Here is a 67642-nt window from a genome sequence, read left to right on the forward strand (position 1 = left end):
CGTGTCTGTATGTGTTTATGCTTGTGCGCGAGAATGTATGAGCGCACCCCATCGTCTGGACCGGCGTTACGTCACGAAGTCAAGGAAACGGCGATAGGCCGTCGCTGTACGAGAAAGAGAAAGGGGGAAGCGGCGAATGAGGTGGCCAGGGTAGCGAGGGGAGAAAGTGAGTGAAGAGGGTTGCGGAGATAGGGGTGCGTTCGCGCGCATGAGGGAGAGAGAGATAGAAAAGGAGAGAGAGAAAGAGAGAGAGAGAGAGAGAGAAAGAGGCGTGACGCGTGGCATCACGTGGTGTATTGATCGTTGCGCAGCATCCACGAGAGCCATTCCTACCTACTGCTGCCAACCTTCCTACCTACCCCAAGCACTCTACCACTACCACCCTCACACTCCGTCTGTAGTCACTCGTCTCCCATCTCCCTCTCCCCCCGCTTTCCCCTTCATCCTCTTCATTCATTCGTCCCCCTCCCTCCCCCCCGAAACCTCCATTCTCCTCCGACCTCCGCTTCTGCAACAAAACCCCTCTCGCCCCCTAAACTTGTCCTCCTGCCGCGCTTCTCGACCACTCTTGACGAAACCCCGTCAGACATCCATCCTCGCGTATCCAGCGAGTTAATTATTAAATGCATCGTCGTGCCTGCTGGATAGCCCTCTCAACCCCGTCGTATATCTCCTCTTTTCACCCTCACTGGTCCATACGAAATCTTCCTCTCTCCCCGCCGGTATACAACCCCTTGGTTCCTCTTCCATGAAAAGACACGGTTCATCTAGAATTTTCGATCAACTCTCTCATGACCCATCACGGGTTTTAACATCAAAGCGAGTGTAAAATTGCTTTCATCACCTCCCGATTGCGATTGCGGATTTTATATCGAATGCATTAAATATTTCTCCTGTTAATCTCACACAAGAGAAAATATCAGACTAAGATGTATTTCTCGTCTGTCAAGATTAGACTGATGAATTGTATGCGTCTCTTATATTTTTTTTCTTTTTCTTCGGCTAAAAATCCAGCGCTTGCATGGAGATTCAAGATGGCGTTACACAACACGTGTAACATTTTTTTCTTCCAGTGATCCACTCCATTTTCTCCCAGCGCATTATCAACGCAACAGTTTCAAAGAGTATCAGTAACGGAAGCAGAAAATGACAAACGATCTGACATTTATCGCTGTATACATAGACAGTAAATTATACAGTACGTCAACTTGCCTTAGGAAGTTCATAATATTTCGTGTTTTATTCACGGTGATATTGATTGCTCAAAATTCGGTCAATATAAGAATTACATATGTATAAGGAAACTCAAAGTTTTTTGGGAGACGAAGTTTTTTACTCCGAAATCACTTTGAAATAGAAACATATATGTCCGAATCTATTATTAAACACTCTTAGACAGGAAGATTGAGCTATCTCCTTTACGTCGTGTACTCGAAATTACAATTATATTTCTTTTCGGGCAAAAAATTGGGTCGCGGGGAGAGACCCGTAATAAATTTAATCACCATTAAAATCACGACGCGTTTACCTGTTAATATTTTTTCGTTTTATGGTATAATGCCCCGTCGCGCTTGTTTAAATGACAAGTATTGACTTGACCTCGTTTCAAGAAAATCGGAGAGGAGAAGAGGGTGGGTTGTATTTACGCGAAAATGACGTTGCCATCCACGCAAAACGATCTAAACGCAAAGGAGGAGGTGTGATCGCGTATGAATTCGCATTACACTTCGCAAATTAATTTTAATGTGTGGTGAAAAAGCGTGCAGTGTTTGCGCCATTCAATCTCCAAACTGCTGGATCGAAAAATTATTACATTCTGATATGCAATATCGCCTTTTACACTGACGTGTTTATACTCTATCAGTGTACGAACTTTAATACATAAATAATGAAATTATAACCGGTATTTATAGTCGGATCTTTGCGGTACACGATGCTTGTTTCTCTGTTAATTGTTTGCGTTTTAGTAAAGTATTACATCACACAGAGCGCAGAATTTCTAATAATTTACCAAAATACAAGCAATCTAGCAGGAAAACAAGCATCGTATGCCACAGGCTTTATATTTAAGACCTTCTTAGGTACAGTCTTAAAATGTCATAAGCCAATTATTAGCATCTTAAGACATTATTTAAGACAATCTCAATCCCTTCAAAATAAGAATTATGACTGTGAATACCGGACTATGACAGTAGTTATGTACACTTTAAGTATAAAGAAACACAAAGTATATTTGAGATACGATCAGAATTGAAGAGTTTCACAATTCCTGCATCTTACAGCTTCAGTTTGTACAGCGGATATCCCCCGTTTGATTACTGCAAGCTGTGTTTTAGGCCAAACGGATGCCAATAGACGCATTAGGGAACATATGTCAGCTACAGGTCGTCGACGTACATATGCGCACTTACCAACGCACGTTAGAGCTACCAATCAAAGTGCCACAACATTGTATCGCATCGCATTGCCAGGAACATTACACTTCCTGTGCGGCAAATGGCCGAAATGTTGCTCGTCACAGAGATAATAACACGGTGTATCTTCATTGTTATGCTCTAACGTCTGTCGCATCCGTTCGCCTGTCTGCCCACAAAATCCATTTGTCTGACGTTCTGCGACGTCAAGTGGATCTTAGTGTCGCATCAAAAGTACTCAAACCTTTCGCCAATTACGTGACAGCTATCATCAATCATACAGCAAGCACTGTATGGCGTTGCAAGAACATACAAGAACGATTTATTATAGCCAGACGTGATTCTGAATATATTTGTGGAAAAGATACAACGACGTTGTAATGGTGCTTAACGAGAGAAAAAAAATAAAAAGAGAAAAAAGAGTAGAAAACGTTTGGTTCTGTATGAACAAATTGACAAATATATATATGTATTCGTAATATTAATTTTTTATGCATGATTTTCTAATAAATTTCTATAAAAACTTACTACAGAAAAATATTTTAATAAATTTAAATTGCGTACTATTGAATGACCCAAGATTTTTTTAAAGATTGCTGAGAAGAAAGAAAAGAATGGTTGAGTTAGGAATACTATTTAAAAAAGTAAATGCTGTGGTCTTAAAATAAAAACTATTCTTATATCTAAGAATTAAATTTAATCATGATAAAGAGCAAATTTCTGAAAGAGAATACGGAAAATAACTTTATTATTTAACTTTCAATAAAATACAAATTCTCATTGTTAAAATTCTCATAATAACGAACATAATTAGTCAAAAAATTTTCACAAAAGGATATTTCATTCGAGATCCTCACATCAAATTATATCGCATTTTTGAAGAAATCAGACATATAGAGATAAGAAGAAAAAGAATGTTCTTGGTACTACTGTTCCAAGGTTTACGAAGCTAGTTCTTCTTAATGGCTCAGATTGTCCACGTAAGTAAGGAAACTCGATTGAAGTAACTTAGCAACAGTTACTAAACTCTTCGCCTGATTGATTGCGAATACATGTAACAGCGAGAAATGGAACAATTGGGGAAAACTCGAAGGCAGCGAGGTCCACTAGTAAAAGAATAGACGCGACGCGGTATGGTACAAAGAATGATGGCGACGGTACTCACCCCCTCAGGCCGAAAGCTCTCTTTGCAAGCTCCAGCTTGAAGACGCTCGGTCAACAAGCAGCCGGATGCTTGAGTCTCGCCTCCTTATGACGTCTGCAACGAGTAAGGCGGTACTCCAGATTTTGTAGTCGCGTTTTCTTCTCACTTTCGCGACACTACCGTGTTAACCGTGCTTTCTTACGTGACGTGACGACGAATCGGAAAGTTTAAAAAAGAAAAATCGGGAGAAAGAGAAACGATCGGGGCTCTTCTCGAATTTACTCAACGGACCGTGACAAGACTGTAAAAGCGTTCGATCGGAACGAACGTCGGACGATGGGGATAACAACGTCGTAGCGCACCTCGGAGGAGAACAGAAAGAGACAGAGAAAAAGAGAGAAAGAAAGATGTAAAAAAAAGAGAGAGAAAAGAAGAAGAGGCAGCGGAGGGATAAGCTAATTTTAGAGTTAAGGATCCGTGTGAAGTGGAAGAGAGGACAGCGAAGGAGTGAACGCGCGCGAGTACAATACATTGCGCACATCAGAGTTTGTCTCGCGCGAATGAGGGACGAGGGAGAAGATGGAGAACGTATGATTTTGGGACACGCTGCCAAAAAGAATTCAATCACCGACCAATCACCATTCGAAGATATACCTCCCAGTAAATAGAGATCACCGTCTCGGCCAACTGGGGCTGACACTAATAGATCTCTTAGACGGAACATCGAGCCGTTGAGGCGTTTAATGTCGGGGTTGCGTGATACCATGCCATCAGATTAACCGTGTTCTCTAATCACGCGTGTTTATCGATGATCACATTCATCAAGCGACCTTTCTCCCTAGCGATACTTCTATAGTCATCTGAAATGTATGCCTCAATGGCAATTATGCGCTAAACTAGTTATCCGACTATCCAGAACTTTCTCCAATTGGCTCGGGAAATCTATAAATGGATAGTAGTAGAATTTGAAAAACTTTAGAAGATTCTCAGAGCAACTCACTAGGAGGGCGTTTTTCCACTAATTTGTTACGAATATCACAAAGGGAAAGAAATAATGCTCGTTGTTGTTATAGCTATTTACTATTTTACGTTCCTTTTCATTTCTTTTGTGTCGCGATGCGAGTTTCGTAAACGAGAAATTCTAATGGCGGGCCACGTTGTAATCTTTAGTTTTCCTAACAAGCATAAATGACTCCTACGAGGCAACGTATCGTAATGAAAAGCTAGAAATTCAACGTTGATCGCGTGGGCGGCAGGGAAGGACCGGACTGAATTAAAGGGAGATAACTACATCGTAATCTTCAATCCAGAGATTCTTTACAAGACTGCTATTACTCGTATAAGGGTCTCTGAAGAAAGGAATTATATTCTAGAAAAACATTGTGTCAGTCACAATGTGTTTCTCTCTTCGACTATTGAATCATTCCTACAATCAAGCATGAAGTTCTTGTACCATTGGATCAACGGGGGAAATTATGGAGGAGGCCATGGGGGCCTTGAAATCTCTTTTTTTTTTATATTTATATCAAAATATTATATACATTTTTAATATTTTTTAAAACGTTTAATATTTTGATATTACTAAAATATTTTTTTATTTAAGGAACTCCTAGATATAAAAGCATAGGTTCTATTATGTTATTCTTCTTTTGTATAGTAATATAATTTTAAGTAAAACGTTTTATAAATTATACGTTAAAATATTATAATACATACTTATTCAATGTAATAATAATTTATTAAATAATAATGTTCTATCTTTTCATATTTGGCTTTTAAAAAAATATTTCGCTTATAACGCGCCAATGGCTCATACTTGCAAAACTTACATACCTAGCTGAACAAATACAGACTTGCGTGACGGGATTAGTGGTTACTATTATGTTACAGTTTTCCATTCGTCATTCGACTTCCGGTTGCCCGAGCGTGAATTTGCATTCCAAGCGACTCTCTGTCGTGTATCATGCTATTTCGCGCTTGGTTCAAAGTTTATTGGTCCAAAGTTAGCCTGCTTGCACCTCGGATAACGCGGAAACAATGTCGGATTTTCGTCGATGCTTACGTATTCACGCAAGAGTCGCACGTGGACGATAATACAATAATACAATACAGACGCAACCTCCACTTGTTCGATCGCGTGCATTCAGCTTCGCTCGAGTAACGAATTAGAGGATACAACCAATAAATATCTATGTCATTGAATACTCGATCAAAATGGGTTCATTCCGAAAAAATTACTTTCCAGTTGAAAAATTTTAATATGATCGAGCTGATTAGATCAGTTAGATTAAATTTCTATTCTCCTAAATAAATATGATAATATTATTTTACAACAAATAAAGTATCAATCAAAAAAGAGAAATATTAATAGAAGAAATATAATCACTCAAGAAATTTTTAGGTAAAAAAGAATATAACGAATACCTGAAGGTTCGGCACAAAATTATTTTTCCATTCTAACAATACCTAAAATGTAATGGATTATGTAATCTGAGTCGATGAATACAAGTCTATGGATTATGTAATCTGAGTCGAGCAAACAAATTTTCCCGTTCTTTCATATCGTGATGTTTAAAGTTACAACGAAACACTTCAGAATAAAGGGGTTCTTTGAAGTCACGTTTGCTCAGCTAAAGTCGCCACGGAGGAAGCAGGAAAGCTGCGAGAATGATAACGCCGCCGAGGAATTTGCCTGCATCCTCGAACTTATAGCAGACGTACATTGTTTCGCATTCACTACACATTCTTGGATACTGTGTCGAATTTTCCTCCGTAGATAAGATAAACTGTCTCTCTCGTTAAGGCAAGTTCAACACAAGATAAAAATTTAACAGCAATCGAAACTAATAGACGCAAATAGCATAAAAGTTGAATTCGGATATTCAAGAAATTTCGTACCAATGGTAATTAATTTAAGAAAATTTTCTCAATAAAAGAAAAATAAAAAAATCTTCGATTACATAAAGAAATCCCAGCTATATTAAACATTGTCTATCATATTTAGCGAATGTTTTACAGGCTCTCGATTAAAGACGAAACGCAGGGAAAATCGCGGCTCGACGGACGTCTCAACGAGACGTAAAATAGTTGAAGACTTAATATATTAAACGTTAGATCGTAATATTTCGCACTGTACACAGACTTCTCCAGAATTTGCGACTTCCTACAAGAGGAAATAGAACGGTAGATTAAAAATGAGAAGGAAAGGGAGGACGGAAGGAAGGAAATTAAGGTGTTTAATCATTGCGGCCGGAGGTGGTCTAAATCGAGGCCCTATTAGCGTGTCACGATGGTCGTGGAGAGAGAGAGAGAGAGAGAGAGAGAGAGAGAGAGAGAGAGAAACTAATTTTAAATCTAGCACGGCATTGTGTAGGTAAACACATCGATGTGTCGCAAATATCTCGGGAGGGTGCGTTCATCGCACGGCAGAATGGATAATCGATTAAGTCGAGGTATATCCACTTATCCGCTTGCTCTCACACCCCGCAGAGCGCAAATTTCAGAATCTCAAAGAGGCGGTACACGAGGTACCTTAAGACGGGGTGGATATGGCGCTCAATTTGCACGGATCCTTGGCTAAGCCTCCAAAGTGATAACCGATCTACTAGATACAGCCGGGGCGGATCACGAAGTTCCATAACGTGTCCCGTTACCTGTAACCTACCCTCGTATCCCGCTAAGACACGCTCCGACGAATAATTACCGCTCACTTATCTGTAACGACGAAGCCATAACTCTTCCCTGTCAAAGCTTGCGCTTGTATTGCCTCATGGTATGAAAAAAAATTTAGAAATTAATCGCGAAACTGTATCGTCGAAAATAATTATTAAGAATAACTAGCAAATGAATGTCATAAACAGTTAAGCTAAATCTTTAAACAATAGTTAATTAATTCAATGTGAATTTAATATAGATACATATTCAATCTTGTAAACTGCGCGAATTTAATTTTCAGTCTTGAAACGCAATCCTAACAAAACTGGAATAATTATACTATATATCACAACTTAAATTGACAAGCAATTTAATAATATTGATGCTTTTAGGCATCTTAATAATCTGATGTTGAGAAATAAGCGTCTTAAAATCTGCAAATAATATTATTGCGAAAAATATTATCTATATATATAATATTAATCGTTTAAGGCATTCACATTTCCCAGTTGTAACATTACGATCTTAAAAGATAGGTTGTTTAATATTAATTATTAAAAAGTTTACATCAAACGTAATCGGTGAAATGTATTGTTATTATTATAGATGCTTATATGTAGCATTATTGCTGATGCTTTACTTTTTAATATTCTCTACTTCATTTATGTTCTCATTTAAATATTGTAATTAGTATAACACACACGATAATTTTCCTTCACTATACACATGATGGATTGTTCATGTATCTTGAGTTAATTTTCATTACTTTTTACAAAAATTATTAAATTATTCTTACATATATTTTAATATTTTATAAAATATTTATAAGCTTTTGTATTAAAAAAATTACGTATAAATATTATAACTAATTACTTGGTGCTCTCCTAGTATTTAAAAAAAAATGCATAAAATACGAATGATCCAATCATGTGTGTTTAAATTTTTAATAATAAATTATTACATTTTAATAATAATAAAGAGTTATTATTATTAAGTTGAAACGAAAAACCTGGTCGCACATGAAATAATTTACCTAGAAAATTTAAGAAATAACACACTCGAAGTACTATATATCGAAGATCGGTGATCGTATTCAGTGGACTTGACGTTGGATGAGATGCATTCACCGTATTACATCCGCGTACGAAACCGCCATGCCACTTCAAGGAAGAGGGTACGCGTGCATGAAGCAGGGCGTGCCGCCGTAATCTCAATTCAATTTGAGAGCACGTCGTAGTGCAGCAAGGAGTCCCTTTCGTGATAATCTCCGCCGGAAATACTAGACGGCCGAAACTTCGCGACTAACGCGATTTTCAAGTAAATTTCACTCACCGACGCTGCCATTAGGATGACACGCTATGGCTCTTAGTCGGAGCATCAACGGACTCGCTTGCATGTGTACCTACGTTCGCTAAATTCGAACATCCGAGGGGACCTAATAACCACACGACGTTATCAGCGTGGTATCAATATTTTACTCGGAAATTATTTGAATCCCAATTGTGATCAATTATGTGATGATAATCGATATGATTATTGAGCAAATCGGATCGGAGAATAAAGTATAATTCGATAATAGCATTAAAATTGATACACATCGAATTATACTATTATTGTAAGACCATCTCAGCTGGGTATGTATTAATCCGTTAGACTCGAAAAGATTAAAGTAACCATCAGATATGGTCAACGTGCTAAACGAATTAGTGCCACGAACGTGCACAGTGAAAAAAATGTAATCGCTATGTCGCTCGACGATTCCTCTTTGAAACAAAGAGAAAAAGAGTAGAACATATGATGTTACATTGTTCAGAGAGCTTGGTAACAAACCTCGTTGGAAAACAAATAGTAGACCGAAAGGAGACATCGCGGAGGAAGCGGTACATCTTAAAAGTCCCGTAGCTGGGATCCTTTTAGCAAATTACGAAGTTATCGGAAAACTCTCCCGAAGGGGGACACGCCTCGCGGCATTATATTTAATAACGTCCAATAAACGTTACTCTTGCCACTGCTTTTTCTTTCTCCATTTTTCTATTCTCTTCTTTTTTTCTCTCTTCTCCTTCGCTTGCCCCTTCTGTGTATTCGTTTTACCTCACTTCCGTTTTCCGTCGCCGCGTTTTTTCTCTTTCTCCTTTTTCCCTCCTTTTTCTTCCCCCCTCCCCCCTTCTCTCTCTCTCTCAATGTACCGCTAATGTTTTTACTTGCGTCATATTAAAACGATTGATTTCGCTCGCAATGTCCCGTTTCTTCGGAGAGACTGCTCTGCACACTGAAAACCAATATCGACCACTTTCAGTCTGGGCGCGAGTCGAATAAACGGCCGCCATTAGCTTGAAAGTCCTGCGGCGTAACACAGGAATTTGTACATCCACCCCGTTTCAAAAATAATCGCGAAGCTTATAACTTCCGTGACGATTACGTTAACACGTTGCCGCATATAAATTTGTTCACGGCAAACATAAATTCCTTGACCATCGTATGTAAATTGATCGTTACAAACGCATTGTATCTCGTTTTCCTAACGATTACTTTATCATTCAATAATTTTATTGATTAACAATGATTTTTTAATAATTTACTAAATGATATTTAAAACTGATGAGTCCATTCTTCTATAGGAACTCTAAACAAATTTTCATGAAATTGATTCTAAATTTCAATATCTAACTGTGAACAATTATTTTAATCGCTAATTATTTCTATTTTTTTCTACATTATCTCGAATGGAGATTCTATATGTTAAAATTTATTTTTATTAAAATCTGTTATACTTTCGTTAAAATTTCCTTACGTATAAGCGATGAGTCGTAGTCGATTTTTGTTAGGCAAGGTCTTTTCCAGTTGGAGCAAAACGCTTATGAGTCAAGCGTTTATTCAACGTGTTAACGTCATTTTGATCATATTAAGGAAGCATGGAACGAAATCTCGCGTGCGAAAAGTTGCCGAAGGAAAGCAGTCGTACGGAACAGAACGAACTGGTAAGCTACAGTGCGCCAGGATGGGACAGTGATGTGCAGCAGTATTTATAGTATGGATTGTGTCTGCTTGGCAGCTCGCCATCAGATGAACGGGCTGTCCCGAGAGCCCTACGCACGGACCAAGCAACGGTACGTACGAAGTGCTATTGATAACTATTGTCTCCACATTTATCCGCGAATCGCTTATTTCCTCGCAATCGTTAGATCACCATCCACCTTGCGCGAAAGAGCGACGATTGGCAGCGGCGATGGAGGTCTTTTTTTCCAGACCGGAGCTATTACAGCGACGGGGATGAATCACGAATCGAGTCCGATTGGTACTCGTTCGCAAGCACGACCTGGCTTTTATTAGACTAGCTGACATCGAGGATCACTGCCAAACTAGGATCGCACGAACAATAGCTTCCACGTATCGTCTCGACCGGGCGAAAATAACCACAGTTGCCTGCACATTTCCTATTGCACTCTTTTTGTATCAAAGTTGAAACAAAAAAAAAAAGAAACAGAGGGGCAAAAAAAATTCCATCAATTTTAGTTTAGAAAGAAATTTGCTGTGAATAAATTTGAAAATATGTGTCTGTGCATAGTAAGTTTATACATGTAAAAGTATTAAAGCGATAAAATAGAATAAAATATGGAAAGGACAGAAGTGTTATCGAAACAATGAAATATTTTTACTGCAGAAAGCGAACTAGCGATAGTGCAGTTTTAGGATTTCAGGATAATGTTTCTGGAAATATTTATCTCGCGGTCGCGTGCCCAGAATCTATTTCCGTCGTCCGAATACCTCATCCCCCAGCTTCTAAGATTCTCAGACGACTCTGGAACATGGCGGATCAATGATCTATTCGCTTCACCTCATGCGTACTATACAATGCGTGACATGTCGACAGAATCTTTATTATATGTGTTATCTATTCAGAATTTATAGATGCCAAAATGGATATCCAAAGTCTGAGATCCTAATAATATCTCATCGTAAAAGACATTTTTTTAAAAACATAAAAAATGAAATTTTCTCTAAATCGCTCAATTTCATAAATTCATCTTTTTCAAACAGAGAGAAATTTGTTACGCTGTGAAAAATCATAATATTCCGCGACAATACCAGAAATTCCTACTTGACAATACCAGAGAGAAAGAAAGAAAATACGCTTTCTGTAAATTTATATAATAGAATGTATTTTTTATGATTTCTGAAAAATGAAGTTATAGTAATGTTTTTTTTTTTCTAAAATGTAAATGTAATAATTAAACCGTACTCTTCTACCTTCTCTCCTCGTTTATAAAAACTCTTAACGAGCCACCGTTCCGACCTTTACCTATACCAAGTGCCATCACCATTGTTACCGTTTTAGCTTTTTTCATCGATTACCGTTACTCCAAAGAGGATATCCCGTGAAGCTTAACACCGACTCGAGAACCGTCCTTGTCTCGCATATCCCCCTCGTATTCCATAGGATTAGACCTGGCTTTAATGTCCGACGACAAGGGATTTCGATGGTAATTGAATACGGACACGCTGGCACATCGCGGTTAAGAGTTCGAAGTGTTTGCTATCGCTATTCGCGCTGTTTTACTCAACGTATTCATCGAAGGGCGATTGACTTAATTGATGAAATTAGATCCTGAAGTCCAGAGATGGATCCCTTTAATTATGTAAGATAATGATAAAGTGCCTTTAGTGCACGAATTAACGCATGCATGTTAATTCTTTTTGAGTGACCCGGCGAACGGAACCGGAAGCAATGCCCCCTTTTTGTGCTAGCTGGTCCGTGCTTACTGCGCTTAGACTCTCGCCTATCGATTCGGCGGGATTCGGTTTTGATCTATCACGTGGAAAGAACCGATCGCCCTCAACCGAGTATTCACTGTCAAGCCCCCGTAGCCGGGTGGATGAAGATCATTCGCTTGTGGTTCGTACTCGTCCGTAAAAATATCGAACGGTCATCGTTTTGGGATGCACATACAAAAGGCAGTGCAAACAGTAACGCCACGTGTACGATATTTTCGGCGACGTATCGAGCTCACCTGTATAACGATTAGCGGATTTTCGGTATTCCCTCGACGTTTGGTTACGGGATATATACGTACAATTTGCCAGGAATATCTAATATTGCCGCTCTACGAAGATAGTTCGAAAAGTTCTCGGCTTGACACAGAAATGACGCCATAAATATCAAACTGCTATAATTTTAGACAAGTTTGAATGCACAGAGCTACTGTTAAAATTTCAGACAGATGCTATTAGTGTATGTTTCTGTCGTATAAAACAATTAACTTTTCATTCCATCATGACAATGCACTCGCTCACATTTTTTCAAATTACAGTCGCAAAATTGCAAGAATTGTTCTTCGAATTGGTTTCACACGCACATTCATCAGATTTATGATTTATCCCCCAGTAACTTTTTCTTCTTTCTAAACATAAAGAAATGGCTCATAGGAAAAAAATTTGACTCGAATACTGAAGTAATTGAAACTAACGTTTATCTTAAAGTTTTAGAGAAATCGTATTATACATAAAAAAAATTAGAATATCATTGGAATAAGTATACTTATTCCAATGATATTCTAATTTTTTTTTATGTCGTCTGTATAATATGATTTCTCTAAAACTATAGTTATATGTAGTATATATATAATTAATATATATATTAACAATATATATATTGAGTGTTAAAAAGGGAGATTGAAAAATAAAAAAAAATTTTGCCAAATTAAGTGTTGTCTTTTATCATACCCAGAACTTTCCGAACTACACTCGTATACCAAACAACCTACTCGTAGCAGCAGATAAAAGTTGCAAGAAATTGCAACGAGCGCGAATAGTAGCAATCATAAATTACAGATAAGTTAAAGTGACCGCATAATCTACACATGAAAGGAACGGTTTTGTTGAAATATCTAAACATTTAGCTAGATACAATCTGAAAATAATTTGGTTAGATCATCAAAAATAATGAAAAATTTATGTAGAATACTTGAACAATGCAGCATAAAGTTTTAACATTTTAGAAATTAATTTCAGCGTTCTACATAATTATTTTGATAGTCTAAACAAAATTATTTTCAGATCTGTACTAAGAAAAAAGTTACAGTAATAAAAACATCAAACATAATTTCATTCTATGGAGAATGAGAGATATATGGCGCTATTCTTGTATGTAATTGTTTTATTTCGGTAACACACAAAATTTTCGGTAACAACAGTTTAATCATTAAATCATCAGTTTATTTAGTAAATTCGGCAAATTAATATCGGCGTGGTAAACAATGATTTAATTGGTCACATATCTAAATAGTTTTTGCATCAATATAAACAAAACTTTCATACCAAACATTTCTCTTAGCGTGTACATAGTTATTAAATTTTTAGATACTTCAACAAAATCGTTTTTTTCCATGCAACCCTGTAGGCTGATACATCCGCAGAATTTGTTACACTCGCAGCTTTAACATCGTGCTGCAAAATCCGCTGGAGCGATTCCCAGGGATGATCGGTGCATCCTGCAGAAAGCGAGAGATATTTAACGTGGGCGAAAGATAGGTCAGGCCGTAAAAAGCCGCGATGCGCGCGATTTATGCATGCATGTGGGGACATACATACGCGATTCACAAGGCGAGTCACTCCTCTTTCTCTCTCTTTCTCTCTTCCTCTGACATCGGCTGCTTCAAAAGGAGCAGCCAGGTGAAGTGTATCCCGCGTACTCGGCGCTGCGCGGAGAGGCCACCTTCGTGCACGCACGAGTAGTTCAGGTGGCATCGATGGCGCTCGGCCGCTCGCAAAGCAGTTATTTTTAGTTCAATTTAAACGCTCGAATGGTACCATAAAGCGAGTACGCTACATATACGATATAATATAATATAACTAACGGGCGCGATGGAGAAGGGAGAATGGGGAACAGGGTCTATAGGGAGAGAGAGGTTTTCGCGAGAGCTCGTGGACAAGCGTCGCCGGGATCGTTAAAAGCGTCGTTACCGCGCGGTGGAAACTTTCGCGCCTCGACACAGCGAAAGGATATTTTTCTCAATGCCGCGTGCCCATGGATTACTTTATAATTCCATGAAACGCAAATTCCCCCTCATCATATCGGGCATAAAGGTAGCCGTTTATCGCCCCCGCCCCGCTGCGGTCCTCCTACTTCTATCCTTTCCCTTGAGGACCAAACGTCGCGCAGATTAACTCTTAACTGCTGACGTTGATAAACTCCCTCGGTCGTGTAACGTGTTAAAAGTTGGAAAAGCTGTTTCGTGCAAACGTTCTTTCGAGGAAAGAGAAAAATTCTATCGAAATACTTTACGAAGTTCTATATTCGGCGGGATATCGCCGTTACTGCTTCACGTCGCGTTTATCGGTCGAATCGAGAATATTTCACTAGAATAGTTCTAGCCACATTTCGACATGCGTCCTTGATGATTCGTTTAATAATAAAATTAACAATAATTTTAATAAGAGATAGTTAAATAAATTAATTAAATAAAATAAGTTATTTAATAAAATTAATAATAATTATCGAATTTATTTACTAATATTTAGCGAAGCACAAAATGAGTTTTCCTCAACTGAATCTATAAACCACACATGTGTGCTTATCCCTCTTCTGAGAGTAACAGCTACGTGAAAATAAAGATAACTAGAGTACTTCGGTTATAAGACGAGCATTATACCATGAATCCGTTTAGTACTCTCTAAATTTTTCAGATTGAAATCTCACTCAAAACGAATGGAAATTCTCTCCAATTGAATAGTAAAAAATACTGCTTCGAAATGGAGTGACATTTCACTTTTCATAAGGGTGAATTTACCAATCATGTAAATGTTTCTTTCATTTGGAGTGAAACATCAATCAAGATGACTTGAAAATGAGATCAAAAGTTTTAATACAAAAAAATTCTTTTTAAACTCAATATATATGAATATTTAATTCCAATCATAGTGAATGTTTCATTCGTTTAGAGTCATCAAGATGGCTTCAGTATGAGACTAAATTTTAATCTAAAAAAATATTTAAACTCAGTATATGTAGATTCTTTTATCGACATTTTATTTCTGGAAAAAGTGCTGCTGATATTTATATACGTATAATATCGACTCAACAAAGCGCAATGTCGATACGAGACGATCAGTATCATGATGTAAGAATGCACCAGGTGCATGATAGTGCATCATGACCAGGTGAACCAATTTCAAGGAAGCGCAATCGTTCAAAGTAAATAATGACGACATTTGTGACCAATCAAATTGGCTTCAAATTTTATTAGCCAATATAAAGTCATTAAAAATTTGACACTAATCTGCAGAAACTTGCACCAAATTATATTCAGCTATTATTATGTTATACACCTGAGGTCTGGTTTTTATACCTGCATTAGAACTGCATTTGCTTTCCCGTTTTCGCCAAATACCAAACATACATATATCTATTTCATTTTACGTTCCAAAAATGCAATACGAGCTCAGCTATAAAAAACAGACTCCTTGTGTTTTTATATCATAATATATATGACTCACTTACCAAATTTCTTACGTGGCGCATGCACCGTTTCCAACAGTAGAGATTCATTCTTTAATTACGAATGAAAATATTCATAACACAGAATGGACTCACTCCAAATGAAAAGTCGTTCCAACTACAGCGTAATCACTCCATTTTCAAGTGGAATTGCACTGCAAAAAAATTAGAGAGCAGTGTTGTTAGTATAGTGAAATCATTCTGTAGTAATAATGGTAAATAAAAATATACGCGCTATAATAAAACAAGAGATTAAATCTTCCTAATTATTTCGTAGTTACACTGAAAAAAAATACTAAATTTTAGTAAATATTTGTTCGAATAGTTCTAATAAATACTAAATGTAATATATTTATTTAATACAAAAACCATTAATTGGATTTAACTATCATTTTTTTAGTAACTATTTATTTAATATAAGTAAATGTTTACTTAGTATATTATTCAAAGAAATACGTATTGATATTTAGTAAATTTGTTTCAGTGTAGAAAAATTTCATTTGAGTATTACTTTTTTCTCTATTTATTATTTTTACGCGACGGATTAGATTTTATTGAACTGTAACAATTAGAAAATCCGCGTTATTTCCTCGACGGAAAGACTATTTCTTCGTCAGCGTTTTTAGCACGCGTGGTTCGGTCAGGTGCGGGCCTTTCACGTTACGCGCGGCACAAATCAAAATCAATAAGCCGATTATTGGCCGCGCCGAGCGGAGATTACGCCGCTTTGAATTGACACCTTGACGAGGCGGAGTGGGCCTCGGGTGCCGCGATTCAATCCCGCGGGCTCTGCCGACAGGCGGACATCCGTCCCAGTTCCTTTTTCCACGCGCGGTGAGAAGTCGGCCGCGAACAACGGGGCAAAATGGCGCTCGATGCGAAGCGCCGACACCTCGCTATTCGCGCGTTACAACCGCGCGCGGCTCCTCGTTCTCGCGAACAAACGAGCTCCCGCGACGCGCATTCATCCGGCTGTGAAAGACGCGAACGGCTCGTTTTCCGCGTAATTTCATTCCACGCGGCCGCGACAACGCGGTATTTTCCGTATGCGGAAGAGAATTTATCAATAGCGCCTCGCGAGCGTCGCGGTGCCGCCGCCGCGCGGCGCCATCGTACGAGACGTAGCGACAAAACGAACCGTTGCAATAACGAACCGAGATGATTACTCAATAAAGAAGGAAAAAGAGAAACGCTTGAACTTTATTCGAAACGTAATGCGTTCGAAATGGTAACGACGTGATTCTTGTAAATGTATAATTAAGAAGAAATATAAATTCCCTTATTTCACACATCGTGCTGGATAACATTTGGTAGATATTACCTGTAGAAAATATTAATTGAGAAAAATGTATTTTTTTAATATTTATATTTAAGTAAATATCGCTGTAAATGATGTATTTCAGGTTTGTCGACATTTAAATTTCGCTGTATGTATATACAAAAACACACGACGGACAAAAGAGCACGATATTTGGTGCAGCGGAGCGGGGAAAACGTCAAATAGGTTTTTCTAATCAAATTGCAATCGCTAACATTTCTAGCTGTCAAAATTTTCAGTTAACAGTATAAAGATCCTTGTAAATTCCTCGTCATACGAACCAAATATTATTTCGGTTACGAAAATTCTTCACAGAAAATTTAATAATAAAAATTCATTAAAAGATTTATTTAAAATTTTCGAGCATCAAAAATAAAAGGTAATGTGACGGATATGACAAAAATTCCAGTGCTTAAAACGGAAATGGCTCGATTCTTTTAGAGTTTTTTGTGAAAAATCACGAATTAGATAACGAGATATGGCAATCTAATTTTTGTATATATTATACTTAAAATTTATATTTTGAACTATTTTATTTATATTTTAAATTAAAAATATACTGTCTCATGTTAAAATATGCGAGCATATTTCGCCGTTTCTATTTTCTACTATTAGCTTAACAAAATGGGACAAACTATGGGCAGAATGCCTGAAACGTGGGAAGGTCTCCTGGAAGAGAAAGATCGTGTTTTACATTGGAGTTCCGAAGTGTTGGCGAGAGTGCAAGATAACGTTAGGAACGAAGATACGTTCTTGATGGATTATGATGACGACAAAGTTGACGCCAAGATCGACACGTGGATTAAAACTAATCGGACGCGGGTCGACGAGACATTTAATAAGTTTCCAAACGCGTCAGCTCAGTTAAAAAATGTAGTTAACACTGGAATAGAAAGGGTGATTAATGCATTTTATCTCTTTATAAAACGTATACGTCAATTAGCGTTAAAATCTTTCTCGCAAAGTAAAAGAATTTATTGGGCGTATCGTGAAGTTAAATCGTTTCCCGTGTAATTTTTAGCTTATTGAAGAAATACGAGCGAAAATGAGGAAGGATTATCAGAATGCATACAATGACATTAAGAAGTTCAACAAGAAAGTGGATCAATTGGGTTCAGATGAACGAAAAATTCACGCTGAAATACAAAATCTGGAGGCGGAATGTGCGGGCAACACTCCAAAATTTCGAAAGAAATTTGGACCGTTGCGATTAAATGTTTTTGACAATTTAAGAACCGGCGAGAAAATGATATTCCAAGATAAAAGACTAAAAAGCGATTTTACGAAAAAAGTAAAGTTTCTCTTATACGTTCATAAAACTGCAGCTTATATTCTGACAATTTAATTGCGCTTGCTCAGGTTTACGATATTGATCACAAAAACTCTGCCGAGTGCGTGAAACGGATCGATAAATTGCTTAAAGATTTTGAAAAAAATGCAGCAAAAGAAGGAATATAAATAAAATGGCGTGGATGAAAATATTTGTCAACTTAGTATACATGATCGATAATACGTTTATTAAAAATTTATTTAAAAATATAACAAATTTTCTTTTTGAAATATTGTTTTGATTTGTAACATTCAATTTTACTCGAAACCATTACGTGAGAAAAGGGAAGTATAGTCACGTATTATAACATTAATCAAGTAATAATAAATATAGATAAATGTATTCTTGAATGCTTTTGATTGATTTCCTGTTCTGTATACAACCGGTTGCTCATGTCTCGAATGAGAAAGAGAATAAGGAATTCCTGGATAACTTTCCCATCGTAATTGATAGTGTGAATGATGGAAAAAGAGAAGAAAAGGAAAAACTCGAAAGACCATCTTTGCCTGATGAACGTCTAGAACGAAAGAGAAGAATCTGGATTGTACAGAGTGTTCAGATATTACCGGATGCCTTTTTCACTAAGCTCTAATTAATTTGGAGTCAATTTATTCTCAGCAAAAACGTATAGCCTTCGAATAATTATATATAATATAATTTATAAATAATAATAGTTTTTATTTTATAAATAATAATTCAATTTTTATATTAACAAATAATTATTTAAATAAGGATTTCTAAGCTTTAGATAAATGAGAGTCATAAAATTGAGTCAATAAATTTTATGCGAATTTAATAGAAAATTATTAGGGGGAGCTTAGTTATATAAATATATATTATAATATTAAAAATGATACACTAAATAATAGTCACGATGTATTGAAAAAAAAGTCTAGAAAAATTAACAAGAGCTTCTGGTTTCAAGACACTCTGTATAATCTAAAAATTTCTCTCTGCTTTCCGGGTTGCGTCACAGATTCGAATTCTCTCAGGATACAATCGATGGATTCGGATTCGCCGTCATAGAATGACGCTAGTAACTTTAACGATTCCTTCGGGACTCGCTATATAGATCCTTTGCAATGCGTATCCTTGAGTCTCTCCAATCGCGATTCTAGAATGCCACGCTCCAGATGACGTGCGGCAACGGGAGAGAGAGGTATGAATATAAGAGCCCGGATTCTGTATCGACTTGGTTGGGATAGGCTCTCTTGGAGGCTCCCGTGATCAGGAGAGCATGAGTGAGCAAGTAGTTCGTAGCTCTGTGATGCCATACGATCCAGGAACGTATCACTTCGAGCGATTTTTGTAAGCATCGTGGACACAATTTAATTGTAAGGCTTTATACGTACGATTTCCTCTAAATGTCCATAAATTTGTACAATATTTATATAATATACATTATATTATTTTTTTAAGATAAAAATCTAAGCCAATTGATCAAATTTTGCAATAAAAACAGCCCCAAATAGTTAATTTGACGTTGAATTAATGGACAGTATTCATAATAGTTCTTATTTTAAAACCGTCTTAAGTAATGTCTTAAAATGCTAATACGATCCTGTGATTGATTCGTGACATCTTAAGACTGTACTTAAAATAATTTTAAATATAAGAATCGACTATGAATATCGTACAACAGCAACGTTTTTTAATGATTCAAATCAATTATGTCGGTATTGCAGGAATATCAACTTCTTTATCGACTCAACCAGCTATCAACCATATTGAATCGACATTGAATCAACCTTGAATCAACAATACATTTCTGACTAGGCTGGCTTGACAAAATTAATTAATGCTTTCTGGCGTTGACAAAGTTAATTAATGCCAAAATAGTTGAATCACTTTTGGGTCTGTGGAAAATTATTCCCGTTTAAATCAAAAATAGCACTTAATTAGATATTATCGAAAGATTCAAAATCATATCAATTAACGGAATTTATATCTGATCTAATAAGATTTTCTAAGATTTGATGCTCTTAACACAGCATATTATATTAGAGTAATGAAATTTGTACTATTTGTAGTGCGCTCAAATTATGCGTACAGTCAATGAAATTTTCAGACTTTTAGTCGAATATGGATGAAACCAATTTATTTTAACGAGATTTTCAAAATTTTATACTGTCCATATATATAGCTCGTATTAGAGCAACAGAACTCACGGCGTTCAAATTATATATGCCTTGATGCACTATGCAATTCTGACCCTGTTTGAAAGCTGTAATATAATTTATGTAATATAATTTACACTGATAACTAGATTTGTATATCAAATGCTTTATATATATATATGTATATATAAAATAAAAGTGACAATAATTACAAAATAAAATAGAATAAAAAATCACATTAAATTGAATTTCAATAACAGAGTCCAAATGATCCAATGTTTAGAGAATGAGAAAGAGATATTTTAGCTGTTAGTAGGTTAAAGTTATCTATAATTTAAAAATCACGGAGCTATTATGTTTGCCATGGAACATCAATTACGTAAAAATATGTGTAAAAGATTAGTAAGAGACTCTTCTAAAAATATCAACTATCTAATCAGATCGTTACAAGTCTGAGCGAGATTGGAGTATGTATTTAATATTCATTTAATGACATAAATGTAAAGTTGTATTAATTACAAGTACTCGAGATGAGAATAATTTAAATATTCATGAAAGTGTGTATTCATTATTGTTAGTACTCATATAAAAATTTATGCAATAAAGCATATTTCACTGCACCATCAAATTGAAATGCTAAAAAGTTTTAATTGAAAATTTTTCCGTTTTCTTAACTTGTTTATATTTTTTTTAACACTATGTAACTTTTTTAAGAGTTTAAATTTTTATAATTTTCAACTTACTGTTTGTAAAATATCAACGATTATTAGAAAATTTTTTTTATATCGATAATTACATAATAATGGCAATGATTATCAATACTCAATAAAATTACTAGCAAGTTTACCAATCGTCGATAAATGTTGAAAAAATTATTTTAATAGTAAATTTTTTAAAAAATTGACAAAATATTATAAAAATTGATATTAATTAAAAGTTTAAACGTTATAATTGCAAAAGTTTTTTTAATTTTACAATCATAAATTTTTAATTTACTTTTACATAATTTTGAGAATTCAAATCGCATAAGTTCAAAGTCAAAAACTGATAAAGAATAAAAAAAAGTATGTATCAAAGTTGCAAATTTGTCTACTAATGCAGTTAGATTATAAAATCTAAAATAGTTTGTATCTTTCAAAATCAAGAATGCAGGATTCGCGACAATCTCTTATACGAAAGAGAGAGAAAATGCCAATGTTATTTGAAAAAAAATTTATGGGATGTGAAACAAAATTCTCTCGATAAAATACCAATCGAATCAGTATTCCAGGGATATCGTGATAAAATATCGTGTGATGTCCCATTTCGCTACGTAATTATAATATGCATGGGAAAAGCAGTTACACGAACAATGATTTCCGATAAATTTTCTAATAAAATGTCCAATAGAATTTCAAATAAAATTTCCAATAAATTCCATTACATGTGCGGTTTCAACGATCTGACCTTATTACCTGTGTCACCAGACTATCCGTGAAAGAGGTTAATGTAATTTGTTTTACAATTACGTAAAGCGTATTTGCAAATGTCAAGAGACACAGTAATCGTGACATACTTATATATCTCATACTAAATGGATATATAAGTATGTCACGATTCTTTTAATGTTAAAAACGCAATTCGTTTACACGACCTTCAATAGCCGTGATCGTCTAGTGGTTAGGACCCTACGTTGTGGCCGTAGTAACCCAGGTTCGAATCCTGGTCACGGCAATGCGTGAGAGCATTGTCACGGTGGAGGTTTTTTTTTCTTTATTTTATATTAAATATTAATTAAAAAATAATTTAAAAGCACCGTTATAACGAAAATTTTTTTCTTCACCTTTTTAAATAAATTATTAACTACACAAAATTGTACGAATTTAATATCACTAGTGATTTACTGTCGCTAAAAATTATAATTAATTATGTAAACCTTCTAAGTCCTAATTATCAATTTGCGCAAAAATTCTATGGATTATCGATTGTTTATATATTGTATAGTTATCTATTCCTTGTAATTTACATGAAATATTAAAGTAAAAATAATTTAAAAGCATCGTCACAATAAAATTTTTTCTTTCGTCTTTTTAAATAAATTATTAACTACGTAAAATTGTGTGAAATTGTTTGTGAAAAAATTGCTCTAAAAACATTTTGTAATTATTTATATAAATTTTTCTAAGTAACAGAAAATTCATAATTATTATAATTTGTACAAAATTCTACGAATTGTCTCGTATGCATATTGTATAGTTTTGTTCCACGTAATAAGAATAATATTTATAAAATAACAATGAAAACTTTGACGTGCAGCAAAATTGAATACATTATCGCAATCGTTCTCCGAATACCTTTGCCGAAAATACTAAAAGATTGTGACATTTGATACATTCGCTGGTGTGACGTTATGCAACTGGATAACGATAAATTAAACCCGATAAATTAAAATGCGAAATTGCATTATTAAAGATGTCAGAAAAGCAATTTGAGGAATAATCACCACACACTCGTGAATTGTGCAAACGTAAACTATTATAAATCAAAGTACAATTGCTATTATAGCAGTGTAGTGCGAGATCGCGTACGACTTGCATCCGACTTAGAATTTTTAATTGGACGTTATTCATCGGTCAATATGATCATCCGATTTTTGTTACTTATTCATATTTTATGCTGTGCTGGTTCGTATAAAGGCTTTTTCAATTAATATTATTCAATTACATTTTAATAATAATTAATTTTAACATAGATATACTGATAATTCTTTTGATAATGCAAAAAATTGGTAACGTGAGCAAAACATAGATTGTTTTACATAAAATTAATTATTTAGATAGATAAACGTGAAATTTTATTACTTTATATGCAGTCCAAAGAACTTTTTTATATCAAAGATCTCAGAACGAAAGAAAAAACATATTGTTGGAAGTAATTTCAAATTTGCAGTGTGTAATTTAAATTCTCTAGCTTAATGTTACGTATTCTAATAGATTTGCGGACACATCTGTCGTTATTGATAATTTATGTATCACTAGTAATAATAAACATTCATGATAATCAGAAACGCATGCTTGCAGCAATTCATGGCATTTTATTAAACGCAAACGATGCCGAAACTTGCAATTTTATATGCATAAAATGTAACGCTACCGCAGTATTTGCAAACGGTCACTGTGAATGCAATTTTGTTGACGACAGTAACAAAGGTATTATCATACATTTACAAATTTATCTTCGTATGTAATAATAAATTGTTAAAACAGTCGTCTAAAAAGTAATATCGCATATTTCACATTTTAACTCAACAATGCTGTACAGGAACAGAATGCATACAGCATATACAAAGAGAAATTCAAGCTGTCGAACTGAATATGCTTTCTGATGATCTGACAGAAGAGGAGCGAAAAATACGTTCTATTTTAAAATACAAGCGTCGTCTCAGACCAGGTAAAGTAAAATTATATGTTACACATTATATAAAAAAATTATATAAAACACATTTTAACTTTCTATAAACTTAAATGTTTCAAAAATACCTTCAAATAGACATTCCTTCAAAAAAAGTGCCTCATTTCGTATTTCTCTTCAAAAACTCTATAGTCATGAAACATTCAAAAACTTTTCCTGCAAAAATAGTTTCACACAGTTTAACAGTTAATTATTGGCATAAAGGTAACTTTATTCATAAAGGACTAATTAGCATAAAAAAATCTGAGGATTCTGAAACTCCAAAGGACATTTTTAAAACACCTAAACGCCGTGTGAACTAAGGTATCTTTTAGGCGTCTAATGCCGAGGTACCTAAAATAAAAATTATCGAATTGCCTTGTAGGAGATGCCGAGAAAGTGGCACAGTATTTTATCAATGGAGGACCAGAAGCTGGTCACTCTCATTTTATCAGGGTATACAATGCGACTCGCAATAGCACCGATTCTGCGACAAATTCGTTTTCGGGCGTAGTTGACAAAAGTAACCCCGAAGGCGGATTTCATGGTGTATCATTACCCAGTCCCGTTTCTTGGAATACATACGACTCTCCATTGTATATGGTATCAGAATACGCACCGTACGTGAGTCCGACTATGCAGGGAGATCTTTCGACCATAGGGGCGATGAAACCACCCTTTATCTATCCACCAACCGGAGTGTACGATCCAACAACGGTTCCGTTGAGCACAATTTCTCATCCACATGGATTGCCACACGCTTTATTTAGAGCGGTCACATTTCCCGCACACATTTTGCACCATATGCTGCACCCTCGTCTATACCATCATTATCCTCTGCACCATCGTGGTATCATCAGAAGTACTAATGTAAGTAGCGTTTAATTACATAATTTACAGTATAATGAAAAGCTTCATGATTATGTTTTATTTAATCTGAATAAACGTTTTATATAAACGTCCACATGTCTCACCTTTCAGATAAAGTAGAAGTCTAAAAAATTAATTCGATGCTCTTAATAGATAACATATGATAGCAAAAATTAAAACAAAAAAATATCGATACTACAATTAAATCTTTTTCTATTAGTTCCCACAGGACAAATCAGATACAGATCAGACTGTTGGTCAATGTGAAAATAATGATGGTTCCAATACTTCCAACTTTCTTACTGCCAGAAATAATGCAGTAAGTTTTGTAATAATATGATATTTAATTCGTAAATTTTATTTAATGGCAAATTCTTGCATAAATTTGTAAGTTTTTCTTAGTAAGTAATAAAGTAATGAGAAATTGTGTCGTTAAAATTAAAAAGAAATTGCAATATTCTCTATATTAACAAGAGTTGTGATACAAATTATGACATTCTATGTGATACAGTGATACAAAAATAATAGTTTGATTGCTGAAATCGTTGAATGCAATTATACATAGTTGACTAAGCATTAAACTAACTTTTGTAATAAGAGAAAATTATAAATAAAAAATCTGTTTCTTCCAGGATAAACCAGCTGAACAAAAGGTTCTTGGATCAAATGAGCCATTACAGAACCCAGGAGCATACCCCATAGACCCAGGAGCATTCCCGTATCAATCAATGCAATACCAAAATTACCCATATCTGTACAATTCTTATTATAATCCTTTGCTGAACATATTCCATTCCATACCTAATAGATATCTTCTTCAACCTATGTCGCAATATTCGCAAACTCCATGGACTTCTGCGTCTAATCCACAATCTTTTTGCAAAAATAACGTAAATACTGAACAGAAAAATGAAGTTTTATCTGCTGACAAAACTAAATATTCGGATGGAATAGAAAAATCTGACGATCCAACTAAAAACAACATTCCTAACGAAGAGAAGAAAACCGAGGAAAACACAGAAACGATAAATCATAAATAGGATAAATTAAATGCATTGTATATATCTAATCTATTCAAAATATAAATTTAAATTTCTTATTATTGTCATATTGTATTTATACTACAGCAAACAAATAAATTTTTAACATTAATTTATTCATTAACTTATTTCAATCATTCTATTCTAAACCAACTGTTACCTACATATACCTACATGTAATATGTTGCTCTTATGCTGCTTTGAGTTTCAACTCAAATTTAAAAATCCTAATAGAATTCAGTGAAAGACTAGCCTTATTCAAATTTTGAACTAGAGATATAAAAAATAAAAAGTATTGTAGTAATCTAAACAATAATTAAACATGACATAATTTTAGGTTGATCCTGCAATTCTCATCGTGTATATGTCTGTTAGTTTTAAAAAAGTATAATCAAAAAATTTTTTGGAGATTATGAATAAAGAAGTTTATAATAGAGTTCACGAAGTAATTGTTTGTGGAAACCATTTCGAAAATCCATACTTCGTTTACAGCATTATTTTAATTTTTGTCTTATATATGATGTGATAAAGCATAGAATCTAAAAATGAGCACATATATATAAACGTTTTGTATAATATAAAATATATAAATATAAATAAAAATTCACTCTTAACAGTTCCATCTCCTCTTCTTTATCTCCTTCCTTTGCCTTTCCCTTTCTTTGAAGTCGACGTAGATGGCTGCGATGCTTGCTCGCTAGAACTCTGCTTACCCTGGCGAGTCTTCAGCTTTGAAATTGAGGTACCGACGTACGCCAGCAGAGAATCTCTAGTGGGAAACTCGGATTTTACCGGCGTCCCATCATCGTTTTTCAGCTGCACCCGAATACGACCACGGAATAGAGGTTCCTTACTACGTTCTTTCGGATGTAGCTTATTCTCGACGCCTACATTGAGACCCGCAGCCAACAAGACATCCCGTATTTCCTGATGTGTTGGATTCTCCACACACTTATCCTTGGCTAGCTTTCGTCCATCTGCCAAGCTTCTCTTGTTGTTTAAATATATTGGATAAATGCATACCCATCTGTAAAAAAAACAACTTGTCAAATAATGACGAATTTAAACTTATAATTGTAAAGGCTTAAATAAAATATGTTAAACATTTGCTTTAAAAATAAAGCTTATTTTAAGTATTTTCCAAAATAAAACTTGTAGGTTCTTTGACCTATACGTTTAACTTATAAATTCAATTTTGACATTAGATATCATAGATTTATTCAAATTTGTTTTGAAAAACCAACGAATAAAAGGAACTGAAGTGCTTTTATTAATCTAGACTATGTATTCAATAAACTTTTATAGGTTAGATAACACATAGATCGTAATTGATCGTAATGCATTTTTACGGAGCTAAAGAAACATTATTTTGCTTAATATTTGATAGGAATACATTAATATGAAAGCTATTTCTCTACTATTGTTTCACTGTTATCTTTACCTCTCCCGTTCATTATGTTTCTTCGAAGGATTCCAAACAAGCGACATGTTGTTACTATACGACTTCCCACGACTTCCAGTTGTACCATGTATTGAACGCTCTTTCCAAATTTCCGGATTTGTCTTCACTAAATAAATACGACTTGAAATACAATTTGTAATTTTTCTGTACAGAGTACAGCATCTAGATGATCATCGCTCGATAAAGCAAAACTAAAAGTTCTGAAAAAAAAAAAACCAGGAAATATAAACTACAAGCAATTAACTTACGCACTTAAAGTGCAGCTAAACAAAGGTGAAATATTTTTATTTATACAAGAGTTTTGTATACGTGTATCATCGCAAAAGTATCATCAGTGTTTAAACGAAAAAGTAAGATATATCGTTAACAAAGCAAAAAATATAAATCACGGGCTCGTCCGGGATTTGAACCCGGGACCTCTCGCACCCGAAGCGAGAATCATACCCCTAGACCAACGAGCCATATGAGCGTTGCTTTCACAAAGTGCCCTGAACTGGTTCTATATGTCGATGCAATATGAATAATTTATCGTTCTGTGTACATTGACAGTATTTCATCAAGCTGTAGATAATTAATAATATTTCATCAGTATGTTACATACGAATGTGAAAAAAGTAGGAAATTAAAACACGCTGCTCAAAAAACTTATATTTAATCTAATAAATATTGAAACTTGGCAGAAACAAGATTACAGCCAATATAAATTTAACAAAATATTGGGTTTATGATAGAGACATGTAAAAGTTGATAACAATTTCATTCATACATTTATTAATTGTCGTAAATAAATTAAACACACAAATTACATAAGTACAGTATACCTAATAAACTTTTAAGACAAATCTGAAATGTATATATGTGTGTGTTTGGATCGTATTTATAACATACAGTATATATAACAATAAACAATATATCTTGTCTACAAATTTAACGTATAAAATTTAATATATAAATTACAATTTTCCGATGTCTTGAACTAGATTACAAAATATGAATTAAAATAAGCATATAAATAATTGAAATAATAAACATTATATCTTAATTTACAAACGTATATGTATAAATTATGTGGAAATACTATATGATAATAATCTGGGCAAGATTTTTCTTTTCATTAGCATTTCTTGAAGTATAACTAGAGTGACAATTTAATTTTGTTCTTTCAATCAATGACATGCAAAACTTTTGGGATAAATCTCGAACTGTAATTGTTAAGTATACATCCTCAATTCTTTGAGACGCATAATTTCAAACAACTTCGTTAAACCGTCAAAAAATGCATATGGAGATTTATTTGTTCCTACACATTTTTAATTTACTAAAAGAATTACTAACTACTTATTATATTTAAGCAGTTCTGTTAATTATAAACCTTAATCCTTTCATAATAACCTAGAGCAACATTCTCTTTGGCAATATTCTCTTTTTCAAATATGAATATATTTTATATATATATTTGTATCTCCTCGCTAACTATTTTAGTAATCAAAATACCGATTACAAAAATTGTACCATCATGTAAAGTATTGGTTTATTTTATCCAAATTCGTAATCATGAGGCACATGGTATTTGTCTACTTATTATCTTTAAATAATACTTGATAAATAAAATGGCATTTTCCATAACTATACACACAGTAGTCATCATTAAGTTAGTACGCCTTAATAGCACAAAGATACCAAGTTATTGCATTGACTTTTTTTAAATTTAGATCAAGAAATGATGTAATTGGACAAATATTAGGTTGTCCGGCAAGTTAAAAGTCGTCCTTTTTAAACTTTAAATTTTCATTTTCATTTTAATATTCATGCTCCCGTAATTTATCATACTGGTATTAGTAAATTACTGACATTGACAGAAATTTGATTCAATTGATTTCATCAAATTTGTGAATTAAAACGAATGTAAAACTTGAGTACAAAAAGACGATTATTTTCTAAATAACTCAATAGTTTCATAAAATTAAGTTGACAACTATGCTACATAGTGGTTATGCACAATGTGTAAATATGCACGTAAACATCTATAACAAGGAATATAATGAAGAAAATAAAAAATTAATTAATACAAAAATATGTTCTAATCCAGTAAGGAGAGGATTACAGCGTAAATTTCTAGAATCACAGTAGATGTATTAAATACTTTTCTATCAATTCGTAGGTAAAGTGACAAATTTTAGCTGTCATATGCCAAAGTTAAATTTACACGGTTATGAAAAACAGAAATGGGAAGAACACAGTATATTAACATGGTGGTAGGCACACCAGTAATTGGCAAAATGCTCTTAAAGTCTTCCATTTCTGGCCTAATAATATAGTGATTTGTTATTATCCATCAGTGATTCACATCTCCATGTGAATCTTTGATCGGATATCTTAATAGCTTATAATATATCATACATTACTATACTAGGCGCACACTATAATCACGTTTAAAAACGTTTAGAACAACACTCTAGTGCAATGAGAAATACGATGAAAGGACAACAATTAACATATGTAAAAACAAAGGCCAGAGCAAATGTTACCAGTTGAGGCCAAATCTTTCTCACTTGCATGTATCATCGTACGTTATATTGAATTTTATTCGAAAACGAATCTTGGTGTTAGGTTACCAGCCCATTGCAGAAGGAACACGAGAACCTACTGTAAAATCTTTATATTGAGAAAAGACACATATCTGAAAAAGTTTATCATATTAAAAAGTTTATCATGATAAATTAAAATTTTTTCAATTAAACTATCAGGTGACAAACCTTGTCTTTTAGTCGTTGACAAAGTTGTAGGGCAATAGTAAGCAATACTAGAGCGTCCTTCAGCCATGGTACGCTGCATTCTGCTTGCTGGGTTTCGTACTTAACACTGCCATGAGCATTTTCTAACTGATAAACAGCTAAAACTAGTTTATAGCTTTGAATGTAAAAGCTAATGGCCAAATTTTCTGGAAGGTTTGGATTGAGAGATTTCTATGAACGAAACAAAATTTACAGTGTTACTTGCTATTAAATATAACTAATACATTTATGCTAAACTAAATGTTACATACCATATTCCGACTTTTGATGAGATCATCAATTGTCTTCTTCCTAGGGACGATCAAGCTACTTCTGCTCCTCTGAAGGCAGCCCAAAATATTACCTAGCACATGCATAACTTCATCCGATGTTTTAAAAAGATAATGTCTGTCTACATTGTCTATATGAGCGATGCCTTGTTGTAAATGATTAGCAGCATCTTGAATTTGTTGCAACTTCCATGGATGCTCACTTTGAATACTTGTCCTCATATTGACATTCTGTTGTCGCTGCACCTTAAAATTCACTTCCTACAAGGAAATTTATCTCAATAAGGCAACAAAACTAGAAATTATAATTTTACTAAAACTGTGATTCTAAATACAAACTCGATAGTGCACTAAAGACACTTTACCGCATTTGTAATGCTGTCGCCTGTCAGAACAGCAACACACTTCACTTGATCATGTGGGGCTGCAAAAACAAATCTGTCGGTTTTATTGTGTTGATCATTACCGAAGAGAGCCAGTGGGAAGCGTTGAGCACATTCCTTAAAATAGATATGCAAGGTTAATATGCATGACCTATGTGTCGGCTACTGATATACTAACATATCATTCTGATAAATCAGAATAAATTAAAATAGTGCTAGATATCATATACAGGAATATTTATACATAACTTATCCGATTATCCACGTACCATTAATATATTCCTGAGCTGCGACAATGACGAGTGCACTTCTTCGTGGAGCACCCACTCGAACTCCATTTGCTAGAAGCGAAATTATCAGGATGTTATCGATTCAACCGGGACAGGATGTTCGCGTTATCTATGCGGAGCGTACTATTTCGGGGAAATGTCAAACGTTATAACCTCAAAAACGCTCGCAGCGAGCCGACAAAATGAGTAAGCGTGAAATAATTTAACGCGGCGCACGAATCTCGCTATCTGATGACTAGGGGCTAAATATCTAAGACGATTAGATAAACGCTAAGTAAAGGTAAATAGCTTACGAGATTGTGTGCCTCCTCCTTCTCGCAGTCCGCCATTTTTCAACTGGCGTCTCGCGCGGCTGTGTCTCCACCTGTTTTTTGTTGCATACACCACCTTGAGTACCCAACTTCATGCATATGTGATTAATAGACTTTGTGTATGTATGAACGAAGTATGAGTGCCATATGATGTGTGTATGAATATTTATGTGTATGTGTAAGTGTTATGCGTGTAGATGAGTGTTTATGAGCGTGTGTTACACGTACGCACTGGTATGACTATGTTTGACGTGTATGTGCTGAATGTATATACGATATTTTTGAGTGCTTCCGTATGAAGAACCAGTTCGCAACTGAGCATTCAGTAGCTCTACTCAGTAGCATCAAGTATATCGAGCCTCTTGAAGTATCTATTGCGTAAGTATCGTACGATGTATCGTTAATCCCCTTTCAGGCGCGAAAAAGAACTGATCTAAAGGCCGGAATCCATAGTCCGGTCTTAATCTCAAGCAATGTCTTAAGATGCTAATATGGCTCTGATTGGTTCAAACACTAACTTAAGACCATTTCGAGTCTTGAGCAACGTCTATGCTGTACTTTGCTTCATATATCATTCCCAGTCTGAATTCCTAAGTCTGAATAGAGCGAGTGAGTTTTCTCCTGCGTGAATTAAGCGGCAAGTATAAATCGCGAGCGGTATCAATTACGAGCGATAATCGGCCCACGTACAGCTCATTTCACTCAATTCGCTTGCCTGTGTTGTAATAAATACGACTCGGCATCCTTGGAATGGAATGAAAACTCATTGCTTGCGTGGACTTTATCAATTCGCGTTAGGTATCTTTGATAACTAGAGACGATAATAGATAATGTATTATTGATAATAATAAATTCCGAAACCGATTGGAAGATTTGAATATCGCCATTTTTATGCTCGATTTTTTTCATTGGATCTGTTTTTTTATTGCTGCACTCTGAAACGGTGCAATAAGTTGATGCGAAACAAACGTATATCTGTTTCACTTCTACTTATTGCACTGTATGTATTAGTTCAGAAAGTGCAGCAATAAAAAACAGATCTATTTGTGATTCTCACAATTGTTGACCAATTGTCAAAACCAAAGAATTTTTCCGTTATTTGTTGCAGTATCATCGTCTGCGTCGTGAAATATTCACCTTCGCTGTTGCATCCACATTGATCGTAAGTTATACGTAGTTGCTCAAATAGCTTGAGGCACCGCTTAGAAATTAACTCAAACTTTAATATTTGCTATATGTTAAAGAAAAAAATATTAATTGAATTTGTCGCAAGCATTGAGTGAATCTCGCTGTTGCTTATCAAAGCCGGTAGAAATTAATCTTCTGTTCATTTGATTTTTTCTTTTTATTACCCATACAGCACAGAAAGATTGCAAAATGATTGTAGATATATCTCATTGCAATGTTGTAATATTGCAAATAGATTGCGCAATGTATTTGCAACATTGTTGCGTCATGTCTTAGCACCATAAAAATGTCCGCTTTTAGCAAGATTGCGCTGTAATGTCGTAACAATGTTGCAGCGCAATGTATAACTAAAAATAGTTCTTTTATTGTTACTGAATATAATTTGAAATACAATTTGTGACATAAATAAAAAAAAATACAAAAGAACTAATCGATATATATTTTATATTATATATATAATTTTATATATACACTTTTATACATACTTTTATATTTTATATATAATTTTATATATGATTTTATATATAATTATTATATTTTACACTTTATGCAGACACGCCTATTTTGTACATACTATATTCTTAACTGATGAAATGAAAATAATAAGAAGCTTTACGCATTTTATTTCATTTTTTTTGCAATATTCAAAAAATTCTTTTAATCCAAATATTTCAAAAAATTATGAGAATGATTATAAAGTTTGAAAAATCTTGTCGCGTAGCGGCGACAATAAATATTTCAACGAACACTAGATATAATTCTTAAATTAATGAAAATAATTAACAATCATATTACAAATCATATAACAAATCATGTAATTGACGTACGTTTCCATATGTGCAGTCCATTACTTGAAAGTCAAAATTTTTAATGTCTGTAATAATGCTACAAGATTTGTAAAATCTTGCGTCGTAATATGTAAATATTATATATTACAATTTCTAATACTTACAATGTTGCAGCGATATTACAGCGTAATTTGCAATATTGCAATGTTTCTGCAATGTTACTAGAAGTTTCTGTGCTGTATGGGTAATTTCTTCGATCTTTATATTTAAGGCTTTCTCAAATTTATCTTCAGATGCTCTACGAATTATTTTATTGGCTGCTGAACATCTAAAGATAAATTCAAGGAAGTTTTAAAAATTCTGAAATATAAATACAGACATAAATCCTTAAAATTACAACATCCAATAATTTATAACAATGCAATACTACCATTGCCCTTTATTTAAAAAATAAATTATTTTGGTTATCTCCTACAAATGGCAGTGCCATCTTAAATTCATTTGATAAACAATTATCAGTTTCAAAGCAAATTTGTAATAATGCTGCAACCCTATATATATAGCATATTATGAGGCTAATTTAGAATTTATTCAATACGGATATTCTTAGGTCTGTTCTTTATTTCTGCACTACCTGAACTGGCATACATGGTGCAATAAGTTGAAGTGAAATAAATGTACATTTTATTTCCTCTTATTTCAAAATGATTATGGCAGGAAAGTAATGTAATTCTTAAATTTCATGAATTACGAAGCACAAAAAAATGTGTACATCTTGTATTAATCCCCATGTTCATAGTCATCTTGTACTTAAGGCTTCCTTCAATTTATCTTTAAATGCTCAGTAGCCAATGAAATAATTTGTAGAGCATCTGAAAATAAATTTAAGGAAGCCTTAAATATAAGGCCTATCTCTCTCCATGAATACATAAGACTCCATCTGCTCCATCTGTAATTTTCTGGCGCAAGGAAAATTTTATTCTCAAATTGTTTTCTCATTTTTGGTTAAATTTGAATTTTTATTAAATAAAGATTTTAACATTTAAGCTAAAAACTATTTGGTAATATAATAAAGATGTTGAAAAGTAATCCTGAATTTTTCCATATTTCTTTAAAGTCTAGAACAGTAAAAAAATTTGGATTGGACAAAAAAAACTTAGATTACACATGGAGGATTAAAATGAATGCGAAAGCAATGCTTTAGACATGTTTTATCTAATTGTAAGTTTCCTTTATTTTTTTAAATTTTTATTCTTTAGAATTTTTTCTGAATCATGATTTTGAAGTTCTATTACGATTTACTCTCGCAACCTTCGAGAGCAATATATATACTTCTCAAAACGTGGAACATACCGTTCGAAAAAAAGATTATAAATCTGAAGAATCTCGACCAATATACTCCAGAATTTGAACGAATTAATCCGTATAAGAAAGTCCCTGTTATAGAGCACAATGGTTTCAACCTTGCTGAAAGGTATTATTCTTTCCACAGAATAAATATAGAATTATAAATAGAATATTTTTATTTAATTCTTTTTAACAGCCTTTAATTGTTTTAGTGTAGGGATTACGCGATACATATGCCGAGAATTTAAAGTGGACGATCATTGGTATCCGTCCGATTCGAAAAAACAAGCGAAGGTTGATGAATATCTCGAGTGGCAGCATCTCAACACAAGACTTCATTGTGCAACGTATTTTTTAGTAAAAGTAAATGCCTTCTTTGCCTCAAAAATGTGTTCTTTTATACGCTGAATATTTAAATATATATTTTTTAAATAGTATCTTAATCCGCTAATGCGGGGTAAGCCGCTAAATTCGGAAAAGGTAGCCGAATTAGAAAGTCGTATGAGTAATTGTCTTGACATTATTGAAAATGTATGGCTGAAAGATAAACCGTTTCTGACAGGAAACACGATTAGCGTGGCTGATGTATTCTGTGCTTGTGAATTGGAACAACCGCGTAAGCTACATAATAAATCTTTCGATTTCAAGCAATATGATATTCACCGTGATTAAGATTTGAATAATTAGGAATTTTTTTTTCTTGTAGGAATGGCCGGTTACGATCCGAAAAAAGGGAGACCACGTCTGACTGCCTGGATGGAGAAAGTTGTCACGGAAACAAGTCCTCACTTTCAAGAGGCTCACAAATTCTTAAATCAAATAGCTGCACAACAGCCCCCCCCAAAGCTTTAATTTCAAACTTTAATTATATATAAATATTCTTTTTATAATGTCCATAAATAAGAATATACATATATACGTTATATATCATATATGTGTAATCTATTCTAATCGACAGATAATATTAATATCTAAAAATGGTTGTTGATTTTATTTTGATATCTTTGACGTTTCTTGAATAAATATACTTATATAAGTATTATGAGAGAAAACTAATATTTATGTCATTTGTTTTCCATCAATTTATTTGCCATTTATTCATTTTAATAAAACTGCGGTGCTGCAATTTCTTTACAAATTGTTATAAAAGTATAAAAAAGTTGATTATGATTATATAACAATTAAAAAATATTAGAACAAATATATATATATATATATATAAGCGTTATTTCTTACAGATATGCGACTTTTAAATACATATTCATAAAAATGATAATATATTATCAGCTGTTTTTAGACACATTTTCCATTAATAATTTAAATTATTTTTCAAGTTACTGACTTTGCAGCGAGGCTCCTCGTTGTGATCATGTTGGAGTAAGATATCGATGAGAAATCTTTTCACATTGTAAAAAATTCATATTGAAAGAAAAAATAACAAGACTCAATAAAATGAAATATACAATAAAATCGGCAAATAGGAGTATTACGACGCGATGTTTCGTACGCAAAGTTTTATATATAAAACATCCAATTTTATTTTTTTTTCTTAAATATAAAATATGTATGAAATTTATGTATGAGGTATTACACCGTATTCTTATTTGCTGACTTCATTGTAAATTTTATTTTTAAAATACATATAATTTCTCGTTTCTGATACTATAATCCAATATAATTGCAATGAACCAGGAGTCTTTAATAGAACAAAATTGCAATCGAATGCAATTATTATGACTTATACTGTAACGACTTATGACTGTAAGGTACATGAGAGGTAGCACGTTCGTAACATCCGTTACATTACAACATGTATACAATATATCGATGAGCTTATACTTTCCATATTATAGCTATTGCACAATACATACGCCATTTACCATGTAATAGTAGATAAGATATAATGCGAGGTGCGCAACTCTTTGTATTCCGCAGTTCATAATTTACAAAGCAGAATATTAGACTGTGAACGAAGTACCATAAAATTACAGTAAGCGTTTATCTTACGACCAGGCACACTTTATCACATTCGTGTAAATCCGATGCGATTGTAAGACAGAACTCGCATTCGTTATAATTTATAATACATTGACTAGAGATACATAAATTATCGGGGTGAAAATATATGAATATCAAAACAATAACACATTTTGTATGTCATTCATTTTTTTTTGATTACTGTTTTAGTTATTGAACAAGCTCATTGATATTTTACAGACATTAATTTGTTTATCGATTGCCTTGTAGTTTCTACGATAATTTTCAAAGAAGTTTTTTTAACTTAGGCATCCTCTTGGGACATTTCTCTACATGGATACTCCAGTGACGAGTTTGGCATCTTTCGTCGCAGTAGAAGGCTGTTTCGCAGCCTAGGCACTTGAACATGGATCCGGTGAGGCCACAATTAGAACACTCTAGATTACTCGTAGTTTCCAGAGTACGATTCACCTTACCCAGATGCGGCGTTTCGCAATTACGATTCTCTTTCCGCACGGGTTTCTTGTTGGCCAACGCGTTATTGGACGTGTTATTGGACGCTAATATCGTAGCGGATTTGTACGTCGATGTGGGCACTGAGGATGCTACCGTCGACTCCTGTGCGTTGTCATCATACATCGTTGTAGACGATTGAGAATAAGTATCATCTGTTTTCACGTAAGGTAATCTGTCCAGTATTAAATTTTGCAATTGACGGTAACCACCATTATTCAATCGCGAATCTACATTTACGCCACCGACTGATTGCACCTGTTCTTGTGGTAAACGTTCACGATTTGTCACTCTATTCGCCATCAGCTGTGAAGATTCGTTATCCATGACGCCCATTCCTCCAGATACCATTTCTGTGTCAGTTCTTCCATAAGATGGTAGCGTACCACGCTGTCGGCCGAAGGAAGCTGCCGCAACCACCGCAGCAGCTGCCGCTGCAGCAACAACATCCGGGATCATTCTATTCCTGCCGCATTGGCCATTGCTCGCGGGGCCATAGCTAGCCAAGGAAGTGCGTGCCAAAGATTGCTGCGCGGAGGCTAACGGTGGAGGTGGCGGCAACAGCAGGGATGGCAAACAAGTCGATGTGGTACCGTTTTGCGTAGCAGCCGTCGCCGTCCTCAGACGATCGTAGTCCAAGCCGGCAGCTGCCGGCTGATAGCCGCCCGCGGATAAAGTACCGGAATATTTAAGGAGATCCGCGGTAAAGTGACGAGACGCCGTATCCTGCAGATGAGTAGGATAACGCTTGTCGAGATGCTGCATCTGACGGAGTGAAGCTGCGTGCGAATCTTGCAAAGGACCTAACTGGTAGCCGCTTATCGGTGGTGCGGTAGCGTGCAGGCGTGAATGATAGGGATAATCGCCGTAAGGACATACCGCCGAGTGGTAGCCAAAAGCCGCACCGTAAGGATCGATCTGCAACGGTAAACTAGCTAAATAATTGAATGACGAGGTAACTACATATATTGTGAATTAGTTCTCTAAGCGATTGTGAAATAAAATCGATATATAGTAGATTTCGTTTATACATTGATTAATCCATTGATCTTGTTTCTCTTACCGCATAATTTGATGGGTAGAACTGGGTAACTGAGATAGGTGGACAGATGCCCGGTCTCACTGGAGGTATGACCGATGATGCGTACAATTGTTGCTGACGTTGCTGATGCTGTTGACGCTGCCACCTTTCCGTATTCCATTGCGGTGCTACGTTGACTATATTGTTTCGAGTCGCATTATTTGGTGCATTTGAGCGGATCTTTTGTGCCTCCAGTCCGGGAACCTGTTTTTGCGAAGGAACAGTAGAAAATTCGTTAATAGAAAATGATTCATCGAATGAACAATTGTTGGAGTGAAAATATAACTTACACGAGCGACCTCCGCCGTTGATGCGGTTGGTAAACTTATTCCAGATTGTAGTTTAGATTTCGATTTAGTAGCTTGTTTCTTCGACATTCGCGCTACCCAATTGCCTAGCGTAGGAAATTGCTCCGTCATGATACGCTTTCCGTCATTTCGCTGATTGGTATTCTCCTGAGTGGCTCTGTTGCAACTATTAGGCAAACTAATACATCGATTGCGTGAAAAAACACATGTTAAACATATATAAATCAAACTTAGAATTATATAACACATATATCATACTTACACGATACATTGTTGATTTGAGCTGCTAACAGTAGATCTAGATTGAGCAAAATTCAAGGGTATTGCTGGATTCAAAGCAGCAGATTGATTCATGCTTGATGTTACCTAAAATTACGCAAAATTACATTTTAACTATTAAAACTCGGATCAAAATTATTTTTTGTCTTTCACCAATAAAAAGAAATAAAATTAATACAAAATTGTTAATAATTAATAACAGCATGGCATAATACAGGCACAATTAAATTATTACGTATAATAATTTTTAGATTTAACAAGAAAAAATATAAAGTACGATGGCAATAAAGAAAATTAACTGGTAATAAATTAATATAGATCTTATAAATTTTGTATATTAATTGTATATTAATTGTTGTTTCACACAATTATATTTTCCATAGACATGTAGATAGTACATGCAATTTTATGGATTTCAATATTTTACGGCAATTTAATTGTGCGTTGTTACCATTATTAATCTATAATTTTTTATAGATTACCTTCTGCACGTCCCTTGAATTTTGGATGACGTCTGTAAAGACGACGTTCTCACGCGCGACGGACGAGCCGTAATAATTCGACTGTAATTGCAAGATGTTAGTCACATTGGCGGTAGGCACTTGTCTGACCATCTCTTTCTGTGCAGCTGTAACTGTACTCGAGACTACTTTATTCTTAACATTAATCCTTTCTTCTGAGTAAGTTCCATATTCCATCGTTTTCTTAGTATCCTCTACGATCGATGGACTAGACGATAAAGCTTCGTTCGATTTCTGTTTCAGCTCCTGTTTTTCGCAGGCGATTTGCTTGTTTTCGACGGTTTCCGAAACTTGTGTTACTTCGTCGAGATGTCCCTGAGCGACAGGTCTTTCTTTCGTGTCTCTCATTTCACTTTCATCTATTTCGAGGTCCATTGTTGGACTCAGCAAGCTGTCCGAAGGTATCATCGGTATCGTATGTCGATGTTCCTCAATGTCGCTAAACGATTTAGTGTCCTCCAGAATTTTCTCCTCGATTTCCGAATTCTTCATTTTCGACAAAGTTTCTTCTTCGTTCCACTCCGCCGTACTGTTTCTCGGATCTTCAAACTCGGACGATGAAACTGGAGATATAACTGGCGTTATGTCGTCGTATATTATCGTTTGATCCGTATCGTTCGCTTTGACTTCTTTCTCGATTGGCGAGCTCGGCGAGCTGTCGCCTTTATGCCAACTTTTGGTGACGACTAGATTTTGCTTCAGACATTCGAGAGCAGTTGGTTGGATTGCTATATAAACTCTGGGTAGTACCGGTGGACTATCCCTCACCGCATCGGGCGATTTAACTTTCTCGTAGTCGATAGGAGAACGCGGCGACAATTTCGGTGGTTCTGGTGAAGGAGACGGAGAAACGTTGCTTCTGGATATTCCATTCATCTTTTCAACATAAATATATTTATTATTTATGATATCATATGAAACAATCAACGAAATCGATTTTTTTATAACATGCATTTTCACCTATCGAATTACAATCCGAGGAAAGATCTTTTCAGCAAGAATATAAAGGAGGATGTTAAAAAGGGACCGATTTCTGTCTAAAAAGTGTAACTAAAAGGAATATTGTTTTTTAGATTTTGACCTCCTGTAATGTATGTGTGTGGATGCGACAAAATTATTAAAAAGTTTGTAATGTTTAAAGAATATCTCGACAATTGAGCACAAACATGGTATACCTATTTATCCAAATTTCAATAGTCTTGCTTAATTATCGAGGTATTTCCCAAGCGTCATGAACTTTTTAATAATTTTATTATCATATTGAAGAAATCAAAATCAACAAAAAACACTATTCTTTTCTTTACACTTTTTTGGGCAAAATCGGCCCCTTTTTAACATCCCCTTAATTTTATTCTGAGAAGAGCATTTTATTTTCAAAAATATAATAGTAATAAGGCTCAATAAATTCAAAAATTAAAAAAGGAATAGGGCTAGGAGCCAAAGATTAATCGTTATAAATTTAAATTAGTAAAATAAACATATCAGAATATAAAAACTTTAATGCCTATAAACAAATAAATAAAGACAAACGTTTCAATCCCTACTGGATCATTATCAATGTTGAAATAGAACAATACAATAATAAAATTAAAATTAAAAATTATACTTCGCTCTCCTCTCGTAGTATTAACATTTAATGTGAGAGGAGAACGAAGTATAATTTTTAATTTTAATTTTATTAGTTTGTCTTTATTTTTTTTATATTTTTTTTTTTATAGCCGGGCATTAAAGTTTTTATATTCTGATATGTTTATTTTACTAATTTTTAAATTTCATTTTCAATTTCTGTCATTCTATTTACCTGCTCGACGTCACTGTCAACAGCAGTTTTCTCAGCTAACGTGCGCTCGTTCAGCTCGTTTTCATAGTCAAGATCAACAACGATGTCGTCGGTCGTCGGCGGAATGGAGGCGGACAACTTGCACAGCAGCTTCGAGATATTCTCGATTTGCTTCTCGTAGCAATTCATCATCTGCCGCAGCCGGGTGTTGCGCTGCGGGCTCGTGTCGGCGGCATTATTGCACGCGGTCATCTCCCGCGAGAGCTCCAGTGCTTTCCCGCGAAGTTCCCGCAATTTCTGGCGCAACCGGTTGCGACGGTACTTGATCTTGTAACCGTCGCTCTTCGGCGAAGATCGCCGACTCTTGTCCCGCGTGTTGTCCGACGATTCGAGCTCGTTCTCCGAGGCTTCGCTGCTCCAGAAAGAGGTAGTGGAGTATCCGGACGGAGATTCCGGCCGTGGCGTGGCGCCGGTGACAATGCGATAGTTCTCGCTGCCCATCTCGGAATTCATCTCGACATTACGTCGATATTCGTTGATGATGCTCGCTGAGGATAAAAACAAATAAATAACGATGTAAAGAAACCTACATTTTTTGAGTGCGCTGAGTGAAATATTTTTTTATTAAATTGGGATGAAAAATTCACCAATTACTTCGTGGTAGAAGAATTTCTTTGTAAAAGAATTTCGATAAATAATTTAAATTAAATACTAGAAATTAAAATGCCTATACCGGTTGAAGCTAGATCTTTAATGCTTAAATATTCAAGTGCGCAGTTTTAAGGACTACAAATGATATATATGCAAGTACATATATAGTATATATATAATTCACATTGAATTATTTAAGCATTAAGCATTAAAAGATCTAGCTTCGACCGGTGTAAGCATTTTAATTTCTAGTATTGATTGTTCTCACATGTTATAGTCTAAAAATAAGATTGTTATTGTTTAAATTAAATATCGACAAATTTATATATTCCTGTTACTCCTTAGAAAGGAGTTAATTAAACATTGAATACATTAAATACCATACCTTCACGCGCAATCTTCTTCAATCTTAAAGGCGGCACGACTTTGTTGCAGATTTTCTTCTTTTCTGTCTCCGGCTCCGTCGTTGACACCTCCACTGGTGACGAGTATCTTTTGTCGGGTATCTTCGGACGAGAATCCCACAACCTCACTACTACATGTTGCTGCAATTTTCTTTCTTCTTTATCGGTCAAATTACCGGAATAATTTTTGGCGTACTCTTTTAAAATATTTTTAACGCGTTCGTCGCGTACATGGTCGATTTCGTGGGATTTTCTCCGCTTCTTCACATCCTTGGTAATTTCTTTCTCGTATTCCTTGTCCCGATTTTCGCTGTTTTTTCTTTTAACGCTGTTGACTTCTTTCGTAATCTATAACGTGCGAACCATTGCCAATATCAACAACGTCGTATAATTAAAACGGATTGTGCTGATAGTTAATTTTAATTTCCAATTTCGTTCCGTAGACAATGCTTGCTTTTGATTAGTCAAATTTAACTGTAGATTATGTGCAGAACAATAAAATTATAGCGACAAATCAATATTATTTCGCGCGTAAAACCATTGCACCCTCTAGTAATTCTTTAATCCACATAAATAATTTGATACATGTTGCATGTTTAAGAGCGATATTCGTAGTCCGTTCTTATTTCAAGATCGTTTTAAGTAATGTCTTAAGATACTAATACGACCTGATTAGTTCGTGACATCTTAAGACTGTATTTAAGACGGTTTTGAATATAAGAATCGACTATGAATACCGCCCTTAATCAAATACGAAAAAGTCTCGTGTTTGTTAAAAGTATAGTATACTCGAAAATAATCGTTTTCTTTTTGAAAGGGGAAAAGAGAATAAAAGATGCCAGTGCTACCTGCACGACATTAGTCATGTCTGGAAGAATGTAGTCCGAGCGATCGATGAAGTCGCTCGTAAGCATCATTCCGTTTCCGTTCCCATCCTGCTGCCCGAAAGGGAATTCGTTCAATTCGCTCGTCAAGGAGCTGCTCAGAGACGCGTTTGATTGTAACTCGACCACATCCAAGTTCGCGGATTTCGATAGCTTGAGAATTGGCGAACGTGTCTTCCGCAATGTTACTATCGATGCTGACCTCGTCGGTGTCGGCGGCGCTGGTCGAATCGGTAGGGAGCGATTAGGTTGCACGGGGATCACGCAAGGACCACGATCCCTCAAGGCGGTCGCCAAACTGCTGCCCGTACTACCGCGTTGCTGCAATCTGCTAGAACTGTCGGCTATCATGATGCGAGGTTCTGGAAAAGAGCGGAATTTATAGTTAGATATCTTTGACACGACAAAGGGACACCTACCCTAAAATGTTCGGAATCGCTTAAAAAGCAATTCTCATTTGATCACGTATTTTAATCAAGATACCATCAGTTTTTTTCTGTTACGCAAATCGATTAGTACAGTTCTAAAAATAGAAAACATCGTTCGAAATCTTTCTTGAAAATAGTCTTTTGTTTTAAATGTTAATTTTATTTTAATTTTACTTTCAAAAAAGCCACTCGTTTTAATAACATTAATGAAATTCAGCACACTATTTTTTAGAAGCTATTTCTAAACAAATAAAGTCTTAAATGAACATGATTTCGAACAATGTTTTGAAAGACTATTTAATCGAGACAACAAATGTAAATTGATTTGAATGAAATTTTCATTCATTTTTATTTAGTTTAATTTAGATTTTAGAGTATCATTAATTTAGTTTGTATATATATATAGAGTTAAAAATTTTAATTTTCAAGATAGATGTGCTTTTAAAAAATCCATAAAAAAAATTTTGATGTAAACTTTTAATACTAAAATATTTCTTCAGATTCCATATTCCTTGGAGAATGGCCGTGAATGAGAGGGAAGCACGAATTTCTCTTTATTCTTGCATGTAATCAAATGTTAAAAGCTGTACGTTGAAGAAATAATGAAGATTGGACCAGTTTATTCATACTTGTACTAATTGATTTTTCTGAAGATAATGATAAGGTAATTACATTCCATGCGGTTGTTTCTAAACGTAGCGTACATTGTGGCAATATATTATCTACACTTGAACATATACATATTCGATATCGCGGCTATAGATCGACGACGTTACTTAGGTAATATATCGCTGTTCATTATCACGTTCTCACCCGAGATTTCCAAGCTTTCTTCGACTTTGTTGAATCGTTTTAAGATTGTCTGTTTCCAGGTAGTTTGCTTAGACTCCTCGCTTGTTAGATCCACGAGAATTGGTGCTTTTTCATGCTCCGTCGAGGCGACTGTGCTCAATGTGAAGGCCGTCTCTACGTCGCCGATATCACTCTCATAATAATCCAGATGTTCCCCCAGTTCTTCGTCTTGATCGTTCATCAGGTCTACTTCAGTTTTGCATACCTTCGCAGCAGCGGCGACGCTATCCTGCTGCTGCAGTTGACACTTCACACAATCCTTGCACGTGGCGCACACAACGACCTCATCCTCTTCGAGTTCCATCGAGCTGGAAATCCGCGGACAAGCCGTCTTTTCTTCGTTACTACTATCACTGTTCTCGCAGAAGAGTTCGACGATATCGCAAGCGATCACGTTGGAATCGTTCTCATCGATAATTGCGGAACATTCACCGAATCGGGGCAAGCTCCTCTCGGTATCATTAGACGCGTCGCGTGTTTTGTCATGGGATATCGTGATCCTGGGCCAACTGGCTCTAGGTGCAAGCGTCTGATTGGAATTATCTTTCTTCCTCTTCCGCGGCTTTAGCGCGATGGTCAAGTGTTGATTATGCGATTGCATCCTTCTTATACGTTATGATCGAGTGACATGAGACTCAAGGACTTCTCCGAAAGTTCGATAAATGATGTTCGCCGGAACATTTCGTGTCCATTTAAAATTATTCAGATGAACGGCATTCTCCTCCCTAGCATTCGCAAGACACGCGCTGTAGTAATAATTGTAGTAATAATTGAAAGAGGGTGGGGGAGGGTTGAAGGGCAATTAAGTATTAAAGAGCCAACGGTATACTTTAGCAGTTTTGGTCGACGAAGTTGAACAAAGTCTCGCGATGCAAATAATATATATGGGGGAGCAAAGAGACGCTCGCGCTCGCGAAAGGGAAAGCAATAATTGCGAAGCTTCGTGCGCTACATGTCAACCGTTCTATATAGTGTTTTTTTTTCTTTTTTTGTCAGAAGTCTCCTATCGATTCTCATCGATCGTTTCTTGTACGCACCGTGCATCGAGTGTCTTTCACTCCACACTTATGGTAACAGAACACACGAAAAAGGGAGAAATTACGTTTCGCACGCGATGTACGCCTCCCTTGCCCTATCTTCTCTTTCTATTGTCCGGCGCAAAACGTGCATTTCTTTTTTTTTTTCTTGCACGGAAATTCACGGTCGCACCGAAGAAGTTGGAAGCGAACCCCTCGTAGCAATCGAAAATCGAAAAAAAAAAAAAAAGGTTTACTATAAAAACTTTCTTCGCTGCAACATGCACATGCATGTGCGTGAGATGTAATTACCGTACATTTAACTTAACATTGTGAATATAATTGTTGAATGATGCGATAATCAAACCGTTTAAGCGAAATTACCGGTAGTGCAGAGCCAGTACAAAAATAGAAACGAGCTCATAGTTTAGATTATGAAATTGATGGTATTTCGCACACATTTGTAAAACCTTCAACGATATATTTATTTTTATAGTTACTTAGTTATTACATTAGTTACAAAATGACTCGTAAGCGACTTTTCTCTATTTTTTTAATTAAATAATTTAAACTAAAAATAGAAATAAAAGCATGAGCAATATTCTTTTTAATTTTCATTATTTACTTCTAATTTAAGTTATATCCTGTACTATATATAATTAATTATGTTTATTAAATAACGTTTTTAATTTTATGATTTTATATGTGTATATAATATAATGAATATTATAACATGTTTTAAAGAATATTTCCTTTTTTCGCAAATGATGTTTTCCTTTATGTTCGTTTATACATATATATTTTTTATTTTTATGTCATTTCTTTCAGGTAAAAAAACACGATAGAACTTGTGTTAGAGAATTATAAAAAAATATTTAACGTTACCAGTCAAGAAACTTTGTTCCCATTTATTGAGGTCACGATCTCAATTTTGATAATGAAAAAAGTACGGATATGCAAATTACCTTTGCAAATTATCTTTGGCGACGTTAAATGAATATAGTACAATTAAATGAATATAGTACAAAATTATGACATGACGACATCAAAATCTACACAGATAAGATATACTATTACATTTAATTTACCGTTACTAAGATATGTTAAGATATGTGTATTATATGTCATAATTTTCATATCAGATCAAAAATATTATATACTTCTGTTGTATAACGACGAAGCTCACGAACGTAGGCTTACTTCTCGTTATCTTTCTATCGTTGCTTTCAATCGTTAGCATCTGTGAGTTAATGTATACTCCACACCGAATTACATCACCAATATCACTGCAGCAAGAATTATGTGTCAGCTACCCACTCATCGGAGACGTCACCGATCCTACGATAAGGTAAAGACCACACAACTTGCTTCTCTCTTTCTCTTTTATTTTTCTTTTTTCTCTTATAGACATTTATCTCTCCTTCGAGACGTAATATCGCGCCTTCTTTTTATTCTCCTCTCTTTTTTGATTCCAGTTTATACAAAAACTTGCACAAATTTTCACAATTTTTAGTGGTACCTCGCATCATCTAAAATCTATTCGGAACTTTTACAGCGATAATGAACCAGCTGAACTCGCTATTCTCTTGTTCAATGTCACACGGATCCGAGCCGCGCGGCGAACGTCATCCTACGCGCCTTAGAGACGACGTCCACAGTATACTTCCTCACGTGTGTCATACGAGCTGTAATGTAGACTGTCATGCAAAGAAGCGAGCCGGCCGGCGAAGCGATAGAGCAATGTATTTTTACCCCCTCTATTTAACACCACACGCGTGACGGCTGGCTCTCTTTCGGCAGCCCTTCGATGCGACATGCGTATTTCAATTGGTCGTTCAGGACGCGCATCCTCCGGCGCAGACGGAAGGACGATCGGAGAAGGGACACGCAAGTCGATCACGTTGATGTCTCCACACAACTACTTTTTTTTTTCTTCAGCTCCGTCGCACACCTACACTATACATTTCCGAGAAATTTATTCTTTGGAGATCAATCAAACCAAGAAAGTTTAGGAGTCCTCGAAACTTAATAAGGCATCCAATTCCGGAAGTCTTTTTTTCATGTCGCTGTGAAAACCATTACACAATACTCGATGCTTATTTTACTAACCATCGTAAAATATATTAGGTCGCATTACAGGCAACAAAGCTGCTAATGGTTTACTTATCTACAGTTTTTATGCGGTTGTACGGTCGTTCAAGGATTAACGATAAGTACGTGACGATAAAAACGCGGCCTGGTACCGCCATAAAACTTGATGGACGCCTTCTCTCCGTTTTGATTTATGTTTTTTATAAGTGTTGACGTAAATATAATTTTATATAGTCATCATTATCATCTTAAATCGTAAACTAGATTCTGGACATTGATCTTCGAAATAAAAAGAAGTAAATGGTATCAACGTCAAACGAACTATCCTTTTTATTAGATCTGTTTTTACAGGGCTTTGGCTAGATCGACGCAAGTGTGCATGAAACTCGTTCGCGACGTAACAACGGCATTCCAAGTTGGAGAACTCGTTCCGACGTCGTCGCTAAAGAAAAAAAGATGAGATAAAATAAAATTTCTACGGCTTTTTCTAAGTCGTGGCCGGCTCGGAAAACTTTTGAGCGCCTCGTCAATACAAAGGGGATGAATGCTTCATGCACCCCACGCTCATAATGTTAGCGTGACGCGTATAACCAGGCGGCAGAGCCCTTTCGCAGAGAGAAAAGAGGCTCTTTCATAATTTACCGGTCCACTTACAGGTATCTTCTTTGTAGTTCTGCGTTATATAAGCCCGCTTAGTTAGTGTACGTAGTGCAACCTTGTGCTACCCCACCTAGCTTCCGAGAGAGTGTCTGGCGTCGTTTCTTTGAGTGGTACTTTCTAGCGAGCATAATATAGTTTCCGAAGAGAGAAAAGGAGGATCCCCTTCGATCGCACGCTCGTCCCGAAGGATTACTTACGAAAATATCCAGCATTACGTCACGCTCCATATTGATGTCATTTTCAGGATAGAAACATACAAACGTATAATTAATTAGAAAAACGATGTCTAAATGTCGTGCCACGTCCAACGTTAATTAACCGATAATGAACAATGAGCGATGATAACGAAAAAGATATGGCAGCCGTTTTCTTTGTTGTGACAACGACATTATACACGTGCAGTGATGTGAACGATGAATGCTATGTCTATAGATAGATCTTTACAGCAAAACGTGTGCCTTCGCTGCGTCGGCAATATCTACGTCCGGGTATATAAGGGTCATCGACATATTCTCCTTTGCGAATATCGACGAAATCCGGACAAGATCGGCCGGCTCTCGAAGAAATCATCGGCTCGCTCTCTTCCTGGAAGCTCTACCGGTGATAATCTATCTGTGCTTATAAATGTATACGCTTATAGAAGCTATATCGATTGAAAAGTTTCGCGGACCTGACAAACCGCGCGATTTCGCGTTAATATCCTTCGAATTCTTGTCGAGCGGCGTAACATTAGAGAACAGAATAAAGACAGATAATAGGTATTTCCGTAATTTGAATTATATCGATCTGCTTACACGTAATTGCTTTTTTGATAAACAAGCTGAAAAATTAAGCGCCCGTTTCGGGAATGTGATATAACGGATGATCATTCATCGAGAATCAGATACTTTAATAAGAAAATTGTCGAGAAGATTTATTTTTAACTCGTCAAGGCTGAATTACATAAACCTATAGAATAATAGTGAATAATAATTATTGAATACATACATTCTAAATAAAAAAAAAGAGCACTCACTTGAAAGGTGGAATTTCAGAACGATCCGCTTTGCTTATCATTCCTTGATGATGATGACGATGATCAGACCATTATCCTTTGGAATCCTGCCAGGAGATCTGCACTATGTTCACGGAGGAAATCACGAAGGACTTATGATTATTCAGGCGTCATCAGCTTATCCGGATGACTTTCGCGTTTACTCGGACCGCACATCGAAAAATTCACTTCCAATTGAGCAAATGCGTCAAATCTTCCAATCACTGAAGTACTTTTTCCATCACTCAAAACTCAACTAATTATAATATTTACAAATTAAAATGACAAGGTTTGATATTTAATTTTCATTAATCTCCATTGATCCTTCATTTTAGCGTTTAACTCCGAAATGATATTCCTATTTGTAAACCAGGAGACGTAGTAGATTTATGTTATCGATAATCCATCACGTCGTACTTCGGACTGCCCCGTCTGTATAATCTGCTGTTTGTAATTTCATGTCCACGACGATGCGGCGACGTCGATGTATCGCGCGCAACGCGACGCGACAGACCGATGCGTCGGAGCCGGTGTGCAGCACGCGAATGTGATCGCCGCGTCGAGGTACAACATAGCAGCGCCACGTGGTACGCCGAGGTCGTTACCGTGGGGGCTGTCGTAGTTAGGACTCCCCCCGGATCAACGACGACGGTGAGGCGGGGGCGGCGACGACCTACACCCATCAATGCCAACGAATCCTCTTCGCGGACTACAGGACACTCGACTGTGACGTAATCTGCAAGATGTTGATCTAGAAATTATTAATTCGTTTAAATAGTTACATTTATATATTGTATCAAAGGCAAACAAATACTCTATGCAAGAGACAAATTGAAATGTACAGGATGATCCGAAATTCGAGGATTCGGAGTACAGAACATGATACTTTATGCTAAAATAAACAACTTTTTCCTTTAGCAAAATTGCGTCCGATAAATAACTTTTGCGCTTATGTGTTAACTTCGACCTACTCTCCTGTAAAAACTACTTATCGGACGCAATTTTGCTAAAGAAAAAAGTTGTTTTTTTTTTGTGATAAAACGAACAACTTTTTCCTGTAATAAAATTACATTCGACAAATAATTTTTGCATTTACTCGTATAACTTCAACGTGCTCTCCTGCAAAAATTACTTGTCGAACGCAATTTGGCTAAAGGAAAAAGTTGTTTGTTTTATCATAAAGTATCATGTTCTGTGCTCCGATTCCTCGAATTTCGAATCACCCTGTATAATGTGATACAGTCGAAAAAAAGTGAATATGTCTTGAAGTTGAAAAATGATAGCTCTAATGATTCTTTTTTGTGTAGATAATTGTCATAAAATTCATTTTATCGAAGCAGATATTAAATTGCTTTGATTGTTTAATTAACAAGCGATTATTAAAAAAATATAAAAAGAATGACTTTTACAATTATTAAGTTTCAAATTGTTCCATTAAGTAGAATATTGTGTTATTTATGAATATTTTTTACTTAGTATTTAATGTGAAGCGACTGTTAACATCAATCGTTTTTGTAGCAACTCGTTGACGGTCATTAAAGTTTAAAAAAGCGTAAGTTAAATATACTTAATATACTTAAATATGGTAAATTACTTATCATTGTAGTCGGTATACATTGGAACAATTGGAGCATAATACTTTATATTTCATAAAAAAAATTCTTTTTACAGGGAAGAACACACATTCCGTTGTCACAAGCATGAAGACTCCATACAATCTGATCCTTTCAAATTAGATTAACTGTTCTTCCTCTCTTGTCTCATCAAGGACTGAAACTTGGAGTTATATACGCAGCTTTAACTCACGGGCACATAAAGCACGTCCCTATACAACGATCGATTGTCTTTTGTCTCGAATTGTCTATTCAAAGACTCTAAATCTAATGCGTGTAGGTAAATTTGCGCGTCGTATCGTATTATACGAGCAAACAGAACATTGCAGAATAACTCAAGTCTAATAACTAATAATAGGAAATGGCATATCAACTTTGTGGATATAATAATTATTTGATCAATAGCGAAGGATAGAAGTTTCGTACAAATGGTTAATGCGTGGTCTACAATGGGCAGTAGTGGATTAAAGAGTAAGCGTAGAAATTATCCTCCTCACATTCGACTATGATTAGTTGATTTCTACGTCTACTTCTTAATCCACTACTGCTACTACCCATTGTAAACCATAAATTAACCATTTGCACGAAACTTCTATCCTTCGCTATTGATCAAATAATTATTATATCCACAAAGTTAATATGCCATTTCCTAGTTATTATAGACTCGAGTTATTCTGCAATGTTCTGTTTGCCCATATAATATGATGCGACGCGCAAATTTACCTACAGGAAGAAGAGAAAGAAGGACAAGAAATACAAGAAGAAAAAAAAGAAGTATAAGAAGATGATAATGACCAAGAGCAAAAAAAAGTGATGACTCATGTTGATGAGAAATAAATTACATGCGAAAAGAGAATATAGCTCTAAGCTATCTTGAGTATAAATTACGTTCTCATGGCAACTGATGGCGGGGAAGGTCAAGTGTAGGGGTGAGATCGTATACGCGAGGGCGACAGCAAACGGGGTTGCAATGTTGTATATACCGTGGTGCGACAATTTTTATTACGTAAACATTTTGATATTTACTTAACGGGCTACCTCGAAAATGTGGACTTACTGCAGACGTGTAGATATTACGCGGGGTACACACGTAGTCATTCTATCTTCCGGTAGCAATCATTCATCGATCGTTTGCATCAAAAAAAAAAAAAAAGCAGGCGCGTTTCAGATAGCGTGAACCTGTTTTTATCTGTCTTATCTGACTGCAGTGTATCGTCGTGGCCTCCGCTTAATTTCACTCACGCGATAGGCGTACGCATACGTATCGATAAATGTAATTTCAACGAACGTCGCTTACGAAGAAAAAGAGAGGGAGAGTTTCCCCTTTTTTTCTTCTCGTTTTTTTTGTTTGCCTCTCTCTCTTTCTCCTTCTCTCTTTCACGCAACCATTCTTATTTTATAAGATAGATAGAATAACGGTACTATATACTTTTTCGTGCAATTTATTATGTATTCCTAGCGATCGCGAGGGAGAGAATTCATGTAGGGTAAAATGGTACAATTTCGAACATGGTACTATTCTGAATGTAAAATTTGAATCCAAATTCAAGGGTCAGGCCTGTTAACCTTGAACCTCATATATTGTAGTGTGAAGGATTTTAAAGAGAACCAAACAGGAAAAAACCAAACTTAAACTCCGAAAATTAAATTCAAATCTTATTTCGTTTAGAATTGTATTTCGTTCAAAATTGTACCACTTTTGTATATTTCGACGACAAATTTTATTAATTTCTATCATTACTGAATATTCTATGCAGCATCATGTAACGTTAAAAGAACGTTGCTAAAATATTCCAATATTAAATGTTGAAATGTTAATGTTTTTTCAATATAGAATCTACATTTCATGATGTTGATACAACATTTGCTGGAATGTTGCATTTCAATATTTCTAAAAGATATTGATTCAACATTATAATGTGCTATATGGATATACGATTTTTTTAACTTTCTTTTCAGTGAGCTTTACTGTACCTCATCTGCAAGATTATGGCTCGTTATCGTTATCCGCTCGCAGTAAGCGCGAAACGTGATCCTGCAGGTAACATAATCGGCCACCTGTATTCCCATGCGGCGTTCATAATTCCTCCTATCGAACAAACAAAGGAACGGTTAGTGGTTACTCGTCAGCAAACAGTTAACGACGTTCGCTCGACGCGGTTGCCTGCGTTTGTATCAGGTTACTCCGGACCTTTTCTCATCTTTCGTCGTTGGTGTCAATAGTGCCGCACGGCACATTTCCAGACGAAAGCGATAGCGCGGCGTCCCAATGAAAGAACGCGATCCTGCACGCGAGATCCTGCGGCCGTTGTCTGGGTGACATTTCCTCCCCTAAGAAGGTATTCCCCGGTAATCCTGACACGTACATTATGTCAACCAAGACCGTGGTACGGAGGACGAAATCCAGCAATTTGGAGTATCGCGGAGATTCCAGATTTCCATCGGGTGTATATACGATCCATCTACCGTCGACGTGCGATCGTACACTCGGAAATAGGCCGATTCATCTGAAAAGAAGTAGCGCGTATGAAGGAAAAGAGGTAACGCAGTTAATTTACATCCCGTCCCCAAGAAAAAACGAACTGTGGATATGACTTAATTCCTCGTTCGTTACTCGGTCCTGGTGGAAAAATTTCACTGAAATTATTCCATATATTGGAACACTTTTCAGCAAAATTTTAGCATTTTAGAAAAATTTCAATTTAATTTCAGCGATTTGTAGCCGTGAAAAATTCATTTTTAGCAAAATTTCAGCAAAAATTTCAAAAAAGTTTCAACAAAATTTCAGAGAAATTTCAGAGTAATTTCAGTTCAGTTTCAACAATTTTTCAGTATGTTAGCTGAAAAATTCACTTTCAGTGAAATTTCAGCAAATTTTCAGCAATGTTCATTAAAATGCTCCAAAACATGGAATAATTTCAGCAAAATTTTTTCACCAGGGTACTGCTGTATTAAATAAAAAAATTTTTTTAATGTCTCACTCAAATTCATCTGTAAATTAAAACAGTTTTGTAAAATATTAATGGTAGATCGGGAAGATAAGGGATAAGAGCGGCACGAGGAAATATTTGATTCCTTCGAAGGAGCCTATGGTCTATCCGAAGATCATGACAAAGAAGGAATACGAAGACCTAAAGGAACGCAGCCGCATGATCACGAAGGAGGAGAGACAAACGGCCGCGGAAACTGTAGAGAAGGAGAGGGAGAGACTGATGAAAGAGAGCTTGGCACGGAAAGAGGCAATTCGCATTATGGACATGAAAAAGGGTCGTGAGAAGGATCCAAGAACGAGGGAGATCGAAGAAGAAGCGAGAAGGAGGACAATGCACATCCTTGAACGGGCGCACAACATGCGTCTAGAGCAAGAGGAGGAGATACAGAAGTGCAATCGTCTCATCCTGGAAACCAAATGCCGAGCTATCCGCGACGCTCAAGTAAACCATCGATTTTGTAACAGAATCCCACATATGACATAACATATTGGTAATGTCTAATTTTCATACATTTAGCTATCCATTTGCAGATCGCGGAAAAGAAATTGATGGAACAAGAGCTTCTCGAGGAGGAGAAACGGTTGAACGACATGATGGAAGAAGAGAGGAGATGGGCAATCAAGGAAGAGTCGCGAAAGGAACAAGAGGAGGAAGCCAAAAGGCTACGATTCGCCAAGATCTTGAAGGAGCAGATCATAGAGAACGAGGAACAACGGATTCTCCAGTTTGAGAGAAAGCAGGAGGAAAGCCGGCTCATTAATTTAAATAATATCGCGTGGCAGCAAGACGAGATCGAGAAGCTACGCAACAAGGAGGCTGAAAACGCTAAGGTGCGACAGGAACTTGCAGAAGGGAACGAACAATTGAAACACTTTAAGGCTATGGAAGAGGAAGAAAACAGAATTATAGACCTAAGGTGTTTTCCCAGGGCTTTTAAAAATCACGTATCAATTTTTTAAATTACCTTGAAACCATCTCTTTAATATTTCCTTAAAAAAATATGATTTTTATAAAATTAAAACTTTTTAGGATACAGAACTATCATCGACTAAAAGAGGAGAGAGAGGCTAAAAAATCGGAAGAAAGATTGAAAAAGGAGCGAGAGAAAACCAGAGTAGCGATGCGAACGGTGCAAGCGCACGAGCTTCAGGTATATTATATGTTGAACTTTAAAACTTCGCGATATAAGTATATATCTATTATGTAAGTTACACTATTATATAAGTTACACTAGATAGCAGTATATTATATAAGAAATTCTACAAAATATATTCTATAAACTAGAAGATAATGAATTTTCCCGCTAATGGAAATACAATAATTTGCGCGATATATCATATTGCATTACACGTATCGTTCCATATACTTCTATAATTACCTACATACATCCTTGCGTGTCTCAACTACCTGTTGTCGAGGGTCAATGAATCCACGAGCGCCACGTCAGGCCTCGCTATCTACAATATGTTCTCCTTTCGAAATTGCGCTTCGCGTTTTTTTATCGTGATTATTTCTGTTGAACAGGGAATTAAGTACCATACATCGCACCCCATAATGCTCTTTTTGCAATTAAAACTATTAACGTACATTGAACATAATAGATCAGTCCTGTTTTTCTGACGTCTGTTTTTAATGCGTAATATATCATGATTTATTTCAAAGAAACATTTAATGAGTAGTAAATAATAGAATAAGTTATTAAAATTAACTGCGGGCAAATCGCGACGATAAATTTGCAGGCGCAAATTGATGAAATCAACGCGGCTCGAGTTCAGGAAGAAGTAGAACGGGAATGGAGACAGAAAGAGAAAGAAGAAGCTTTAAAGAAATTGGAAGCTCAAAAAATTCTTCAGAAACAAAGAGAGGAACAAATAAATAATAAGCGAATAATGCAAGCCATTGAAATTGAACGGGAGAGGCAAGAATTTGAAAGGATTGTACGTGTACAAAAAGCAGCTTTTTGTAGAGAAAAGAAGGAACTCGAGCAAAAGCAGCAACAAGCTTTAATTCATCGCAGTGAAATATTAAAGCAGGTTTGTACTACAATATTTGCACATCTGAAAAAATATTGATATATTGGTATATATAAAAATATGTATACATATATTTTATATATATATATATATATATAACAATACCGATTATATTATTCTATTATTTCGCTTATGAATAGGTAAATGAAAAAGAACGAGAACGCATTGTTGAACGGCAAAAAATGTTCAAAGAAGGCCTGGCAATACGTGCTGAAACTGCAATGCGTAAGAAGAAATTACAAGATGCGATGGAACGAAAGTGCCAAGAAATGAGAGAAAACAAAGTTCCCGATATTTATATTAATGAAGTGAAACGAATGATTGAAACTATTCAATGAATTATTTCATCAAGCTGAGAATAAATATAACATTTATATCTAATATAAAAAAATGATAAATTACGTATAGCTTTGATTTCATTATACATATATATAAGAGATTATATATAATATATATAAAAAGATCTAGCATTTAGAACTTTTAATTTTAATATAGTTTTTTTTCTTATAATTACATTTGTACAATATATATATTATATATATTAGATTTTTTACATAGATATGTACAAGTTTATAGAAAATTTAATTCTGCAATCTTTCATTAAGTCTTTTCTTGTAACACATCACTTCCATATCATTAGAACGTTCGGATCGCGTTCGATAATATCTTCAATTTGCGCGGCAGACTGGCCCGTGCTACAGCATATTTCATCGAGGCTGTAAGTTCCTGTGAAATACTTATAAATTGGATTATTTTTTGCTTCTTCGCTGCAAGATGCACCAGGAAGAAGTACAGGGTACTGTAAGAGAAGATTCAATTAATGTACCATTATACACAGTATACTGCAATGTGAAAGCTACTCACATTGTATACCCTTCTAATAAGTCCCTCAATCAAACCAAATTGTACCAGTCTTCTTTCATTTATTCTGAGATTTTGTGGATTGAGACGTTGACATAAGTCTTTCATACTGACGCCGTAAGTCATACTTGAATACATACGGTATATATCTCTAAAATGTGCAGGTTGTCTAGCTATAAACAAAAACCATTTATAGCTTTTATTGCGATTTTAAAATAATAATCATAACGCGTTCGAAAAATCACTCACCTAGTTTAGAAGCGTATGCTATACATCTTTCCTGTAATTTTATATCATCCGGCAATTTTCGTAATTTTGGAGTCACTGCATAGACGTTACTGTATTGAAATATTGGGATCAGCGTTACAACCCCGTAATATCTGCAAGCAGAAAAGTGTCACGTATAATATAATCAATAAGGAAATGCTATTTCTCTTGTCAAATATTTCGTACACAAGATTTTGCACGCAGCTTTTGACTAAATTATTCTCTACGTCGGCCTCAGCCGCTATGCGTGCCACATGATTAAAGCCGTCGATATAAGGCAATACTTGTTGTGTGGTCAAATCCCATTGATCATTCTGGAATGTATCCCTGTCTTCCAAAAATATTGGTACTTGATGATCAAGAACTGGTTTTGGCTCAGGCGCCAACCTCACAACTTTCAAATGCGATGTCATTGTTCCTTCTAATAAAATATCACACGTGACATATCATGATAAGACATTTTAAATGCGTATGAAATTTACCAGTCAATGTACACATTTTGTGTAGATTCAAATCTTGCATGACTTGTGCGAGCATCTCTGCCAATCTAGTCTTGTCATCCGACGCAGATAAAAAACAATTCTCTACTTCCAGAGCCATCTGAGAATCACATGAAGATTAGATGTATAAATTGCTATATTTTCAGAATATTAAAGACATAGAAAAAATCCATAAAATTTTACCAAGAAATCCGACATCTTCTTAACCACTGGTTCATAATGAACAGTGCGCGCGTTTGCATCACAGACAAAACACAAGTTGAAGTAAAATGCATTTCTTGCGTATTTTTTATCGTCGATCTTCACGGGAAAACCTAAGATTTTATAGTCCTTCAATGTGCTAAAAGAAAAGAAAGTTCTTAAATAAAACAAAGAATTTGACCATCAGGTAACTTTTGCATTTTTACTTAAGCTTACATTGTAATAGTGCTTCTTTGTAATTGTGCCTTTGGTATAATGTAAACACTGACATTATCGAAAATATCCTTAGATATGTAATTATCAGGCACCTGTAAAATAATTTCCGTAAATTACAAATACAAACAGAATGTTTAATCATTTATATCTTCACAATACATGACCTAACCTGGCATGTAATTTTGGGTCCCGCTATATGGTGAAATTCGGCAAAAAATATGCATCTAATGGGATCCTCTTGTTCCTTGTCCTCAACATTTTCCAGCGAAGTAGATGCCATTCCGTCTCTTTGTCTCTTTATTGAGATTTGAAAACCTATTTAAAGAAAGAACTCATTCATCGGGCATCATTTAAAGTCAAATGCACTGCTGCCATCTAACCAATCTTAACACGTGTAAACGAACTAAAATTGAATCACAGCTGACAACACGTGTGTGCTAGAAATGCTGGAATTTTAAACACACCGAGGCATGTTTTTGGAAAGAATATTTCAAGTATATACGCATCTTCTTTTAATTTTGTAATTTTACAAAGATGAGTAAAAGGAAACTCGACGACGAGACAGACACCGCTTCGGCGGATGTTGAGGTCAAAAGGGTTCTGTCTCGTTTTAAATCGGATACTGGTGAAGTTCTGCCTGGTGGCCTATTGGATTTGCCAGTTGATATAACTGTGGATAAACTGCAAGCAATTTGCAATGCTCTGCTGCAGCAAGAAGAGCCGTTGCCCCTGGCATTTTATGTAAATAATGTAGAAGTCACAGATGTATTAGAGAAGTATGTTGGCAAAGATTTCAGTATCAGCGAAGACGTAGTGGAGATTGTATATCAACCACAAGCAGTATTTAAAGTCAGAGCTGTCACGAGATGCACCGGATCTTTAGAAGGTCACCAGCAATTCCATGTAGCACTCCATGTCCAATAAAACATTTTATAAACATAAAATATTTCATAAACATATTCTGCTGATACAGGTCACAAGGAAGCTGTTATATCCGTTGCGTTTTCACCAGATGGCAAACATCTAGCCAGCGGTTCCGGTGACACAACAGTCAGATTGTGGGATATCTATACGCAAACGCCGCATTATACATGTGAAGGTCATAGACACTGGGTCTTGTGCATTGCCTGGTCATCCTGTGGAACTAAGCTAGCATCTGCATGTAAAAATGGCTTGATTTATTTATGGGATCCCAACACTGGCAAACAAATGGGTAGAGATATAGAAAGTATATTTATCTAACTTTCTTTCTTCTCTGGCATGAACTTCTTTATATATTTGTCATATAGGAAAAGCCATGACAGGACACAGAATGTGGGTGACGTCTCTATCCTGGGAACCCTATCATAAGAATCCAGAGTGCATATATTTAGCGAGTTCATCTAAGGACTGCGACATACGAATTTGGGACACAAAACGAGCGCAAACCTGTCGGGTTTTGTCTGGACACACGAAAAGCGTGACCTGCGTTAAGTGGGGTGGGAGCGGTCTTATTTATTCTGCTTCTCAAGACAGGACTATCAAAGTGTGGAGAGCAGAGGACGTATGTATCGAGGATTTAAAATTATTAGCATCCAACTATATTTTTCAACCGATCAAATCAATTTCAGGGTGTATTGTGTAGAACCTTAGAAGGCCACGCTCATTGGGTAAACACTTTGGCCTTGAACGTCGATTATGTGCTTAGGACTGGTCCTGTTCAATTGGGATTGGCTGCAAACAAAATAGACAGTCCATTAGAATATGCGAAAAAGCAGTATGAAACTGTAGGTGAAGAGAAGCTTGTGTCTGGATCTGATGATTTTACATTGTTTCTATGGAAGCCAGAAAAAGAGAAGAAACCTATCGGTACATTCCATGATTTTAACATACAATTAAATCAATCAATTGTAAGAAATATATTGCGAAAATATTTTTTAGCAAGAATGACGGGCCACCAGCAACTTATCAACGACGTTAAATTCTCACCGGATGGTCGTCTAATTGCGTCAGCATCCTTCGATAAGTCCATTAAACTATGGGAATCTAATACCGGCACATATATCTCTTCGCTAAGAGGTCACGTTCAAGCGGTTTATTCGATAGCCTGGAGCGCTGACTCTCGTCTGTTGGTCAGCGGCAGCGCGGATTCAACTTTAAAGGGTAAATACACTGTGTCAGACAGTACGAAGACTTAGCAATTTAGTACCTTAGATAGTTGGAAGTAACATAATCCTTTCTATAGTTTGGAGCATAAAAACTAAAAAATTAAGCCAAGATTTACCTGGTCACGCTGATGAAGTTTATGCAGTCGACTGGTCACCCGATGGTCTACGAGTCGCTTCAGGTGGAAAAGACAAAGTTTTACGACTATGGCAAAATTGAATTAAATATATAATTCAAGTAAATAAATTTATAAAGAAAATTAAGTATGTCTTCATCACTTATTTTTTAAATAAATTATTAGTATATATATATCTCTCTCAATTAATAGTATAATTAAGCCTAGATTAAAAATTATATATTTTTTATAAAGATTAGCCCTGCATGATACAAATACAATTAAATTAACAGTTAATTTATTAAAGACATGGATTAATCTTAATAGAGAATACAATTAAAACTATTGATTTCTTGATTAGACATCAAATGTGTTAGCATACTTAAAGGAATGATTGTAGGGAGTATATGAACTCTGTAAAAGTAATAAATCAAATAAAGTTTGGTTTTAAGATATAAGGATAAGATTCGGTTATATAAAAATTCAAGGAAAGTTATATAAAGTGTAATTTGTTATATAATTCATTAATAATTACAGAAAGGCAATACATAAAACTTCAAATTTAATGCAGATTATTATAATACAATATTAAATCTTATGTGTTAATATCTGAACTACAAAAAAACGTTCAGAAAATTAAGAAGATTAAAAACACCATGACTGATATCTTAGATTTACAAGGAAAGTTTGACAACTGTCCGGAATCGATTTGATTCTCCATGAAATATGTTGTTAAACACGAAAATCTAAGAGACGCGTATTTTTTTATATGTGCCCTAACTCATGTTTAAGGGGTGAAACATCTCTTTGAAAAAAAAAAAATTGTATTTTTCTTTCGAGGCAAATATCATCGGAAGTATAAAAGATAGAAAAAAATTTTTTAAATAAAAGTACGGTTTCAAGAGTATCCTGGTGAAATCTTTGTGAAACCCTGGTGGAAAATCTTTAAAAATAATTGAAATACTCTGATAAGTCTCTGAAATTATACTGAAAATTTCTCTGAAAAACTCTGCAACGTGTTCGAAATTCTGGACATTTTCAAACAAATTTTTGGACTTTCAGAAAAATTTTCAGAGAAATTCAGAAAAATTTTTTTCACCAGGGTTCTTCAATATTGTGAAGAAAAAAAATTTTTTAAGTTTTTTTGTTTAACAATTGTTACAGTGAAAGACAAAGTTAATTAACATAATAAATATAAAATTATATCAGCGCAGCATGTTCGTCGTTTAAATTTGTTTTATTCAAACGGAAGTGTTTTAAGTATTCTGTTTCTAATGATATAAATCTTATTTACCTTGTGACACGAATTAGCGAAATATTATAGAAATGCAGTTTTTTGCAATAATTAACCGAAAATCAATATGTTAAAAAACAATTAAAATATATATTTCATGTATACAAAAAATATACACGTTCGATGTCTTATACTATTTTAAGAAATCATTGAAAGTTGACGATGACACAATTATCTGACATCATAATATAGCAGAGTCATGTAAACATATTTTAAGATTATATAAATTAGTTAATAAACAGAAATAAATCTCAATATATACAGGAGCATGTCGATGTATTGGAATATCTTTTAATTAAGGGATGCTCCAATCAGGTGATCAAGTTCCGGTTGCGCAAATATCCGCTGATTGATGACATCCTCGTGCTAAATGCGAACGTACTGCGCACGCGACTGCGCACAGGACACCGTCGAAGCCGTCCAGAAGGTCCAGGGGCTCCGGACGTCTGGACTGATGATCGAAAAATGACGTCTGACAAGTGAAGATCTAACCTCCCGTTTTATATATTTACCAATATATTTACACTGCATTTTTTGTGCACGTTGCAACACCTCCCACAGAGGCTACCATGGTAAAGAGCGATCTCGCTGTATCCGCGATAAAAAGATGGCACATGCCCGTGTGTCTTATTTTATCGGGGTATCGCGCAGAGTCTGTCAAATGCGTGAGAAAAGTAAAGGAGAAATTTGTGAAAAGTGCACAAACATTTCCAGGACGACGATGCGGCCGCGTTGCAGAATCTAGAACAGCTCATGACGGAGTTCTTCTGCCCGGAGACGACGAACGAGAGGAAACGCACGATCGAGCGCAGCTTCCAGGAATTCGCCGGGCAGATCGATTCCTGGAAACCCTGTCTACATTTTTTGTCCTCCACGAGCAATCACTATGTCAGTATGTTTGCTCTGTCCACTCTGGAGGTAATTAAGTGAGCCACTTGACAGATACGAACATAGGGTGCTTTACAGCAAGACATAGATTACACTGTATATGCTTTTCATTTAGTGACAAGTCAACACAATAAGCATCATTCTTTGGATACTTTCTATTTAGTAACACAAGTCGATACAAATGTCATTTTATCTTTCTTGGGATTCAGAGAGTAATAATGAATAACACTTGTATCGACTTGTGTTACTTAATGGAAAGCATCTAGTGAATCATTCTTGTTGTTTGCCAATATAAACAAAAATGAAATGATCACTGTGTTGTACTGTATGCCTTGTTGGAAAGCACCAATATTTTTTTTCGGCGATGTGATACTTCTCAGATTGAATTATTTGATAGACCACAATCAGCAGACGATGGCCCATCCTTCCCTGGGAAGACAGAGCTCTTACAAGATCCACTTTGTATACACTGTCGTTGGAAAGGGACGTCGCGTCTTTTGTGAGGAATAAAGTAGTGAAATTGGTAGTGGATATAGCGAGACACGACTGGCCACATTTCTATCCAGATTTTTATTCTAATATTTTACAGGTTTGTGAATGGAGAATATTTTTCTATATATTAAAATATATAATATGAATTTAGCTATATATTAGTCTACTTTCTGTGAAACAGCTGCTAAGCCATAAACACACAAGACTGCTGGGACTCGTATATTTGAGAACAGCTTCAGAAGAACTGGCCACGCCAAGAGAGGATTTACCAATGCACAGAAAAAGCGAGCTGTTCAGACTATTAAGTGCACAAGTGCCTCTAACTTTGGATACACTTACAGGTATATTATCAAAATTGAGGGTACCTTACAAACATATGAATGATTTAGTAATTTACTCTGTTACTTCTAACAGTTCTTTTGAAAGAAACTACAAAATTGCAAAGCCGTTCTGGGACAGTGACACCACCTCCATCACCTACCAGTGGACAAAGTCTTGCACCTGCACGCGCAGTACTAGATGTCGAGGGATTAGCAATAGGTACCAGTGAAGTTTGCACAGCTACTCTTGAAGTTCTGGCGCATCTGTTTAGTTGGATAGATGTATCAGGCAGTATTTCTACTAACTTATTAGATGCCATTTTTTCATGTGCCAAGTATCACGATGCAATGGTAAGATTTTACTTCCACGGAAGAATGTACGGTAGCAAATTGAGATAAACTATGCATTTGTCAACGTTTTCACAGAATAGCAAGCAAATTGAAATGGCCGTTCAAGCTTTAACTACAATCAATGAACTTTTATACAGACCACTCTGTTCGCCCGACGCAACTGACACGTTGTTATTGGAGATATTTCAGAATGGTGTTGGTTTATTTCAGTTAATGGAACGTTTGGATTCAATAGAGGAGAGGTATACACCAAATGTATTTTCAAAGAATCTTGATAGGTTCTCAATATACGAAATGAAATTCATTCAGCTACATTCTTTCAGCTACATGGAAAAAATGACAGAGTTTTTGCAATTATTTATAACAAATCATATGAAAAGGATGGAGTCGAGCTCAAAGTTTCCAGTAAATACATTATTGGAAGTACTGTGCCATCATACATTCCAGCAAGCTTCTACTGTAAATGGATATTTGCGTTGTCTAGATGTTTGGACAACTCTTTTGGAGAGCACTCAGTCGCGATATTCTGCCGTCGCCTTAGCCCTTGCGGAACGGATTTTACAAAAAATTAGTTTTAAGCTCAATGCTCGGGTATTGAGAGATCTCGACACGGAAAGTCTGGACGAGAACGTAAGTTTAATTACAAGTGTTATATAAACTCTTACTTAAATCAATAATTATGTCTGTATATTTTAAATATAATTATTATATATATATATAGTTAAATATTACATAAAGTCTGTTTTTTATTCCTGCACTAGACTGCATTAGAACTCTTTCTTGCTTTCAATCGAATATCAAACATATATATATTTATCTCACTAGAAGTTCTAAAAGTGTACACTAGCTCAACCACAGAAAACAGATCCCTTAGTAATCCCCATTACTATAAGGTTTGTTCGCGTCGCATGCTCCAACATGTTCCAATATGCTCCTACCATAGTTCTTACTCACTCCAACGCGCTTGATAGAATGAATAGGAGCATGTTGGAGTTTGCGACGCGACAAAACTATAGTTAAATATATATAATATTTATACATTATATACAAATCAATAATTGTTTCTAGATTATATATACTTGTAGAAAATTTCATGATCTTTTTTTTTTCAGGAAGAAACAGAGTGGCAACACTTTCTAAGATGCAATATAGAATGTTTGGCAAAAATTGCCGACATCTCACCTATCCCGATATTTACGCTATTGGTAATTTTCAATTGGCAAAATATATCTACGTCTCTATTATGAAAATATTCGTAATATTGAATATTTTTTAGTACCGTGCGTGGAGAGAAGGATTAATTATTTTCGGTGAATTAGGCGCGGCAGTTGCTAATGGCCAAGTTATTTTATTAAATGATACAGAGGCATCAAATGTACATGCACATCTAAGAGATCTTGCATCGACTACACAAGCTTTAACTAGACTATATTCTCTTTTCATTGGTAAGCAGTTGAATGATTTATCAGTTTTTGATTCTACAAAAAAATATAATTATCTGTGTCAATAGGAGATCAAACAAATATCGATCAAAGCTTAGCAGAGGAAGTTGTGTCACAAACTCTGGAGGCGTGTATGTTTGCGAGAGATAATCAGCTGTATAAAGCGGCGATCCAACCATCTGCTATCGTAATAGATCTCATAGAAGTGTAAGTTCTTGGTTATCTTTTACATATTTTTATATAAACAATCAATAATATGCCATAACGATGATGTAGGTACTTGTTATGTATTGATTTGCACTATTAGACATTCACAGCTTTTGGCTTCTCTTCAAGCATGGTGTCACTGGATAGCCAGAAGATCGGAGAAGGCTAAGGAAACGCTCTGTCAGCGTTGCATCGATTCGTGTATTTGGGCAACGACGTACACTGCGTCCTGTGATCATTCACCTCCTGCAAATCTCATTCACTCTGCCATTCATCTTTTCCAAAGTATCACCGCCATTTTAAAGCCCATCTTATGGGACCAACCAACTTTCCGGAATCTAATTTCTATGGGCACGTATCCGTACTTGAAATCAGATACAATTAAAGTTCTACGTAGGGCATTGATAAACGGAATTATATTACCACCTGGTGATGCAGTAACAAGGCAAAGGTTATTGGGTAAGTTGGGTAATTATTTCGTAAACCTTTGCAACTGTCTAATCATCTTTTTCTTTAACAAAAATAACAAATAAAAATTTGAAATGTTTTGCGCTTAGGTACTATGATATTAGCTTTGTCAGCACCTTTGGGTATGCAAGGACAACCAGTGCCTTCTGAATCGACAATTTCGATTACGATAATGCCACTGACTCAGCTACTAGAAGATTGTGCATCATCGTCAACGACTATAAAAAAGATGTTGCATTCATGTCTAGAATCAATTATAAACAGGACATTAGAATTATTGTCTTATGTGATAAGGTGCCAGAGTATATGTGAATTATTACTTAGCTTTCTACACTCGGCATTTTCAGTATTACAACAACAATTAGGTCCTGAATTTATGCAAAACGCGGTTCAAGGCATGCTGCAACTTTATACCAGGTTTGTATAAAGTATTATGATATGAAAGCAAAAGGAACTATTCTTAAAAAATAATATTAGATTATTGTCCAAGTAACAAAAATATGTTTGTTAGTTTTCTTATTTTACTAAATAATACTTTTTATGAATTTAATTTAATTTTATTTTATTCACTTATATTAAATTTTTCCCGAGATTAAGGTTAAAAAAAATTTTTATTAGCAATAATTAGAAAATCTGTATAATTTGTTATATAATCTTAAATAGAAAATATATTACCTTCTAAGGAATGAAATATCACGTTTTTAACAAAAAATATCAATTGTCTCATTCACAGGGAAAATATTTCTGCTGGTCCTGCATTGGACCAGTTACTGGAAATTTTAATACTCGTCGTATCAGCACCCAGCAATGCATTTAAAGCATTTGTTCCTTCGGTAACAAATCTATGTTTAGGTCAAGTATGGCCTGCTATTGGAAATAATCTAAGTGCTCATCCAGATACGACGTTAGTTTTATTGAAACTCTTTCACAGGTAATATATTGATAATACATATCCTATTTTTATTTAAAAATCACAAGCTTTGCATTACTTTTTAGTATTCTTATGCACCGGTGGCAGTATTTCTATAATACCTCGGTATTACGGACTCTTGGACATCCTGAAGAAGATGAACCTGTCGAGCACAAAGAAGAATTGGTAGCAATTTTGGAAGCTTTTGGTCAAGCTCTACTTCAATCTGACGTCAATATATTCCGACAGAGCTTGCAGAGCCTTGAACAATTAAATATTAGATGGCGGCTTTATCAACGGGCTATATTCAAGGTTCATCTTCTCGAAAGATTTTTGATGGCATTATTCACAGTTTTATTTCGACAGTGGGTATCAATATTATTTTTACTAATATTAACTTATATTAATAATATCTTCACTTATATATGTCTTGTTTAATTTACAGATCCCACAATTTGTTGGCGGACGAGATAGCTGCGGCTATTCACAGTCTAGCATCTGTTAACATAGGATGGTTCTTTGGCCATTTTTTGCCAACATTCTTGGCAACTTGTGAAGGCGTGGACGATATGCAGAGAGCCACCTTGTTGGAAAACTTCGATAAATCCACGGTATGTTAGCCTTAGTAGTTCGATAATATAAAGAACATAAACATAGCATGCAATAAAATCATATAAACAATTTATAATATTTTCTTTTTTAGGATCAACCAACTTTGACTAGATCAGTACTCCAGCTCATTTCAGATTTAAGATGTTACCAGCTGTGTAGACCAGGTTAAAGCGCGAATTGCGACTCGAAACGATATTCACAATGAAATTATTCCATAAGACTTCTACAGTGGCATTTAAATGAAATCAACATTTCCACCGAATCTCTCCTACGAGTGCCTCTAGATACCGATACAAGAGACATTTAACTGTAATGAAACGAAAAAAGACAAACAACAAACTTTTTGTAAAGATTTACCATTCTGTGTATACCACTGCCACACCATCTTTTTGTGATGTTATAAATGTTATTATTGCGAATAAAACGCGTCTTTTTATATGTCTATAATTGTCTATTTTTTATAGATAGAAAGATTTTCTATTTATATTTATTATTCCAAATTTTAATATTTGTTTCTAATAAAACAGATAAAAGCTAGAAAATGGTACGTGCTTTATCACAAAGATTCAAGTCAGTTGCTAATAGTACAACTT

General features: G+C 35.3%; 10 protein-coding genes, 2 non-coding genes and 1 pseudogene across 19 annotated transcripts; 8 read left to right on the forward strand and 5 right to left on the reverse strand.

Moving 5' to 3' along the window:
• Window positions 1-3584: 3584 nt before the first annotated feature.
• LOC108720900 (uncharacterized) lies at window positions 3585-10592 on the forward strand (annotated as a pseudogene).
• A 6614-nt stretch (window positions 10593-17206) lies between these two features.
• LOC108720907 (uncharacterized) lies at window positions 17207-18493 on the forward strand. Of its 2 annotated transcripts, none has more exons than XM_018445175.1 (4): window positions 17207-17492; window positions 17640-17921; window positions 18046-18315; window positions 18384-18493. In XM_018445175.1, exons 2-4 carry the CDS (start codon window positions 17649-17651, stop codon window positions 18480-18482), a joined length of 642 nt encoding a protein of 213 aa, XP_018300677.1. In that variant the 5' UTR covers window positions 17207-17492; window positions 17640-17648; the 3' UTR covers window positions 18483-18493. The 2 variants fall into 2 exon arrangements, with proteins under 2 accessions (XP_018300677.1, XP_018300678.1); XM_018445176.1 differs by having other exon boundaries at window positions 17207-17403.
• A 3619-nt stretch (window positions 18494-22112) lies between these two features.
• On the forward strand, window positions 22113-22184 carry TRNAH-GUG (transfer RNA histidin (anticodon GUG)). The gene has a single exon. It is a non-coding gene; the product is annotated as a tRNA-His (tRNA).
• Window positions 22185-23031: 847 nt separating this feature from the next.
• On the forward strand, window positions 23032-26081 carry LOC108720940 (uncharacterized). Of its 3 annotated transcripts, none has more exons than XM_018445220.1 (6): window positions 23032-23134; window positions 23531-23659; window positions 23772-23900; window positions 24511-24770; window positions 24991-25089; window positions 25403-26081. In XM_018445220.1, the coding sequence occupies exons 1-6, from the start codon at window positions 23089-23091 to the stop codon at window positions 25808-25810; spliced, it is 1071 nt and encodes a 356-aa protein (XP_018300722.1). In that variant the 5' UTR covers window positions 23032-23088; the 3' UTR covers window positions 25811-26081. The 3 variants fall into 3 exon arrangements, with proteins under 3 accessions (XP_018300722.1, XP_018300725.1, XP_018300723.1); XM_018445223.1 differs by having other exon boundaries at window positions 23778-23900; window positions 24286-24770; XM_018445221.1 differs by having other exon boundaries at window positions 23778-23900.
• Window positions 26082-26259: 178 nt separating this feature from the next.
• On the reverse strand, window positions 26260-27446 carry Srp19 (signal recognition particle 19). 2 transcript variants are annotated; one of them, XM_018445226.1, is made up of 3 exons: window positions 27252-27446; window positions 26419-26837; window positions 26260-26349 (listed from the first exon to the last, which is right to left on the reverse strand). In XM_018445226.1, the coding sequence occupies exons 1-2, from the start codon at window positions 27296-27298 to the stop codon at window positions 26444-26446; spliced, it is 441 nt and encodes a 146-aa protein (XP_018300728.1). In that variant the 5' UTR covers window positions 27299-27446; the 3' UTR covers window positions 26260-26349; window positions 26419-26443. The 2 variants fall into 2 exon arrangements, with proteins under 2 accessions (XP_018300728.1, XP_018300729.1); XM_018445227.1 differs by having other exon boundaries at window positions 26277-26349; window positions 26426-26837.
• Window positions 27447-27661: 215 nt separating this feature from the next.
• TRNAP-CGG (transfer RNA proline (anticodon CGG)) lies at window positions 27662-27733 on the reverse strand. Its single transcript has one exon. It is a non-coding gene; the product is annotated as a tRNA-Pro (tRNA).
• Window positions 27734-29408: 1675 nt separating this feature from the next.
• Window positions 29409-31356, reverse strand: rogdi (rogdi atypical leucine zipper). Its single transcript, XM_018445228.1, has 6 exons — window positions 31303-31356; window positions 30989-31060; window positions 30702-30836; window positions 30319-30597; window positions 30029-30238; window positions 29409-29952 (listed from the first exon to the last, which is right to left on the reverse strand). The coding sequence occupies exons 1-6, from the start codon at window positions 31336-31338 to the stop codon at window positions 29884-29886; spliced, it is 801 nt and encodes a 266-aa protein (XP_018300730.1). The 5' UTR covers window positions 31339-31356; the 3' UTR covers window positions 29409-29883.
• LOC108720941 (glutathione S-transferase theta-1) lies at window positions 31348-35513 on the forward strand. Of its 2 annotated transcripts, none has more exons than XM_018445224.1 (6): window positions 31348-31698; window positions 32429-32482; window positions 34556-34770; window positions 34856-35006; window positions 35079-35259; window positions 35350-35513. In XM_018445224.1, the coding sequence occupies exons 3-6, from the start codon at window positions 34571-34573 to the stop codon at window positions 35493-35495; spliced, it is 678 nt and encodes a 225-aa protein (XP_018300726.1). In that variant the 5' UTR covers window positions 31348-31698; window positions 32429-32482; window positions 34556-34570; the 3' UTR covers window positions 35496-35513. The 2 variants fall into 2 exon arrangements, with proteins under 2 accessions (XP_018300726.1, XP_018300727.1); XM_018445225.1 differs by lacking the exon at window positions 31348-31698 and adding an exon at window positions 31912-31929.
• Window positions 35514-36242: 729 nt separating this feature from the next.
• Window positions 36243-45801, reverse strand: LOC108720939 (uncharacterized). The gene is made up of 9 exons (XM_018445219.1): window positions 44283-45801; window positions 43006-43403; window positions 42139-42505; window positions 41124-41650; window positions 39284-40198; window positions 38785-38888; window positions 38505-38700; window positions 38197-38418; window positions 36243-38051 (listed from the first exon to the last, which is right to left on the reverse strand). The coding sequence occupies exons 1-9, from the start codon at window positions 44920-44922 to the stop codon at window positions 36906-36908; spliced, it is 4515 nt and encodes a 1504-aa protein (XP_018300721.1). The 5' UTR covers window positions 44923-45801; the 3' UTR covers window positions 36243-36905.
• Window positions 45802-51419: 5618 nt separating this feature from the next.
• LOC108720891 (cilia- and flagella-associated protein 45) lies at window positions 51420-56112 on the forward strand. The gene is made up of 7 exons (XM_018445159.1): window positions 51420-51721; window positions 52694-53274; window positions 53764-54168; window positions 54258-54643; window positions 54757-54877; window positions 55467-55760; window positions 55901-56112. Exons 2-7 carry the CDS (start codon window positions 53104-53106, stop codon window positions 56096-56098), a joined length of 1575 nt encoding a protein of 524 aa, XP_018300661.1. The 5' UTR covers window positions 51420-51721; window positions 52694-53103; the 3' UTR covers window positions 56099-56112.
• A 248-nt stretch (window positions 56113-56360) lies between these two features.
• On the reverse strand, window positions 56361-60138 carry Nprl2 (Nitrogen permease regulator-like 2). Of its 2 annotated transcripts, XM_018445196.1 has the most exons (9): window positions 60069-60138; window positions 57975-58120; window positions 57806-57897; window positions 57572-57728; window positions 57371-57488; window positions 57075-57309; window positions 56871-57001; window positions 56625-56794; window positions 56361-56559 (listed from the first exon to the last, which is right to left on the reverse strand). In XM_018445196.1, the coding sequence occupies exons 2-9, from the start codon at window positions 58083-58085 to the stop codon at window positions 56383-56385; spliced, it is 1191 nt and encodes a 396-aa protein (XP_018300698.1). In that variant the 5' UTR covers window positions 58086-58120; window positions 60069-60138; the 3' UTR covers window positions 56361-56382. The 2 variants fall into 2 exon arrangements, with proteins under 2 accessions (XP_018300698.1, XP_018300699.1); XM_018445197.1 differs by lacking the exon at window positions 60069-60138 and having other exon boundaries at window positions 57572-57702; window positions 57975-58056.
• Window positions 58081-60169, forward strand: Nle (notchless). Its single transcript, XM_018445192.1, has 6 exons — window positions 58081-58691; window positions 58779-59018; window positions 59095-59348; window positions 59416-59653; window positions 59726-59947; window positions 60030-60169. The coding sequence occupies exons 1-6, from the start codon at window positions 58340-58342 to the stop codon at window positions 60167-60169; spliced, it is 1446 nt and encodes a 481-aa protein (XP_018300694.1). The 5' UTR covers window positions 58081-58339.
• Window positions 60170-61689: 1520 nt separating this feature from the next.
• Window positions 61690-67473, forward strand: ebo (exportin ellipsoid body open). Of its 2 annotated transcripts, XM_018445187.1 has the most exons (17): window positions 61690-61838; window positions 61921-61931; window positions 62074-62277; window positions 62645-62836; window positions 62921-63080; window positions 63154-63410; window positions 63486-63652; window positions 63734-64040; window positions 64523-64615; window positions 64687-64855; window positions 64921-65059; window positions 65160-65518; window positions 65617-65944; window positions 66261-66458; window positions 66524-66802; window positions 66883-67048; window positions 67141-67473. In XM_018445187.1, exons 2-17 carry the CDS (start codon window positions 61929-61931, stop codon window positions 67216-67218), a joined length of 3099 nt encoding a protein of 1032 aa, XP_018300689.1. In that variant the 5' UTR covers window positions 61690-61838; window positions 61921-61928; the 3' UTR covers window positions 67219-67473. The 2 variants fall into 2 exon arrangements, with proteins under 2 accessions (XP_018300689.1, XP_018300690.1); XM_018445188.1 differs by having other exon boundaries at window positions 61690-61931; window positions 66261-66431.
• Window positions 67474-67642: the final 169 nt, after the last annotated feature.

Source organism: Mycetomoellerius zeteki, unplaced genomic scaffold, assembly GCF_001594055.1.
Source record: "Mycetomoellerius zeteki isolate Tzet28-1 unplaced genomic scaffold, Tzet1.0 scaffold156, whole genome shotgun sequence".
In the NCBI taxonomy this organism is placed as follows: Eukaryota; Metazoa; Arthropoda; class Insecta; order Hymenoptera; family Formicidae; genus Mycetomoellerius; species Mycetomoellerius zeteki.

Bases quoted from the DNA above. Each gene is read 5' to 3' on its own strand.
- Nprl2 (XM_018445196.1), bottom strand. From the start codon at position 58,085: ATGGCATCTACTTCGCTGGAAAATGTTGAGGACAAGGAACAAGAGGAT. The intron at 57,729-57,805 runs GTAAGCTTAAGT...CTTTTCTTTTAG, and splicing joins CAAAGAAGCACTATTACAAT to CACATTGAAGGACTATAAAA. The intron at 57,002-57,074 runs GTACGAAATATT...TTCTGCTTGCAG, and splicing joins AGCTGCGTGCAAAATCTTGT to ATATTACGGGGTTGTAACGC.
- ebo (XM_018445187.1), top strand. The intron at 62,278-62,644 runs GTAATTAAGTGA...ATTATTTGATAG, and splicing joins TTGCTCTGTCCACTCTGGAG to ACCACAATCAGCAGACGATG. The intron at 66,803-66,882 runs GTGGGTATCAAT...TTTAATTTACAG, and splicing joins TTCACAGTTTTATTTCGACA to ATCCCACAATTTGTTGGCGG.
- LOC108720941 (XM_018445224.1), top strand. From the start codon at position 34,571: ATGATTTTGAAGTTCTATTACGATTTACTCTCGCAACCTTCGAGAGCA. The intron at 34,771-34,855 runs GTATTATTCTTT...TAATTGTTTTAG, and splicing joins GGTTTCAACCTTGCTGAAAG to TGTAGGGATTACGCGATACA. The intron at 35,007-35,078 runs GTAAATGCCTTC...TTTTTTAAATAG, and splicing joins CAACGTATTTTTTAGTAAAA to TATCTTAATCCGCTAATGCG.
- LOC108720939 (XM_018445219.1), bottom strand. From the start codon at position 44,922: ATGCAATCGCATAATCAACACTTGACCATCGCGCTAAAGCCGCGGAAG. The intron at 40,199-41,123 runs GTAAATAGAATG...TATGTTGAAAAG, and splicing joins TTGACAGTGACGTCGAGCAG to ATGAATGGAATATCCAGAAG. The intron at 38,052-38,196 runs GTAAGAGAAACA...TTACCGTTGCAG, and splicing joins TCTACCCATCAAATTATGCG to ATCGATCCTTACGGTGCGGC.
- LOC108720907 (XM_018445175.1), top strand. From the start codon at position 17,649: ATGGGACAAACTATGGGCAGAATGCCTGAAACGTGGGAAGGTCTCCTG. The intron at 17,922-18,045 runs GTGATTAATGCA...TGTAATTTTTAG, and splicing joins TTAACACTGGAATAGAAAGG to CTTATTGAAGAAATACGAGC. The intron at 18,316-18,383 runs GTAAAGTTTCTC...GCGCTTGCTCAG, and splicing joins AAAGCGATTTTACGAAAAAA to GTTTACGATATTGATCACAA.
- Srp19 (XM_018445226.1), bottom strand. From the start codon at position 27,298: ATGTCGCTTGTTTGGAATCCTTCGAAGAAACATAATGAACGGGAGAG. The intron at 26,838-27,251 runs GTAAAGATAACA...TTTTTTTTACAG, and splicing joins AAACATAATGAACGGGAGAG to ATGGGTATGCATTTATCCAA.
- rogdi (XM_018445228.1), bottom strand. From the start codon at position 31,338: ATGGCGGACTGCGAGAAGGAGGAGGCACACAATCTC. The intron at 30,837-30,988 runs GTACGTGGATAA...ATCTATTTTAAG, and splicing joins AGCTCAGGAATATATTAATG to GAATGTGCTCAACGCTTCCC. The intron at 30,239-30,318 runs GTATGTAACATT...TTTCGTTCATAG, and splicing joins TCATCAAAAGTCGGAATATG to AAATCTCTCAATCCAAACCT.
- Nle (XM_018445192.1), top strand. From the start codon at position 58,340: ATGAGTAAAAGGAAACTCGACGACGAGACAGACACCGCTTCGGCGGAT. The intron at 58,692-58,778 runs GTCACCAGCAAT...CTGCTGATACAG, and splicing joins ATGCACCGGATCTTTAGAAG to GTCACAAGGAAGCTGTTATA. The intron at 59,019-59,094 runs GTAGAGATATAG...TTTGTCATATAG, and splicing joins CAACACTGGCAAACAAATGG to GAAAAGCCATGACAGGACAC.
- LOC108720940 (XM_018445223.1), top strand. From the start codon at position 23,089: ATGATCATCCGATTTTTGTTACTTATTCATATTTTATGCTGTGCTG. The intron at 24,771-24,990 runs GTAAGTAGCGTT...TTTTTCTATTAG, and splicing joins GTATCATCAGAAGTACTAAT to TTCCCACAGGACAAATCAGA. The intron at 25,090-25,402 runs GTAAGTTTTGTA...TGTTTCTTCCAG, and splicing joins TTACTGCCAGAAATAATGCA to GATAAACCAGCTGAACAAAA.
- LOC108720891 (XM_018445159.1), top strand. From the start codon at position 53,104: ATGTCAACCAAGACCGTGGTACGGAGGACGAAATCCAGCAATTTGGAG. The intron at 53,275-53,763 runs GTAACGCAGTTA...TATTAATGGTAG, and splicing joins GCGCGTATGAAGGAAAAGAG to ATCGGGAAGATAAGGGATAA. The intron at 54,169-54,257 runs GTAAACCATCGA...ATCCATTTGCAG, and splicing joins GAGCTATCCGCGACGCTCAA to ATCGCGGAAAAGAAATTGAT.